This window comes from Oryctolagus cuniculus, chromosome 8 (assembly GCF_964237555.1).
Source record: "Oryctolagus cuniculus chromosome 8, mOryCun1.1, whole genome shotgun sequence".
In the NCBI taxonomy this organism is placed as follows: domain Eukaryota; kingdom Metazoa; phylum Chordata; class Mammalia; order Lagomorpha; family Leporidae; genus Oryctolagus; species Oryctolagus cuniculus.
Window position 1 is genome coordinate 18,611,124 of NC_091439.1, and position 71,068 is coordinate 18,682,191.

Below are 71,068 nucleotides of genomic sequence, written 5' to 3' on the forward strand. Positions count from 1 at the left end.
CTCGTAGCTGATTGGATAGAGGATGCATGCCCTTCACATGATCAGCTCACGGATTGGACTGCTGTGTGCATGCCTCCCATGTGATCCCGTAGCTGATTGGACAGAAGATGCATGCCTTTCACATGATCAGCTCGCGGATTGGACTGCTGTGTGCATGGACTCTATAGTGCTTTTGATTGGTCACTGCGGGTATATAAACCGTGTGGCTTTGTGCTGGGGGCGCTCTCTGGACTCCCAAGTTCAGGAGGCCCATTTGTGCAGACGCCGAAAAAATCCTCTTGCTTTTGCATCAGCTGGTCTGGACTCTGAGTCTTTGGGGTGTGCCTCTCGACGTATTAGCATCCTCACTCTGAGGGTCTAACACTTTAATTTCTCACATTGAAAACTTTTTCTTCCAAAAGTCAGACCTTGCCATGTGATATCAAGTAAAACTGGATTTCAGAGGTGCTCATCCTTCACCTTCCTCTACCCTAGACACCAATTGGCTTTTAACTTTTCCCTCCTCATTCACTCTTTCTCTTTCGGCCCTATCTGTAGCATCTCAGTTTCACTTATGGCACTGGTAGACTACAATGCCCATGGGCATGAATAAAGCCCCCTTCCTTTCTAATCTCACAGCATCTCTCTCTCTTTTCAATCCTCCATCTTTCTGTCCCAGATGGAGCCTTCCTCCTGCCCCAGCTGTCCTTGGATGTCCAGACCCTTCTGCCACTGAGCCATAAAGCTCTGGAGGAGAGGAAAGGCAGCCTCAGGGGTGCAAATTGACTTCATGGGATCCCTGTCTTCTTACATGCTTGCTACACAACCAGACTCGCAAGGTGCCCGTTAACAAGCATTAAAGGAGAGAGAGGAAATGTTAGTTGTTTGCAACCAAGAGGAGCTGATTTTCAACCCCACAGGGCCTGGGCCATTGAGACTCAGCTTACTCCGAGGGCTCGGGCTTACACATGCCCTACAAATAATAATAATAATAACATAATAGTACTAATGCTTGTGCTGCACTTGGAGCTTGAAATGATCAGTGACATTTCCCCTGATGAGGTTAAACAGCCTGGCTCATGGGGCTGCACATTTGCATAATAAAGATCAGAAGTCACTGCCTTGGACATCTCTCTGGGCATCAGCCGCCTGTGTCCTTGGTTCAGGGACACCCCATCCTAATGTACTTCCATATGTGGTCCTGCACAGTGATTCTAATCTTTGGCTTGCATGTGAAATGTCAGCCTTTCTTCCTTTTTTTTTTTTTTTGGTCTGGGAGAACAACAAATTATGTTTCTAAATGAGAAGGTGCTGCCTGTAATGGATAATATAATCTGAAAATGCGGAGGCAACATCTGTGACCCATGATGCTAACCTAGCAAGCTCGAGCCTATTTTTCCAGCCTATCAGTTGATAGGAAAACATCACTTTAGAGATAATAATTAATCATTAGTCAAAATGGATATCCCCATTGGTTTTTTGCCTCCCAGACAACCCTGCCTAGCCCGACTATAAATCAGGGAAATACGCTCTTTAATATCCAGTGGAGTATATTTCCGTGCAATCGCTTTCCTCTGTAAAGTAACAAAGCGCTGCATAGACACTGTCTCTCACCAGCTGAGGGCAAGAGGCTCCCAGGGCGCCGTTTGAAGGGAAGGAAATGCAGACCCCAGAGAAAGGACTTGGCAAGGTCAAGACAGCAGCTGCAACCCCTGAGAGACGTCTTCTTGCCACCCTGGACTCCCTAGCTGAGCAGTGGAAAAACGGCACTCAGCCCCTTCCCCATCCAACCTGTGAGCCCTCTCATGCCATTTTGGGAGCCCTGTCACAGCCTAGCAGCTCGTGCCCTGGCCTGGCTGCCATGAGTCCCAGCCCCAGGTCCCATCATCCTCCTGGCTCTAGTGGCAGCCATAGGTTGATCATTCCCAGCTACTCTTTGGCTTGACGCCAGGCTCTCTCTGAATCCATTGAAATATTGATGGGGCCGGTGCCGCAGCTCACTAGGCTAATCCTCTGCCTGCGGCACGAGCACCCCGGGTTCTAGTCCCGGTTGGGGTGCCGGATTCTGTCCCGGTTGCTCCTCTTCCAATCCAGCTCTCTGTTGGGGCCCGGGAGTGCAGTGGAGGATGGCCCAGGTCCTTGGGGCCTGCATCTTCATGGGAGACCAGGAGGAAGCACCTGGCTCCTAGCTTCGGATCGGCACAGCGCAATCCTGCAGCCACGTGGGAGATCTGGAAGAAGTCTCTGGCTTCAGATCAGCCGAGCTCCGGCCATTGTTGCCATCTGTGGAGTGAACCAGCGATGGAAGATGGATCTCTCTCTCTCTCTCTCTCTCTCTAACTGCCCTTCAATTAAATAAATAAATCTTTAAGAAAAGAAAAGAAGGGGGGCCGGCACTGTGGGGTAAAGGGGTAAAGCCATCGCCTGCAGTGCCGGCATCCCATATGGGCGCCAGTTCGAGTCCCGGCTGCTCCTCTTCCAATCCAGCTTTCTGCTGTGGCCCGGGAGTGCAGTGGAGGATGGCCCAGGTCCTTGGGCCCCTGCACCTGCGTGGGAGAACCAGAAGAAGTTCCTAGCTCCTGGCTTCAGATCAGCATAGCTCCAGCCATTGCCGCCAATTGGGCAGTGAACTAGTGGGTGAAAGACCAACCTCTCTCTCTCTCTCTCTCTCTCACTGCCTCTCTTCTTCTTTCTATGTAACTCTGACTTTCAAGTAAAATAAATAAATCTCCCTCCAAAAAAGAAGGTGTTCTTCCTAGTTTTCAATTCATGTTTGTTGGAACTCTAAGTTTCTTTAAAAAAAAAAAAAGTGATGAGAAAGAAAGAGAGAGAGAGAGATCTTCCATCTGTTGATTCACTCCCCAGATGGCCACAGTGACTGGTGCTGACCACGTTGAAGTCAGGAACTCCATCAGGGTCTCCCATGTGGGTGGCAGGGGCCAAAGTACTTGGACCATCTTCACCTGCTTCCCTGGGCGCATTAGCAGAGAGATGGATCAGAAGCACAGCAGCTGGGATTTGAGTTGGCGCCTTGACAAGGGAGGCTGATGCTGCAAGAGGCAGGTTAACCCACGAATCCCTAGAGCCCTAAGTACAGAGGACTTCTAGAAACTCAGCTTGTAATTTCTACTCATTCGGTTCTTTTTTTTTTTTTTTTTTTTTTCAGGCAGAGTTAGAGAGACAGTGAGAGAGACAGAGAGAAAGGTCTTCTTTCCATTGGTTCACCCCCAAAATGGCCACCACGGCCGGCTCGCTGCCCCGATCCGAAGCTAGGAGCCAGGTGCTTCCTCCTGGTCTCCCATGCGGGTGCAGGGCCCAAGCACTTGGGCCATCCTCCACTGCACTCCCGGGCCACAGCAAAGAGCTGGACTGGAAGAGGAGCAACCGGGACAGATTCCGGCACCCCGACCGGGACTAGAACCCGGGGTGCCCACGCTGCAGACGGAGGATTAGCCTAGTGAGCCGCAGTGCTAGACACTCATTCAGTTCTTAAAAAGCACTGTAACAAAGGCACTGGGCCCGGTAGTTAAGGCATCACTTGGGATGCCCACATTGCATACTTCAGTGCCTGGGTTCGAGTCCTGGCTCCACTCCTGACTCCAGCTTCCTGCTAATGTGCACCTTGGTAGGCTGCAGGTGGTGGCTCAAATACTTGGGTCCCTGCTACCCCAATGGGAGACCCTGATGGAGTTCCAGGCTCCTGGCTTTGATCTGACTGAGCCCTGGCTGTTGTGGGCATTTGGGGAGTGAACCAGTAGATGGGAGACTTCTCTCTCCTCTCTTCCTTTCAAATAAAATCAAATAAATAAAAACGTGAAATAAGCAACAGCAACACTGAGTGACATGCAAATGAATGCAGTCTCAACCATGAGATAACTCAGCCAAGCTATGGTTACGTATTAAACTGTGAGTCACTAAAATCGTATCCAGGGGGGAAAATTAATTGGTAGCATCTGATATGTGATACTCTCTGAATGTGAAAAGCTTAAGGCCCACCCCTAACCCTGAACTGTGGCTATTATATTAACACAACAGATATAAAAACGTCTGTTTAAAATATAAAGTTTCCAGTCTTTACTTTTCCATTATTTCCCTTTAAATACATATTTAACCCCCAAGCTCCTTTCCTCCAAGAAGAGGTGGCCTGAACAATTCTGTAGTTGTTCCTACAAACAAAAATGCTATTTTAAGGTGTTGCATCACAGTCCTTTGCCTTCTTAAACGTGGAATGGCTTTGTGCTTTAGTGGCAGCTGTGAGATTGAGTGACACTTCCTTCTCACTTCCCTCTGGGGCTTCTCCAGAGCCAAGACTTTCAGGTTCACACTATCAGAGGGCTTTTATGTGACTGAACTGCAGGCTGTGGGCTCCAGCTGTTCTCTCCAGAAAAGAATTGAGTCAAAACAGTGCTGGGAGAATACCTGACACCCAGCAGGGTTGTAGCCAGAGGCTACCATGACAACTAGGTAGCCTGACTGCTTCCAGTTGTAGAGAACCGTGGAAGGCAGGAGTGCCAGAGAAGTTGTCGTGGAAAGGAAGTCACATTTTTCGTGTTCCAAGAATTTCCCTAAGTGGACTAATTTAAAGACAGAGTTGGGTTGCAGTCACTGTGTATTAACAACTGTGACAACCCAGGTTGGGTGGTTACTGATAAATACCCAAGTGCCGTGCCTGGCTCTGATCTTCACAACAACCACAATTTTATGATCCACTTTTCTGTGAAGAGGAATCAGAGCTCAGAGGTCGGGCTAACTTGCTGCCTCATGTCACTATTTTGTCTGAACTGGAAGCCCAGCTGGAGAGGAAGAAGTGCTTCGTCCTGAAATTTGATTTTCCTCCCTTCCCCTGCCCACCTTGAAGCACTGCAGGGAAGGAGAGAAGGAGACTCAGGGCACCTCCCCAGGGATGAGCGGCTTCCCCTGTCACTCCCAGGTAAGCCCCTGTGGTAGGCCAGCAATCTGGGGTTGTGAACGGAGGATAGCTGCCTCTTTTGCCTCTCTTCCCACCCCAAAGTGAAATCTATTGCCCTTCCCTCTGAATCAAGAGCATCGGTGTGATGACCACTAGCAAAGCCACGTAACTGCCACGGCTGGTCTTAAGAGATCTGCAGAGCCTCGTTATGTGTGCTTGTCCCTTTTGGAAACCTCGTCTCCATGGTACAAGAGGCCACAAAGAGAACTAAATTTCACCCCAACAGTCCTCGTGAACCTCCGGGCTGGCAGCCAGCGCCACCTGCCAGCTGTATGAGTGAGTCATCTTGGATGTTCCAACCCATTCAACAGCACACAGAGCAGAAGAACTGCCCAGCTGAGCCCCGACAGTGCCACAATCACCAAAGTCAGTGAATGGCGGTGGTAGTGCTTGCTTGGACCTGCTAAGCTTTAGGGTAACTTGTTTCACATCAGTAGATAAACCAAATAGTCTGTTCACAAAGGAAAATTCCCTCTTAGATGGGAAATATCCCAAAGGTGTTGTCTTTGTGGTGCACTTGGCTTTGATGTGCTAGGGGCAGAAGAGAGCTCATCACTAATGGGAGCCTTCATTTGCACCTTTGTCGCTCCCCCTCTTCATGGAGGAACGACACAGGACCCTGTGCTGTTCTTTTGTCTGCTCGGCCCTCCCCGGGTTTGCTGCTGGTTCTTCCCGGGTTGGCCACCGTCCCTTCCACCTCCGTGGAAGGGTGGTTCCCCCTGCCACATTCCCCACTTCCGCGGGGGAGCGGCACACTGCCGGCCAGCTCTCTCGGGGGCTGCGCAGGTGTTCCTTCAGATAGATGTCCCCCTTAGATGTTCCTGGTGCATGTTGTCTCTCTCCTCCTTTATAGTCCTCTTCCACCAATCCCAACTCTGCTACCCACACGCCGAGTACGCTGCTCTCCTCCAATCAGGAGCAGGTCCTGCTGTTTATTGGTTGAACTGGAGGCAGCTGTGTAGAAGCTGTTTCTCCCTTCTCAGCGCCATATTGTGGGAGAGCAGATGCATAGAATAAGTCTTAATTCCAGTAATTTAGTCTAGTCCGAGTTGCTCCCCACACACCTTAGTGAAGACATATCTTAGGACAGCTGAGATGTACAGAGAATACCTGTGGCCCGCATAGAAGAACAGCTTGCTTGTTTCTTTCCTCAGCATTTCTAGAGCACGTTAATTTGTGAACACACAAATTACCCAAGTTTCCATGTGTCTAAAGACTGAAGCCAGAGAACAGAGTGGCCTTGCACAGAATTCAGGGGTAGAGAATCTTGTGATTGATGCCTAGTGAGCTACAGAGGACTGGAAAAAGACAGTAGGGGCTGTTTCCTGCACTCAATTTCTAAAAATGTTTTTAGTTTTGAATTGATATGTCATGAAAGCTTTGCCCTCCTTGGATAGTTACTGAACTTATTCCTCATTAAGTCATTGTGAAGATTAAATGTAGAAATATATGTAAATTTCTTAGCACAGTAGCTATATGAATTCAATGCTCAACAAATAAACATACATTTCAAATCTGTCATGATTTTTGTTTCTACATTAAAATGGTCCATGACTCTGTAATAGGTTTACTTCTGAAAAGATAACTAATTCCCCTACACTACACTAGCTGATTATATTTGACCCCATATAGTATTTATGGAACCAATGCTAAATCAAAGTTATCTTCATCAAGTTATGGGAGCAGATAAATGATCTTTGTATTTGATGATTTCTTGATGACATTCCCTGAGAAAGCAAGTAAAGGCTGCTCTTTCAAGTGTGCATGGGGAGGCTGGTGCCGCAGCTCACTAGGCTAATCCTCCGCCTAGCAGCGCCGGCACACCGGGTTCTAGTCCCGGTCGGGGCGCCGGATTCTGTCCTGGTTGCCCCTCTTCCAGGCCAGCCCTCTGCTGTGGCCCGGGAGTGCAGTGGAGGATGGCCCAGGTGCTTGGGCCCTGCACCCCATGGGAGACCAGGAAAAGCACCTGGCTCCTGGCTCCTGCCATCGGATCGGTGCGGTGCGCCGGCCGCAGCGCGCCGGCCGCGGCAGCCATTGGAGGGTGAACCAACGGCAAAGGAAGACCTTTCTCTCTGTCTCTCTCTCTCACTGTCCACTCTGCCTGTCAAAAAAAAAAAAAAAAAAAACTCAAGTGTGCATGGGGGCCGGCGCTGTGGAGTAGCAGGTAATGCTGGCATCTCATATGGGCACAGGTTCAAGTCCCAGCTGCTCCACTTCTGATCCAGCTCTCTGCTATGGCCTGGGAAAGCAGTGGAAGATGGTCCAAGTCCTTGGGCCCCTGCACCCACGTGGGAGACCCAGAAGAAGCTCCTGGCTCCTGGCTTCAGAACAGTGCAGCTCTGGTCATTGCAGCCATCTGGGGAGTAAACCAGCAGAGGGAAGACCTTGATCTCTGTCTCTTTCTGCCTCTGCCTCTCTGTAACTTGGCTTTCAAATAAATAAATAAATCTTTAAAAAAATAAAAAATAAAGTGTGCTTGGACAATAATTTTTTAACCTCACCTTTGGCAAAAGGCAATCTATCTGCAAGCTATTGGGATATCCAGGTCCTCCCATCAAGTGAAAATGGATGGGAGGTCTCAGCTCCATTGTACCTGATGAAGAGGCTGGCTTACCCACTCTGGCGTTCATGGCCATGTGCTGCACATGTGTTTTCCTAAAGAGGCGCTCAATCAAGCGCTCTAAAACTTTCCTTAGTTTGGATCAATTTCCATGGTGGATTTTCCAGGCTGCTGAGTTTCCAAGAAGCCCACGTATGCTTGCATTCACCCAGTCAACTGAATCAGACCTCCAGCCAGCTTTGAATTCTAGTTTTGAAAAGAAAACCAAGGGAGGCAAAGTGAAGCCTTTTATTCTTTTTCTTGCGAGAGACATAAACTTCACATTACATTTTTTTTTTTTTCAAAAGTTAGAGGAGGTGAGGCAGAGACACCAAGGAGGGACAGAATTTGTATTTCTGTAGGTTCCTTAAGGCAACAGAGGAAGCTTAGCGGCCACAGGAGTCTAGTTAATGAGCAGGTAATACAATATTCATTGTGTTGAGTTTAACTCTTCAAACAGAACGTCTAATTGCAAAAAGAAAAAAAAGAAGCGAAATTACAGATGTTAAGACAACAAAGCTCGGGAAGCACTCCCTCTGTTGCTAGAACTGTTCTCTCGCTGCTTCCTCCACTGACTGCTGCTGTCGTGGGGGCACCGCCAGTCCCCATCCTCATCAAGGATTCTCATTAGCTCCGCGGGATCTAAGGAGGCACTGAGAGGTAGGACAGCCTTCTCGGGGGACTCCTGGTACCCACAGATGGAGCAATCTACTTGTATTCTGCTTGAACCAAAACAAAACTGTTCTCCCCAATCTTCCTGACATACACGGTCTCACCGCCATCACTCCCAGCAACAGCGTCGGTGGTAGGCTCCCGCAAGGACACTTGGGTCCGCTTGTGGCGGTACTGAGTATGCAGGTAGCAAACTCCCGCAGCCAGGGCCATGCCCAGGGTGGCTGCCAGGCAGAGAAGGATTCCCAGCTGGGGAGTTCTGAGCTGGATCCCCAAAGGGGCACTGGCTCCCTCTAGCCCAACCTCGGGTCTTAGGTTGGTCTTCCTAGGGGATTCCAGGCCAATCTCTCCCTTGTTCTCTCTGACTCTGGGCTCCTTATGCTCCAGCTGAGGCAAGAAGCTGGCAGAGAGCATGGATGCCTCTGACTGGCCCTCAAGAGCAGGTGCCCTGGAAGTGCTGGAGGTGTGGAAGAGGGAGGTTGGGTTGGTCATCGCAGCCCCTTTCCCAGTGACTGCTTCAGAGGCCCAGAGGCGCTGAGGGTGGGTGAAAGCAACACTGTACAGAAGCGGCCTTGTCACGGTCATATTAGAGGCCTCTGTCTTGTCCTAGAAAAGCAAAAGAAAAATCTGCCACTAAACTTTGCAGTTAATTTGTGTTCTTTAAAGACTCCCAGATAGCAGCTGAAAACCCAGCCTCCTGTCTGCTCTTAAAAGAGCTCACAGCAAAATGCCCATGTAGATAAATATGCACTTGTTATTGATGGGGATGGAATGACGAATGGAAATCCCATGGGGAGCATGGAGGCCAGTTACCAGAACAAACTCAGGGTTCTTTAAGAGACATCTAAACTAACATTGGTGATTGTGTCATCTGCAAAAACTGAAAGCTTTGAATGTGTCTTTTTATGGCAAGATCCATGAGAGAGGGACCATTTAATCTTACTGTAGTTTCCAATACATTTAAGTAAGGATATTATGCAATGTTTTTATTTTGTGTTCCTTCTAAGATTTCAAAGAAATAGTAAATCAGTGGGCATGTATATTTTATATTGCCCATTGATCTAACCTCTGGAAACATACATGGTGTTTTGAGGCCCACATTATGATGGAGGGGTGGAGGAGGAGAGAAGAAAGGAATTATTACCCAAGGCTAAGTGGGAAAATAAGTCACTAAAACCATCAATTTCTACAATTGCCAATAATTTCAGAGACACTGCATATAATGGAAAGGCTGGTATTGATCAGTAAAAAGACATGGTGTGTATATCATGCTCTTACCTTCTACTCTCTGACTTTGGCTACTAATCCAATTGCTCTGATCACCCAGCTTGGAACTCGCCACTTTGCTGAGGTCAAAAATGGCCAACCTCAACCTCCATTTATAACTCAGGCTCTTACCTGTTTCTCCACGTCCAAGGAAAGGCAAGTGTCCAAGGAACCAAAGCTTTGATCGTCCTCAGTCCTGATGGGAAGAATGGAAGGAATGAGAGGGGGTCACTAAAAAGCAATGTTTCCTAGCACTATTGTGTCTACTGATGAAACCATATTTCTTTGGAAAAGCTCCTGAGTTTGGAGTAAAGAGTCCCAAGGCGGGGGGGGGGGGGGGGTAAGTGAAGATAGTAGCAAAGAATTATCAAGTGCCAGGATTTATTATTTTATAGGAAATATTTGTCTGTATACTATCATGTTATTATCATGGTATCAACATTTTAAAATATTGAAACATTTTATTTTATGTATAGCAATAACTGGGAGACCTCACCCAGTGCAGAAGAGTAGAATTTCCCTGGGTTGATTATGATACCCAGCCCTTCTGACCAGTAACCCTCTAATAATCAAGGTGTTTCACACACTTAACAATAAGTATGATTGAGATCTTTTTCTTTCTTTTTTGTCAGACTCCAAATCAGGTACCCCAGTGTTTAGCCTAGCCCCACCATCCACACTGAATGGCCCACTCCATCAACATTACCCATGGCTGGAAGCAAAATCCTCTGAGGAGAATCTCCTAAGGTCCACAAGCCTCTGCAGCCCATGGACATTCAGGGATGGTTCTAGGAGTGGGATGCTGTCCCTGCTGGGTTGCTGGCCATTGCTGCTTGCAGGAGCTGTGTGTGGAGATGGTTTGGACCGAGTCTCTGCCTTCCTGGTCACCCAACTGCTGGCAGGAACAAGATCTAGATTCTCTTCTGCAGTTCCAGTAAGGGCAGCAGCAAAGACATCTGCGTGCTGCTGGGGAAGAGTGATGGGGGCACTGGGAGCTAAGCAGAGACCCAAAGACACAAAGAGAGAGTGAGACATGTTTGCTGAATGGATAGACAAAGAACTGCAACAACAGGTAAGCAGTGGAAACTCTAATGTCCCTTAAGCTTTGACTATTAAGTGTGAGGCACTCAAAAGTGTCCACACAATGACAATCTGCCCAGATGTGACTTTTCACACCTTTCAGGAGTTAAGTCCCTGACCCTTCAGTGCATTCTTAGCAGTGTCATACAAGGAATATAGAAACTACCATGATCACTCTCTGAGAGTTTGTGTGTGTGTGTGTGTTTTGTGTGTGTGTGTTTACCTCTGCCAAAAACTACCTCCAGCCACAAACAACAACAACAAAAAACGTGGAATCTCACAGATTGGAATTTTTTTTTAAAGCCCTAGGTCTTTCTTGCCATGTTACAACGCTAAAACTTTCCTGGATGATATAAGAACTGCTACGGACAGAGATAAGGTCGCTGCCCTCCACGGCCCTCCATCATCTGATGTCTGGTCTGTGACTGGCTAACATGACAGCTCAGAGCATTAGATATGGCAGCACACAGGGCAGCTACAAGTGCAAGTGAGAGAGTCAGTGTATTGTCTGGTTGGGTGCTCTATTCTGCTGATTTCTGAGTTTGGGTAAATCCTGCCAGCTGGTTAGTTTCTTCACTTGCAAACTGGAGTCCATGTGGGTGCCCACGAGGTGGAGTTTTTGAGGGAGTGAAGCGAAATCAGAGTAGAATCTTTGAAGCACAGTGCCTTGCACACACACAACATGCACTTGGGGTTTACCACAGTGATGATGTGGATAACAACGATGGTGTTGGAGAAAATTGATTGCAGAGTTTCTCTGATCAGCTAGAATTGGACTGGACTGAACCTTTATTTATTTTTTTTATTTGACAGGTAGAGTTATAGACAGCGAGAGAGAGACAGAGAGAAAGATCTTCCTTCCATTGGTTCACTCCCCAAATGGCTGCTACGGCCGGTGCTGAGCCGATCCGAAGCCAGGAGCCAGGTGCTTCCTCCTGGTCTCCCATGCAGGTGCAGAGGCCCAAGCACTTGGGCCATCCTCCGCTGCCCTCCCAGGCCACAACAGAGAGCTGGACTGGAAGCGGAGCAACTGGGACTAGAACCTGGCACTCATATGGGATGCTGGCGCCACAGGCAGAGGATTAACCAAGTGAGCCATGGCGCCAGGCCCCCTGGACTGAACCTTTTTATGGAGGGGATGGGGAATTCCATGTTGATCCAGCGCCTTTGTTGCTCAAAAACACTGATGTGAGGAACAGACAGCCTAACCCAGATACACAAATAATGGGAAACAGTTAAATTTTTATCTATTTATTTATTTATTTGAAAGAATGAGAGAGAGAGAGAAAGAGAGAGAGAGAGAGAATGACAAAGTTCTCATCCATTGGTTCACTCCTTAAATGCTTGCAACAGTTGGAACTGGGTCCAGCTGAGCTGGGAGCTGGAAACTTAATCAGGTCTCCCACGTGGACAGTAGGAACATGTACTTAAGTCATCAGCATAGGACCAGCACTGTGGCATAGCAGGTTGAGCAGCCATCTACAGTGCCAGCATCCCAAATGGGCACCAGTTTGAGTCCCTGCTGCTCCATTTCTGACCCAGCTCCCTGCTAATGCACCTGGGAAAGTAGTAGAGGATGGTCCCAGTCCTTGGGCCCCTGCACCCATGTGGGAGATCCGAATGAAGCTCCTAATTCTTGGTTTTGGCCTGGCCCAACCCTGGCCATTTCAGCCATTGGCGGGGGAGAGGGGGTAAACCAGCAGATGGAAGATCTCCCTCTCTCTCTCTCATCTCTCTTTCCCTCTCTGTAACTCTGATTTTGAAATAAATAAATAAATCTTTATTTTAATAAAAGGATGTATCCTTCATCTATGCATTTAAAAATAAAGACATCACCACTGCCTCTCAAGATCCACATTTGCAGAAAGCTGGAGTCAGGAGTCAGAGCCGGGTACCAAACCCAGGCACCCTGATATGAGAAATGGGCTCTTCACCACCAAACACCTGCCCCAAACTGACAGTTTTAAGTAATTCCTGCCCAAACTGAGTGCATTCGGATATCTCCTGCAGACCTACTCTGTGCTTGACTTTGTGTGTGGTGGTTACTGGGATGCAGAAGTGATGAGATTTGTAATTGTGGTCCCTTATCTCAAAATATAGGCGGGAAGGCCCTAATATGCCCGACCATATAAATGAGACTATAAGCTTTAATATCAGAGCTAAGGAAGCAAGTATACTTGCTTCTACGATCTGAAAGTAGCTCGCACATCCATACACTGAAACCTAATCTGCAGAGCAACAGAATTAAGAAGTAGGACCTTGGGGCCGGCGCCGTGGCTCACTGGGTTAATCCTCCACCTGCGGCGCCAGCATCCCATATGGGCGCTGGGTTCTAGTCCTGGTTGCTCCTCTTCCAGTCCAGCTCTCTGCTGTGGCCCGGGAGTGCAGTGGAGGATGGCCCAAGTGCTTGGGTCCCTGCACCCGCATGGGAGACCAGGAGGAAGCACCTGGCTCCTGGCTTCAGATCGGCGCAGCACCGGCCGTAGCGGTCATTTGAGGGGTGAACCGATGGAAGGAAGACCTTTCTCTCTGTCTCTCTCTCCCACTGTCAAATAAAAATAAATAAATAAATAAAAAGAAGTAGGGCCTTTAGGAGGTAGTTAGGTATGAAAGCAGCACACTCAGAAACAGGATCCAAGTCCTGATAAAAGAGGTGTGAGGGAGTGCGCCTCCCCCACCCACCACGTGAGGACAAGGAGAAGAGAAGGCTGAGAGGGGCTGGTCCTGCCTTGACATTGAACCTGCTGTTGCCTTAACCTCAGACTCCTTAGCCTGAGAATTGTGAGCCATCCATTTCCATTGCATGTAAATTACCCAACCTAAAGGATTTTGCTCCAACAGCCCAAACCCACTGAGACATTTCCCTGCAAAGAAGCAGGAGGAAAACTTTCACAGGGGAGATATTTGAGCTGCACCTTGAAAGACACACAGATCACCATGAGCCGCAGTCCAGGGCGAGGAGATGTCCTGGGGAAAGCTTACAGACATCAAAGGAGACAGCGTCTAAGGACCCTAAGGGTCTTTTGGGGGAGATTAGTTAAAAACCACCATGTACTACTGTCCTGACTTTGAAAATTGATCATTTACATGTGCCTAACGAAGTCTTCTTATGGTTAGGAAATATGTTTCTCTTTGTTACGTGCCCTCTCCCCGGAGCACGTACACACACACTCTCCCCTTTTGGGCTCACCAGGGTTTACATGGAGGAATGGGCAGGAGAGACAGCTGGAGCTAGACAGGGAGGAAAGTGAGGAGCTGACTCTGTAAGCTGTTCACACGCAGGCATGTATGATACGACGGGGAGCGGGGAGGGAGGGGTGACAAATTTCCCAGCGATCTCAGGCATTGGAGAGGTCAAAGGTCAACATGATACTGAGTTTTATTCATATCCACATTATAAAAAGCATGGTGTTGCTTGGGATTCAAACAATAAACACCTGTTGCGTGTGTGGGGTCTCTCCAGGCCACAGTCCCAGACTCCAAGGTCTTTACTCTGCTTTTCAAAGTGCCTAGGAGGAATGGCTGACTAGGATTATTGGGCAATGGGAGAAAAGAAAGGTTTTGGGCAAAGCAGAGCCGGGGTTGGTCCTAGATGTCTCTGTGCCTGGGGCTGAAGGGGTTCTGGTGGGATTCTGGACTCCGCATATTAGCAAAGGATGATGGGATTGAGTGGATTAAGAGTGGGGTCTCTGCAGGCTCGAGTGCCTTTATCAGAGCCTCTACTCTGAGCACTTAACTAGAAATAAATAACGAAAATGAGTTCCACCGCACCAAGAATTTTCAGGTAGGTCAAACACTCTCCAGCTGGTTAGGATTCCTTTTCCCTTGTTTGCTTTCCTTTTTTGAGACGTTCATGGGCCAACGGAGTAAAAGTCACGTGGTGAGCCAGGAAAAGTTCCCTTCCACTCAAACAATCTCTTATCTCTGATTCTATTCTGTGACCCAGGCTCCAAAGAGCCATCTTTGCTGTAAAAAGTGGCTGAATTTTTATTTAAAAAAGGTGTGTTGTTGTGGGGGGGAACATAGTTTCCCCATTTCTTCTTTGTGTTCCCTGTGTAGCTTCAGGGCACCAAGGAAAATAGCTGAAATACTGCTGGCTACAGGGGTAGAAGGTGTGCACTGTGTTTTGATTTTGCAACCCAGCTCCCACTGTCCACCCGGGGCCTAGCTGAACTTGCTAGGTTGAGCCATACAAAGTGTTTGCTGCAATGAACAGAGCACGGTGAGCGTTTCTCCCTCTCACTGCGGAGAGACCACAGCCCCCAGAAGCACAGCAGTCGGTCCAGGCAAAGTAATCCTTGCCTGTTTTGCACAGACAGGAAACTGGCTGTCGTAAGTTACAAGTGAATACAGATGACTGTAAAAAGAATGCTGAGAGGGCCAGGCTGGCGAACACAGCGGCCAGCTGTACCTGCTGCGGTTCCTTCAGTCCCATCCGCTCTCTGCCAGGGGGCTGGCGTCTTAGATCTGAGCTCCACGTGGTCGCCAGAATCAGCTCTGCTCTGTGTGTGCTGAGACACAACTGATGATTCAATCTTTGCCCAGTAAACAAAATAGGACTGGACTATCGATACACTGTGGCAAAAGAGAGAGCAAAGTGATTCACAGATTTATTTCCTCTTAAATAATACCTGGGGCCAGACTAAGAAAGGAAAAACACACACGAAGTTAAAGGTCAAAGGTCTATGTGAATACAAGAGCAGACCTTATTTTGGTATCTTTCAAGTGACTTCATCCTTTTTTAAAATAAAAACTCAGTAGCTACAACTCATTAGAATAGAGAAGTACCCCCTGAATAAAGATAGTCACTAAAAATCACATTTTAGTCAAAAGTTGTCTTCTTGGCCTCAAATTAAAAAAAAATTATCTTCAATTTATTATTAGTTATTGCTGGCATACTGTTCATTACATCGTCTACTGAAGATTCCATAATTCTATCACATAGTTCTATTGTAATTGTGGATTCTATAGAAAATGAGAGCTAAATCAGCTATGTCCTCAAGAAATATTTTGGACACAAGATGCCTTTCTTAGGCAAAAAAAAAATCCCTTTCACAAGCATTCTGCAATTTTTCCTCCCCCAAATTTCACAGTTAGGGACTATCAGCAAGTATCATTTTTTTTTCTCACTGTAAGCATTCAGAAAGCCGACCTAAATATGTGGTTAATTTAGCCAAGGTCCCCAGAGACTCAAGTTGCAAGAGAAACGGTGGTGCAGGTCTCAACCATGTGGCTTGTGGCCTCAGCTGCTGGTGAGATTGTGGGCAAGGATTTCAGGAGGTGAGAAAGCATAGGGTGAGCTTGGCGGGGGCTGCCAGTCAAGTGACTCGGCTTTGTTTTCTGTCCGAGGGAGACGCCCTGTGGAGCACGCAGCAACTGTGATGGCATATTCAACAACAGGAGCACAGATGCTTCGAGAAATAGAAGTGGCTACAGATTTAAGGACCTTCAAGGGCAGATGTCTTCACACAGACTGAGAACCAAAGCCACGGGCGGAAGTTGGGTTAGGGCAATAGTTAGTCTCTCACGCATCTGTGATGCCAGTGAGGAGGAGGGACACCGAAGGTTTCCGCCTTTCCTGAAATCAGACCTATAGACGCGCACAACCTCTTTGTAGGTAATGTAAGTGTTTAAAAAGAACGGCAAAGCAAATGTCACATTCTGAATAATAATGTTGCTCACTTATATAAGGAGGCTTCCAAAAGCTTACAGAGAAATCGATATTAAATTTATTTTGGTGCAAAATGTTTGAAATCCAGAGCCAGCGCTGTGGCCTAGAAGGTAAAGCCTCAGCCTGCAGTGCTAACGTTCCATATGAACGATGGTTTGAGTCCCAGCTGCTCCACTTCCGACCCAGCTCTCTGCTAATGTGCTTAGGAAAGCAGAAGATGGCCCAAGTCTTTGGGCCCCTGCACCCACAAGGGAGACCCAGAAGAAGTTCCTGGCTCCTGGCTCCTGGCTCCTGGCTCCTGGCTTCTGCCTGGCCCAGCCCTCACTGTTGCGGCCATCTGGGGAGTGAACTAGAAGATAGAAGATCTCTCTCTCTCTCTCTTTCTCTCTCTCTTTCCTTCTCTCTCCATATTTCTGCTTACAAATAAATAAATAAATACATCTTTAAAAAAAAAAAAAGCACCCACACTTTTGCCCAGTTCCCCCAGGGAATCCCCACTCTGAGCCCAGGGACCACCACTCCCACATCAAAAAAATATATATAAATATAATAAAAATGTTTGAAGTCCATGCATTTTTTTTCATCATATGCCTTTCCCAGGACTCTCTGAGACCTTCATATGCATGGATTTCGACACTGCTTCAGCAAAATCAATGTATCTTTCGGTGCCATTTTCCACGTAGTTTTGGAAGTGTCCACATGTAGTGCTTACTGCTCCCAGCACTCTGGCTATTTCTCCCTCACAGAACCCATGAGGCAGGTGCGGTCATCATTCTGCCCATCTGCTAGACAGCCAGCCGAGGCACAGAGGGTAAGCGGCTTTCCCTGGGCCCGGGGAAGTGTCCGTTTGTCTGCCTTTGCCCCTCAGTTCTGTCCTCCTTGCCCACCATCCACTCTCTTGTCCCTTGATCAGAATTTCCTGCAGGGCTTGGCCGAGGCTCACCTGTGCCCAGGGAGGGAGGGAGGTGACAAGCTCTGGGAACTTGGATGACGGTCAAGGGCAGAGTCGGGGAGGTGGGGGTGCATTGGAGGTAAAGTTGTTTTGGCTGCCCTCCGCCTTCCAATCTAGGCAGCCCCCGTGGTGGAGGCGGTTATGAAAGGAGGTGGGGGACTGGGAATGGGAGGGAAGGGAGAGGAGGAGCTCCCCTCTGTTTGAAGCAGGGAGCTCCTTTGCTGGAGATCCTGCCTTCCCGTCTTACAGGAATCTGATGTCGCCCGCAGGCTGGGCGGGGGCCTTCCACACGAACGAGAGGTTTCTCTTGGGGGACTTGTCAGAGTGGGTGACTGCGTCAGCTTCTTCAAAGCAAGTCATCCGCTTGGAACGAGGAGGGATGAAGACGAACGTGCCGGCCACCTGATGATCGGACACCCTGCGAGCCTGGAGCAGGAAGCCCATGAAGTCACGGCTGCTTCTCACAGTCACTGCAATGCAAAACACGCAGCCACGGTGAACACGCTGGACTTCAGTCCCGTCCACCGACCTTACACGGGTGTTCTCAAAACGGAAACCTCACAGAGGGTGCTTGTTGCCATGGTGAAGTCATCACCTGGGCCTCCTGTGTCTCATCTCAGAGTGCCTGGATTTGAGCCCTGGCTCTGCTCTGGATCCCAGCTTCCTGCTGATGCGCACCCTGGGAGGCCACAAGTGGGACCCAGATGGAGTGCCTGGTTCCTGGCTTTGGCCTGTCCCAGCCCTGGTTGTTGCAGGCATTTGGAGACTGAACCAGTGGATGGAAGACCTTTGCCTCTCTGCCTTTCAAATAAAATGAAAATAATAAATAATAAATTCACTCCTTTTCATTCATTGAAAAAAAGTAAAAATTGGGGCTGATGTTGAGCTGTAGTGGGTAAGGCCACTGCCTAGGATCCAGCATCCCATATGGGTGCTGGTTTGTGTCTTGGCTGCTCCACTTCCAATCCAGCTCCCTGTTAATGGCCTGAGAAAAGCAGCAGAAGATGGCCCCTGATAACCCACGGGGGAGACTTGGATGAAGCTCCTGGCTTCTGGCTTCTGCCCAGTGCTGGCTGTTGCAGTCATCTGGGAATTGAACCAGCAGATTGAAGATTGATCAATCGATCGATCTATCTTTCTTCTTTCTTTCTCTCTCTCTCTCTGTAACTCTGACTTTAAAATAAAAATAAATAAATATATTTTAAAAAATTTACAATAAGGGACTGCCTTATGGTATAGTGTGCTAAGCTGTTATTTGGAACACCTGCATCTGATTTCACAGTGTTGTTTTGAGTCCTTCCTACTCCACTTGCAATCTAGTTTCCTGTTTGTGTGCCTGGGAAGGCACCAGATGATGACCCAACTACTTGGGTCCTTGCCACCTACATGGGAGGCCTAGATAGAGTTCCTGGCTCCAAGGTTTAGCCTCGCCCAATCCTGGCCATTGCAGGCATCTGGGGAGTGAACTAGCAGATGAAAGGGTGACCCCCCCCCCCTTCCCAGAAAATGAAAGACACAAACAGAAAATAAAGCAAGTTCAATCATACTGTTAATTTTTCAAATTTAGCCAACAATATTTTTTTTATTTATTTGAGAGAGAGAGAGAAAGAGAGAGAAAGAGGTACAGAGAGCTCCTGTCAATTGGTTCACTCCCCAGATGCCTGCAATGTCTGGGACGAGGCCAGGCCTAAGTCAAGAATGCAACTGGGGTCTCCCATGTGTATGGCAGGAACCCAATTACTAGTCATCATCACCGCCTCCCAGGATCTACACTGAAGATGTGAAGCTGGAAGCAGCCGCCAGACCCAGGATTTGAACTCAGCAACTCTGATATGGGATGTGGGTGTCTAATCAGCAAGGTCCAATGCCCACCTCTAGCATTCTTTTTTTTTTTTTTTTTTTTTTTGGACAGGCAGAGTTAGGCAGTGAGAGAGAGAGCAAGTGGCTAAAATCAGAGCTACACTTTTACAGTCCTGCAAAACGCACTTTTGTGTCTGATCATTTGATTTGCCAGGCATTGGAACTTCTATTGAAAAAGCATTCAGGGCTGGCGCCGTGGCTCACTTGGCTAATCCGCTGCCTGTGGCGCCGGCACCCCGGGGTTCTAGTCCCGGTTGGGGCACAGGATTCTGTCCCGGTTGCCCCTCTTCCAGTCCAGCTCTCTGCTGTGACCCAGGAAGGCAGTGGAGGATGGCCCAGGTGCTTGGGCCCTGCACCCACATGGGAGACCAGGAGGAAGCACCTGGCTCCTGGCTTCGGATCGGTGCAGTGCACTGGCCTCATAGGCCATTTGGGGGGTGAACCAACGGAAGAAAGACATTCAGACAAATATCTAGAATGATTAAACGCTGGGCACTGAATGCACACCCGAGACTAGAACAGGTTACCCGCACCTTCAAGGGGCTCACAGGTCCCTGCGAGAATACAGCACAGTCACAGCATGCTAAAAGCACGACCAGCTCTCGGAACCCAGGCGGCTCTGTCACCATCTCCTATGCCATTGAACCCATAAACTGCCAGCATGCATTTTTTTTTAAGAATTATTTATTTATTTGAAAGTCAGCGTTACGCACAGAGAGAAAGAGAGGGGTGGGAGGGAGAGAGGGAGAGAGAGACAGAGAGAGGGAGAGAGAGAGCGCTATTCCATCCACTGGTTCACGCCCCAAGCCGAAGCTGCGCTGATCCGAAGCCAGGAGCCAGGAGCTTCCTCTGGGTCTCCTACGCAGGTGCAGGAGCCCAAGGACTTGGGCCATCTTCTTCTGCCCTCCCAGGCCATAGCAGAGAGCTTGATCAGAAGTGGAGCAGCCGGGGCTCGAACCAGTGCCCATATGGGATACCAGCACTGCAGGCAGGGACTTTACCCACTATGCCACAGCGCTGGCCCTGCCAGCACACATTGTTTATCAACACATATTAATGGAGCAAGAAGACTGGAGCAAATAATAGCGATAGAATGAATTTCCTTTTCATGTATGGCCTCTGATTCTCAGCAAATGAGCTGGTCAAACACCCTAAAGGGATAGAGCGAAAGCTGCCGCCACGCTGGCATCCGCACCTACACTCAGCTACCACAGGGGGCGCCTGCAGCCTTCCTGGCTGCCCTCCCCAGAGGACATGGGGAGACCCTGCAGCTAAAAGCACCCCACCCCTCCATGCTCCTGGGGGTTCACTCAGAGGTGATGGTCGCCCACAGGCCTCAGAGGGTCCCCACAGGAGCAGAGCTCAGATGCCCCCAGCAGTGTTCCACTGGGTCCCACACCTTACAGACATCTCCTCCTTCCCCAGGTGCCTGCCCCCCGCCATGCTTCCTGCCGTCATTTGCCACACAAACTGCCTTGACTCAAATTCTCTCAGCTTCTATCAGCGCCCAAACTGAAGCAGCAGCCAATGCACTTCTCTCTCTCTCTTTTTTTTTTTTTAATTTGCAGGTTGTCTTTCAATGTTTAGTTATTTGAAAGGCAGAGCAACAGAAAGAGAAAGAGGGAGAGACAGAAGCAGATCTTCCAACCCCTGGTTTCACTCTCCAAATGGTCACAACAGCTGGGGTTGGGCCAGGCTGAAGCCAGGAGCCAGGAGCTTCTTCTGAGTCTCCCACGTGGGTGCAGGGGCCCAAGCATGTGGGCCACCCTCTTCTGCTTTCCCAAGCCACAGCAGGGAGCTGGATTGGAAGTGGAGCAGCTGGGATTCGAACCAGCACTCTGATAGGGAATGCCTATGATGCAACTAGCAGGTGAACTCACTGTGCCACAACACTGGCTCCAAGCAATTCTCTTTTAAAATCTCTAAATAACTTCAGTTTTATTTTACATAAACATTTTTATTGTGTATATTTAATGTTTACAAATTCTACTTGGATATACATCATATAATCATGATACAATGATTACTATAATCAAATCAATTCATATATCCACCATCTAACCAAAGCGTCTATCAATAGACAACATTATTTAGTTCTAAATAATGAGAAAAAAAGTGTATTTCTCATATATACACACCCTACATAAAGATTATTCTAGGTAACTATGTATGCATGATAATATATGTTTTATCTTATGATAATAACATTTTTATAACAATGTCATCTGTGCTTTCTTCTGTTAGAGAAATTACTCTGGAAAAAGAGGTTGGCTAGCCCGTGGTTTTCATGACACAAACATTTCAGGCTTGTTTTTGGCCAACTTCAGGCCAGGATGCCCCTGCCTGAGGCACACACGCCCTGTAAGACTGCACGGGGATTCCTGGTTCCTCGGTCTCCCAAAGCCTCTCCCGCACATACCTGGAACCTCGTCCCCTGGAGAGTAGGAGGACCTCCCAGTGTGGATGGTGATGTGCGGGCTCCCGGAGTGCTGAGGCGGGGCTCCGATGTGTTGGGGATGCATGTCCTCACAGGCCCCCGTGCTGGCGCCATGGGAGAAGGCGGATGAGCTGGAAGCCAGGCAGAGGGTGGTACAAGCCCAGCCTGCGAGGGCGGCCAGGACCCTCATCCTGTGCCTTCCTGCGTGGTGACAAACAACAGTCTCAATCCAGGTGTTTTTCAAGAACAGATATGGGGCCAGTGTTGTGGTACAGCAGGTTAAGCTACCTCCTATGACACTGGCATCCCAGGGCCCACTCCACTTCCAATCCAATTCCCTGCAAATGTGCCTGGGAAAGCAGCAGAAGATGGCCCAAGTGCTTAGGTCTTGCAACCCATGTGGAAGACCTGGGTAGAAATCCAGCCTCCTGGCTTCAGCCTGGCACAGCCCCAACAGGACCAACACAATCATTTGGGAAGTAAACCAGCAGATGGAAGACCTCTCTCTCTCTCTCTCTCTCTCTCCTCTGCCTCCTCTCTGTCTTCCTTCCTTCCTTCCTTCCTTCCTTCCTTCCTAGATTTATTTGAAAGGCAGAGTGACAGGCAGGCAGAGGCAGAGGCAGAGAGAGGTCTTCCATCTGCTGGTTCATTCTCCAGATGGCCACAACAGACGGAGCTGCACCGAGCCAGGAGCTTCTTCTGGGTCTCCCACATACGTGCAGGGGCCCAAGCACTTGGGCCATCTTCTCCTGCTTTCCCAGGCCATAGTCGAGAGCTGGATTGGAAGTGGTGCAGCCAGGACTTGAACCAGCACCCATATGGGATGTCGGCACTACAGGCAGCGGCCTTACTCGCTACACCACAGCACTGGCCCCCACTCCACCTTTCTAATAAATATTTTTTAAAAGAAAAGAAATGAAGTCTTTTTGATGGGATTGGCCCAAATCCCACCCAATCTGCCTTTGTGGCCGCGATTCTCTTAGTGCTCTCTTCAGATCGGAAGTGCCCAAAGTCAGGACCAAAAAGACATAACCACTTATGGAGTGTTTGCTTTGTAAACACTTTGTTCATTTCTAGCTATTGACTTGTATTGTGTTTGACATGCGGAGAAGCAGAGAGAGACTGTCTGTTGTTCAGATGGCTACAACAGCCAGGGCTGGGCCAGGCCAGAGCCAGGAGCCGGGAACTCAATCCAGGCCTCCCACAGGAGTGGCAAAGACCCAGTTCCTTGAGCCAGCCATCACTGCTGCTTTCCAAGATGTGCATTAGCAGGAGAAGTTGCAGTGGAAAGTGGAGCTGGGACTCCACCCAGACACCCTGAAATGGAAGGAGGGAGTCCCCAACAGCATGTTAACTATTGCTACAAATGCTCATCCCTAAATGGTTTGGTTTTTTTAACTTCCTTTATAGCTTTCTCATAATGTAAGACCAAATAACTTTCATTTAATGATTAAGACAAAGAAGGAAGACATGAAGATGTTGGTATCTTTTTTTATTTTTATTTTTGACAGGCAGAGTGGACAGTGAGAGAGAGAGACAGAGAGAAAGGTCTTCCTTTGCCGTTGGTTCACCCTCCAATGGCCACTGCGGCCGGCACGCTGCGGCCAGTGCACCGCGCTGATCCGAAGGCAGGAGCCAGGTGCTTCTCCTGGTCTCCCATGCGGGTGCAGGGCCCAAGCACTTGGGCCATCCTCCACTGCACTCCCTGGCCACAGCAGAGAGCTGGCCTGGAAGAGGGGCAACTGGGACAGAATCTGGCGCCCTGACTGGGACTAGAACCCAGTGTGCCGGCGCCGCTAGGTGGAGGATTAGCCTAGTGAGCTGTGGCGCCAGCCAGTGTTGGTATCTTAAAGTGAGCTCTTCCCAAATTGTCTGATTTGCAGGGGCAGTGAGAGCTCCGGCATGTTACTGCCGAAGCACACCCCCAGTGCTCCAAGGTGGCCAGGCGGCATGGCGGCGTAGCGAGGCTTGGATTAGCGCCTTATTCCACAACTGCAACTTATCTAGAGGCAGGGAGGTTGGCAACCCTCCGCTACCTTCCTGTCCTCCTCCTGCTGTTTTGAGTTATTTCACTACTTTTAGCAGAGGATATGCAAGGATAGTTACACCCCCACTAATTCTCTTCACGCTTTGTTAAACTGTTTTTTTTTTTTTTTTTAATGGCTCAGGGAGAGAATTCAATGATAGGATTAAACGGCATTGACGGAGTAAATTTCATTTTTGTTTACTACCTCAAAACTCCATCAACAGAAGTAGTAAAAAGCCAACAATGCAGAAGTCGAAAGACAAAAGTAAAAAGAGAGAAGGCAAATAAGGTGGGCAAAGGAATCTCTGGATAAATATTCGGCGTGATCACATGCATTTTAAAATAGTCCCATGTTTTCATTCTCCTATTTCCCTGTGATGAGGCATCTTCAAAGTTTGCCTAATAAGTTGATTTTAAAAGGTCAAAATAAAATCTTCAACGCAGTGGAATGAGACCTAAAAACAGCCACGTAGGGAAACAATCCGTACACCCACACAGTCCCGAGTCCCCTGCTGCCTTCCTCCTCCTCACACGTCACCGCCACCACCCTGTACCCTGGGGCACGGCAAGCCTGGACTCTGATCTGTAACCCGCACCTCTTAGGGGGTTGTGACAATGCCTTCCCTTTCTTTTTCTTTTTTATTTATTTGACAGGTAGAGTTACAGACAGTGAGAGAGAGAGAAACAGAGAGAAAGTTCTTCCTTCCGTTGGTTCACTCCCCAAATGGCCGCTATGGCCGGCGCTGCGCCTATCCAATGCCAGGAGCCAGGTACTTCCTCCTGGTCTCCCATGCCGGTGCAGGGCCCAGGCACTTGGGCCATCCTCCACTGCTTTCCCAGGCCACAGCAGAGAGCTGGACTGGAAGAGGAGCTGCCGGAACTAGAACCTGGCGCCCATATGGGATGCCGGCGCCGCAGGCCGAGGATTAACCAAGTGAGCCTTCCCTTTCTAAGCCTGTTTTCCACGAGGCACCAAACATTGAAAACTGCTGCACCACAGCTTCCCGGGCACCTGATGAGAGAATGTGACATCATACTCTCAGTGGAAAAACCTGGGAGCCCGGGCACTTGCTTTCAGAAGGGGCACCTGGAAAGCGCCCAGGAGCAGAAGCTGATCTTTTTCTCCACAGGCAGACCAGACACAGAAGCACACGGAGGAAAGCGAGGGAGCGTCTCGTCCGCCAGGCCACCAGCCCCACCCTCCCCGCCGTAGATCTTAGAGCACTGACTGGTACCCTCAAGTCGCCGGTGGGCTCTGCTCTCCCCCCAGCAGCTGGTCGGCCTGCTACAGCGATCACTCACCGGGGAGCTCTCTTCCTGCAGGCTGGACGGAACGGCCGCCCCGCTCAGACGTCCCAAGATGCGTCCTTGAAGACAAAGTCTCTTCTTCTGCCCGCAGGTTCCCCTCTCATGGAGAGAATAACAGCTGTGCCCACAAATCCTCGGCATCCATGGGAACCGTGCCTCCGTCTCCAATCGTATTAGTTTTCTCTAAGATCACTTGTGCACACTCACACAGCAGCTTCCAGCCACGCCATTGTTGGAGCCGCCGTGAATAGCTACACAGAACTGGAACTGATTTTGCACACGACTGGCCCTGGTCTCCAAAACAGAAGCCAAGGCCTCCATTTCAACCTCCTGCTGAGGAATGGGCCTTTGCCTAGAGCACGTCTTAGCTCACTCTGCTTCCGGGATCCACAAGGGCTGAAGGAGTGATCCCTGGTGATGTGGGGTTGACATCAGGGTCCAGGAGCAACGTTTGGTACCAAAAATGTCCCGCCTAGCATTCTCCCTCCCATCTCCGTTGTACTGATTCTGGCTCCCCCAAATTTGCAAGCTTCTAAGAATCAGCTGAGATACCTGATAACAGCACAGAGTTGTTCAACCAGTGGTTCTCAGAGTGGGTCCCCAGAGCACAGCCACTGGACACTTGCAACAGTCACAATGAAGACAAAGATGGCCGGCGCCGCGGCTCAATAGGCTAATCCTCCACCTAGCGGCGCAGGCACACCGGGTTCTAGTCCCGGTCGGGGCGCCGGATTCTGTCCCGGTTGCCCCTCTTCCAGGCCAGCTCTCTGATGTGGCCCAGGAGTGCAGTGGAGGATGGCCCAAGTGCTTGGGCCCTGCCCTCACCTCTGGGCCACCTGGCCTCTCCACCTGCCATCTCTGCTTTGGCCCTGCAGCACAAACCCCTCCCCTCTCCCAGGGCCTCCTCGGTTCAAAAGCCCGATTGCCAGGTTAGAAAGGGGAGAGAGGCTGTCCACATGGCTCAGCGACAACCTTCAGTGACAGCTCACTCCTGCAGTATCTCTTGTTGTTGGAAACCAGGGAGACACCGCATCCCAGGCACAGCCCTCACTGCCTGCCCAATCCCTGGCCCCTGCTGAGCCAGCAGCGTGGGCTCCATACTCCTCTCTCCCACAAAGCTGATTGACCTCAGGGCTGAACCAGAAGGTTCCTGGGGAGCCTTCTGCAAACACATGGAAGGCAACTCTATGCCAGTGCTGGCCAATGGAAATACAATGCAAGCCACATACAGAATTGAACATTTTCTCATAGCCATATTTTAAAAAAGGGGGGGGGGCAGTAACAAATGATTTTTTTTAATGATTTATTTATCTAGAAAGCAGACAACAGAGAAAAAGAGGGAGAGACAAAGACAGAGTGAGATCTTCCATCCTTTGGTTCACTCCCCAGATAGCTGCAACAGCTGGGGCTGGATCAGGCTGAAGCCAGGAGCCAGGAACTCCATCTGGGTCTCCCAAGTGGGTGGCAGGGACCCATGCACGTGGGCCATCTTCTGCTGCCTTCCCAGGTGTGTTACAGGGAACTGGCTTGGAGGTTGAGCAGCGGGGATTGGAACCAGAGCTCTGATATGAGACACTGGTGTTTCCGGCAATGGCTTAACCCACTGAGCCACAACACCAGCCCCATGATATTCATTTTAGTGCTATGTTTAAGTCAACATATTGGAAACATTATAATTTCATAGCCAACAACTATAAACATTATGAGCTAGACATTCTGAGTTCTAGTTCTCAGAGTTCCATGTTTCTTTGCTACCCAGTGCGCATTTTCTACTTAGAGCACATCTTCGATGCATGGGCATCACAGGTGGGGACTTGCCACCATACTGGGTAGCAAAGGACTTTTAGCAAGGAAGATGACTGAGCAGAGAGGTCACGGTATAGGGTCAGGCCTGATAGCTGCATTATACCATATACAAGGATCTTTCAAAAACCAATGGGAAAGGGAATTAAAAGATAATTTTTATTTTGGTGCAAAAAGCTTTTGAAATCCCTGAATTGTTTTTTTCATAAAATGCATTTTCCGTGGACCTTTTGAAGACCCCTTGTGTGCATTGATTTCAAAATTTTTTGCATCAAAATAACCTTATCTTTCAATTCCATTTCCCACTAAATATTGAAGTTGCTTTGTTATGACCTATGTAGGAAGAGGCGGCGTGGTTGAGGGGGTATGAGAGTATTCAATGAACAGCATATTTACACAGTGTTTGTGTAGTGCCACCCACACGTCTAATCAGCTGTTGGGTAAAGTTGCCTTGCTAATATGCCCAAGAACACTATAGGGCCTGCACTATTATTATCCCATTTCATGGGTGAGCAAACTGAGCTGCAGTGTTTGTGTTACTCACCAATGTTCACGTGGTCTCAGGCTGTGGTCAATATGGTTTCTCCCCACACCTCTGCCACTGAGTAGTTTGTAACCTCATCTATACAATGTGGATAGCCTGCCACTCACGTGGGAGACCCAGATTGAGTTCTGGGCTCCTGGCTTGATCAGGGCACAGTCCCTCCTCTAAGGGGCTTTTGGGGGAGTAAGCCAGTAGGTAAATTATCTCTGTCTCTCTTCTCTCTGGCTCCCTCTCCATCTCAGTCTCTGTCTTTGTTTCTCTGATTTTCAAATGAAAAATATAAATAAATAAATAAATAAATAAATAAATAAATAAATAAAGCTAAATGGGGTGGGCATTGGTCTGCTGGTTAAAATGCCAGTTGGGACATCCACATCCAATATCAAAGTGTCTGGGTTCAAGTCCTAGATTCGCTCCTGATTCCAGCTTCCTGCTAATATGTACCCTGGGAGGCATCAAGTGATCACTCATGTAATTGGGCCTCTGCTACCCACATGGGAGTCTTGGATTGAGTTTTGGGCTCCTGACTTTGGCATGGCCAAACCCTGGTTATTGCAGGTATAGTGGGAGTGAACCAGTGGTTAGAAGATTTCTCTCTCTCTCTCTCTCAAAAAAAAAAAAGGAATTGTGTACCAATTGAAATGTGTGTGGACTAATGATCCTCTCAACACAGTCAATAAAATCTCAATTATGAAAGAATATTTTGAATCAAAAATAATCTCTTAGATGTCTTCAAGCTAGAGAATGACACATATTTTAAAGTTTTATTTTAGCTGTGAGATTGAGCTACTCTTACAACATCTTGACATGACATGGATTAAAGTATGGCGTACATAATTACAACCTGCACCAACGCCAACCCACATCACTCCTTGTTTTAACACAAAAAGGTTTAAAAATGTCATTGACTCCTCAGAAAAGAAGGACCTGCCAAGCTCAGTATTCCAGGTCTGTTCCTGGCCCTTCACTGCAGCAGGCATGGAGACATGTGCTCATTTTCAAAGGTCCTGAGATAGAGAAAATGACTTTGGCTTCCCCTTTAAACACCTTGCCCATCAATTTCATTGAAATTGACCAGTGTTTTCATATAGACGCTTGCTATCTAGAATCATTGTTATGATGAGCATTTTAATGTTTTGATAGATTTGTTTTAAAAACACCTACAGATTTCTGTAGTGCTGGGACAATCTGTGAAAGAAAATAGAAAAATGATCACAATTCTCTTCAAACTTTAATTTACAGAAAATGGGAACTCAATGGGAAGTTAAGTATATTTATGAGGCCTATTGTTGATGTCTGCTTCTTTCTCCATGCTACCATGTACCTTCTGCCACTAAAAAACAAGAAGAATGGTTTAGTGCCTTCATTCTACCCATTTATCCTCCCCGTTAGTCACCCCCTCAAAGAACCATAAAGACCATTAATTTATATTTGAGTAAAGCAACAGGAAAGACAGTCTACACCACATGAAGGTAGCCCCATAGTCACAATTTTGACACATCTGGAAGAAATTTAATCATTTGCTTCCAGCTGTATAGCAGTCTAAGAATGCAGCAAAGGAGAAATACTAGACTCTCCAATTCTCTGGCTGGTGCTTAACTCTTCCTACAAGCAGAAATGCTCCAGTAAAGTGAGTGAAATCCATGTGGCAACAGTACCCTTACGAGTTTAACAGAAGGTCTATCGTAGGCTAAGCCAGCAACCAATAATACTGCTTAGTGCCAAATAGCACTCTGACCTCAGAATCAGCCCTTAAGGCATTCAGATCTGGCTGAAAAACCCATAAGGTCATTTCAGGTATGGACAGCCAAGACACTGTGGCAAAAATTGATCTATATGAAGGATCTCTGTGAGTGAGATCCAAGTGGAAAGAAGGGGCCATCAAAGAAGGATGTACTTTTCTCTGAAGGGAGGAGAGAACTTCCACTTTGATTATGGTCCTATCTAAATACTGACTGAATTTGTGGATTCAAAAGGCTTCCAAAGCCTTGGCAGCTCATGACAAGTGATGAGTGATCACTGACATCACAAATAAGAGTGTCAATTGTTAAATTAACAACAGGAGTCACTGTGTACTTGCTCCCCATGTAGGACCTCTGTGCTTAATCAGTTGTACTATGAGAATTAATGGTAAAACTTGTCTTCAAACAGTACTTTATACTTTGTGTGCCTGTGTGGGTACAAACTGTTAAAATCTTTACTTAGTATAGAGTTGATCTTCCATATATAAAGACAATCAAAAATGAATCTTAATGAAGAATGGGATGGAAGAGGGAGTAGAAAGTGGGGCAGTTTGGGGGTGGAAGGGCAGGCACAGGGGGAAGAACCACTATATTCCAAAAGCTGTACCTATGAAGTTTACATTTACTAAATAAAAGCTTTCTAAAAAAATACTGCTTAGCGCCATCTTTTCACAAAAGCTCATGCTCACCTGCTTCCTTATTTCAGACAGGAGAAAGAGCAATGTTCAGCGTCAGTATTACTCCTCCCACTAAGCACTGGTCTTTTCTTCCCCAAACAGATGCATATGCCTATTAGAAAGGATTTACGCTTCAGCAGAAAATACTAATTATTTATAAGGGTTTGAGCTTTTTTTTTTAATTTTTATATATTTAATTATCTAGAAAACAGAGGGGCAGAGATAAAGAGAGACAGAGATCTGTCATCTGTTGATTCACTCCCCTAAAAGCCTGCAACTACCAGGGCTGAGCCAGGCCATAGCTGGGAGCCTGGTACTCAGTCTGGGTCTCCCATGTGGGTGGCATAGACCCAATCACTTGAGCCATCATCTGCTGCCTCCCAGAGTGTACATTAACAGGAAGCTGGAATTGGGAGCAGAGACAGGACGCGAACCCAGGCACTCTGAAATGGAATGGGGCACCTCAAGCATTGTGACAAACACCTGCTCCTGAAATGGCTTAAGTTTAAATAAAATGCAAATATGGTAGTTCTTGCTATGTTTTATTTCCTATGTCATGTGCATAGAAACAACACATTTGGCATAAGCAAGATACAGAACAGTCCCAATCAGGATTTACTCTATATAGGCACATTCTGTAAAACTGCATATAGAATATAAATACATCATTTGAAAAATAAGCTTTTGCCATCAGTGTTATTTAATTTTATATGTTAACTTGACCGGGCCATGGATACCAGAATAGCGGTTAACCATTACTCTGGGTCTGTCTGTGTGGTGTTTTTGGAATCTGCATTAGTGAGCAGAGTAAAGCACATGACCCTTGCCACTGCTCATGAGCGTCAATCAACGTCTTGAAGTTCTGAATAGAACAAAAAGGGAGAGGGAAGTCGAATTCACTTTTCGGCTGCTTGAGCTGGGGCACTGAGCCTCTCCTGTCCTTGGAACTCCTGATTCTCGGGCCTTTAGACTCAAACTGTATCATGGCTCTTGGACTCTCAAACTATACCACAGGCCTTCCTGGGTCCCCAGCTCAGAGAGGGAAAATCACAGGACTTCTCAGCCTCCATGATCATGTGAGCCAGTGTCTCACAAGAAAGCCTGCTCTGTAGCTACATGTCTACATCTATTTATGTCTCGTTATATATATATGCCTCTATCTATCTATCTATCTATCTCTAGCTCTACATTATCTCCTATTGGTTTCATTTCCACAAAGGCATTTCTAATATACAACATGTGCTATTTATGAGCTACTATTATTTTTTAATTATTCTTAATTGTTTTTATTTGGGAGGCAGACAAGAGAGAGTGAGCTCCCATCTTCTGGATCATTTTCCAAATGCTTGCAACAGCTGGGGTTGGGCTGGGCTGGGACTAGAGCCAGGAGCTGGGAACTCAATCCAGATTTCCCACTCAAGACATCACTGCTACCTCCAAGGGTCTGCACTGGCAGGAAGCTGGAGTCGGAGCAGCATCAGGACTGAGAGCCAAAGAATCTGATGTGGTGGGATGTGGGTGTCAGCCAGCCCACACTTAGTTGGCTAAATGCCATCTCCTCTCATTCCATAATTACTAGTGCGTTTTAATGGCTTAGATTCATTAAAAATGGGTGATTGGCCCAGGCTCTGAGATTCCTGGCAGCTAAATGAAAAAGATAAACATAGCCAGGTATTTGCTTCGTATTATTTTTAGGGATCACATAAAGAAAAATGGTGAGGACATAATGCATAGATTCTGACCTGGCTGGAGGGCCTCCCCTAAAGGACACTGATTGTCATCTGTGTCAGCTGGCCAGGGGTCCCATGGCTCCTTTCCCGCTGTGCTGTGTGAGGGAGGTGCGGCGGGCATGAGAAGCTAGCCTGCCGGTGACCGTCCACCGGGAGGAGCAGGCACACGGGTGCATGACAGAATAATGATGAAAAATGGTCTTGACAGGCCAGGGCAATGAGCTGAATCTAACAAGATGAAATTAAACAAGGACAAATGTTAAGTGCTTTTCTTAGGTCAGAAAAAAACCGATGGCTTCAACACAGGATGGAGGAGATGCAGCTCACCAACAGGCACTTAAAGAACCAACCCTTCAAGGTTTTGAGCAGAAAACATGACTAAACAAGACAAAATCCTTAGGTGCAATTTTGCTTTCTGAACAAGGGATCTAATTATCAGATTATATTCCCAGATTACTAGCCTACATTTGGAATTAGATTCTGGGTATCCTACCTCATGTCTGTGGAAGACAGGGTGTCTGCCAGCTTAAAAATAAGCTTTCAGAAAGCAAAGTAATCACTGATAAGGTCCTCCACCCAAGGCAGTGTTTTCTGTTGGCTGTCTGCCATTGCTCACGCTGCAGGGGACACTTTAACGGGTCGTTTATGGATTCCAAACCACATGCTTAGTTGTCAAAAATTAACTTATTGTCATTATTTATTTATTTTAGAGGCAGAGGGGAGTGGGAGGGAGAAAGGTGAGAGGACAGAGAGAGAGAGAACATTCCCATCTGCTGGTTTACTCCTTAAATGCTTGCAACACCTGGGCCTGGCCAGGTCTAAAGTCAGGAGTTAGGAACTCAATCCAGGTCTCCCAAATAGATAGATGGGACCCAAGCGCTTGAGCCATCACCAGAGCCTCCTGTGCCCTGTGTTAGCAGGTAGCTGCAACTGGGGAGCAGAGCCAGGACTTGAACCCAGGCACTCTGATGAGAGATGCGGGCATCTTCACAGGCATCTTCACTGCTAGGCCAAATGCCTATTCCCGAACCACGCATTGCTGAAGAGAGTTCAACAAACACAGTTCCATCTTGAAGGAAGAAGGCTCAGGATAGTGCCTCCAAATGCTGAACAGCTGACAAGAAAAGGTTAGGCTGTCCAAAGTAAACTTCCAAATCTTTAGAGTTTTCAAAGTGTCTTTAAAAATTTTCACCTTCATATTAGTATTGGAATGGCATTGTTTTGTTATTAACAATATTCCCATTTTTGCAGAGAGAAAAAAATAAAGATACAAGATGATTTGAAGAAAACCGTATGTCCAGTGTGTGGCAAGGCTGAGACATACCCAATGTGCTCAAGTTCCAGTGAGACAAATTTAATTTCAATAAAAGAAAAACATCTCCTACAAGTCAGATCTGTACAGAGAGAAAGAAGACATCTCAAATTTCACGTAGACAGTGTCTATTAAAGAAGTAATAAGGGATAGGTATTTAAGAATTGGTCAAAAGTCAGTGCCTTGGTACTGGTGCTGTGGCATAGCAGGTAAAGTGCTGCCTGTGGTGCCGGCATCCCACATGTTCCAGTCTCGGCTGCTCCACTTCCTATCCAGCTCTCTGCTGTGGCCTGAGAAAGCAGTAGAAGATGGCCCAAGTCCTTGGACCCCTGCACCTGCATGGGAAGACCTGGAGGAAGCTCCTGGCCCCTGGCTTTGGATCAGCCCAGCTCCAGCCATTGCAGCCAATTGGGGAGTGAACCATCAGATGGAAGACCTTTCTCTCTCTCTGCCTCTTCTCTCTCTCTGTGTAACTCTGACTTTCAAATAAATAAATAAATCTTTTTTTTTAAAAAAAAAAAAGCTAAGTTGAAATGTTTTTTATTTTAGTTTATCAGCACTCTGGCCTCAGAATCAGCCCTTAAGCTGGTGCTGCGGCTCACTAGGCTAATCCTCCGCCTGCGGCGCCGGCACCCTGGGTTCTAGTCCCGGTCGGGGCGTCAGATTCTGTCCCGGTTGCCCCTCTTCCAGGCCAGCTCTCTGCTGTGGCCAGGGAGTGCAGTGGAGGATGGCCCAAGTCCTTGGGACCTGCACCCCATGGGAGACAAGGATAAGTACCTGGCTCCTGCCATCGGATCAGCGCGGTGCACCAGCTGCAGCGCGCCAGCCGCGGTGGCCATTGGAGGGTGAAGCAATGGCAAAGGAAGACCTTTCTCTCTGTCTCTCTCTCTCACTGTCCACTCTGCCTGTCAAAAAAAAAAAAAAATCAGCCCTTAAGACATTCGGATCCGGCTGAAAAGCCCATCAGAGTATTTCAGGCATGGAAAACCAAGCCACTGTGGCAAAAACACACACACACACACAAATGAATCTCCACAAGTGAGATCCCAGTGGAAAGAACAGGTCATCAAAGAAGGAGGTACCTTTCTCTGAAGGGAGGAGAGAACTTCCACTTTGACTACGACCTTGTCTAAATATGATCAGAATCAGCGAACTCAAAAGGCTTCCATAGCCTTGGCAACTCATGACAAGAGCCTAGGGTGATTACTGATGCCATAAACAAGAGTGTCAATTTGTTAAGTCAACAACAGGAGTCACTGTGCACTTACTCTTCATGTAGGATCTCTGTCCTTAATGTGCTGTACAATGTGAATTAATGCTATAACTAGTACTCAAACAGTATTTTTCACTTTGTGTTTCTGTGTGGGTGCAAACTGTTGAAATCTTTACTTAATATATACTAAACTGATTTTCTGTATATAAAGAGAATTGAAAATGAATCTTGATATGAATGGAAGGGGAGAGAGTGGGGGTGGGGGTGGGAGGGAAGTTATGGGGTGGGGGAAGCCATTGTAATCCATAAGCTGTACTTTGGAAATTATATTCATTAAATAAAAGTTTTTAAAAAATTTAGTTTATTATTTTCATTCTCTTTTTCTGGCCTTTTGAATTCCTTCACTCTTGATTCTCTTATGTCTAGTATTATCTGGTCTTGCTTATACTACATGAGAAAAGTCTTTCATTCCTTTACCCAAGTAATGGGCGAAATTGTCAAACTGTACAGAAGCAAGATGAGAAGGTTGAAGGAGATTTTAAGTAAAGTCCACGCAGCTCTCTGTGTCCACTGTCTTGTCTTTTCCAAGCCATCAGTTCCTAATCCTCACACATACTCTAAGATGTTTCCTTGTCCTGCACAAAGTTGCGTTTTCTTGGGCGCGTGGTCAGGGTTAAAGGAGACCATGTCTAGAGCCGGGGACGGCTGGCTCCGAGAATGAAGGGCAATGATGCGCGCGGGGTGCCGAGCGCAGCGTGGGTGCAGGAAACCGCTCAGAGGTTGCGAGCCAGGCGGCTGGCGACGGCGGCGCCCACGGTGATGACATGCAGCAGCCTGGAAACCGCACTGGTGAGGCTGGAGACGGCTGGTCGTGCCTCCTGCAAGGGCCCCAGAAACCAGCTTCCTCTCGGTCTCTACTTCACCAGGGCATTGGCTCACTTCTTGTTTTCTTCAGTCTTTCCCTGGTGTCTGACTTTGCTTCCTGTGACCCCTACAGGTTATATGGGGCTGTGAGCCATCATTCAGTGCCCTTAGAGCCTGGGGTTGACCTGGAAGGGCTAGTCTTCTGTGTTTTGCTGCAAATGAGTTTCTCTCCTGGGCATGTTTTCAGCTTGGAGATGATGATGATGATGATGATGATTATTTGACAGGCAGAGTTAGCAGTGAGACAGAGAGAAAGGTCTTCCTTCCGTTGGTTCACCCCCCTAAATGGCCGCTACGGCTGGGGCGCTGCACTGATCCGAAGCCAGGAGCCAGGTACTTCCTCCTGGTCTCCCATGTGCAGGGGCCCAAGCACTTGGGCCATCCTCCACTGCACTCCCGGGCCACAGCAGAGAGCTGGACTGGAAGAGCAGCAACCGGGACTAGAATCCAGTGCCCATATGGGATGCTGCCGCCACAGGCAGAGGATTAACCAAGTGAGCCACGGCGCTGGCCCTGGAGATTATTCTTTTCGGACAACCAACAAACAAAATTAGATCTGAGTAACCTGGTCTTTGTACCACCTGGTAACCCTGGGCTGTCCTCAGTAAGAGGGCCTCTCTCATCCTTGTTCAGTTTGTTTGTTTGTTTTCTGAAAAGCTTTCGCACATTCTGGGTTGGGGCCTCTTGACATGCTCAGGGGTGCATGGTTTGAGGTCCCTGGAGCTCAGTTGCTGGGATTCAACCCCAGCCCTGCCAGGCACCTGATTGAGGCTAAGCCAGCTGCACCCCCTCTCTGCGCTCCCAGTGCCTCCACTACGGTGCACTGACAGTATCCTTCCCAGGGTCGCTGTGACCATGAAAGGAGCTGTGAAGACCAGACTAACGGCCAGTGCCAGGCAAGCCTTGAACCCGCGTCAGCCAGCATGATCTTTCTCTGGAATCCTCCGAGGGCTCTCCTTCCTCTTTAAAGGCGGGGCACGCATAGGATGAAACTTTACAAAGCTTCCCAACATTCTACAGTCTTTTCCCATAGATGATTTTTTTTTTCCTGGACTTGTGGTTTCTGCTTTCATAAAGGCTAGGAAATGTGTCTGACTCCATTCGATGTTTATTTTATTCCCTGGTTCACATGCCAGGATGGCTGTCACTTGCCCCAATCCCATCACTTCCTTGTCAGTGAGCATTCTCCCCTGTTTTCAGCCATGCTTGCTGCTGCTTCTGATTTCCAGGCAACGACACCATCATGGAGGGAAGCCAGTGCTGCAACAGGTGGTCAGTGTGCAGCAGAATGAACTTCTAGCAGGTGCAGAAAGTCAGGATGCCCGTGGCACCGGAACTCACTTCCTCACCAGTGTTTTAACGATAATGGGACTGATACCAAGGTAGAGCAGTCTCTCTGGCCACAAAAACACTTGCCAAAGAATCCGGTAAATTATTCAAGGACATCAGGATAGTGTTTCTATCTACTTACTGCTCAGCAGGCAGACAGAAAATGAACACCAATATGATAGGCTCCGGAAATAAAAAGTCAAACAGACCACAGCTCTGCTTTCTAGGAGCTGCTGATACACAGTGGAACTAAAATGATCTCGTCTCACTGTTCAACGTTTTCACAGTGATGCATCTTGCACATGCACATTATGCATTACAGGAAGTTTCTACGGGCTTTCTTGCATTCCTAAAGCCCCTACGTCATCCACCAGCTAGCTGCCCATGAGGTCACTAACTACAGCTCCCACTGAGTTACAAGTGGCCCCAGCCCAGCCCCCTTCCTCACCACACAGAAAGCTTGGGGAAGGGTCAGCTTGTTCAAGTAATTTAAAAGTTGATATGAGAGTATTTCCTGCAGAGGTTAAAATGCTATTAGGGATGACCACATGCCTTATCAGAGTGCCTGGGTTCGAGTCCCAGTCCCAACTCTGTTTCTTATTCCATATTCCTGCTATGTACATCTTGCGAGGCAGCAGAAAATGGCTAGGTCACTGGGTCCCTATCACCCACATAGCAGACCTGAATTAGATTCCAGGCTCCAGAGTTTGTCCTGGCTCAGCCCAATTTTGCGGACATTTGGGGAGTGAACCAGCAGATGGGAGACAGCTCCTGCCTGTCTCCATTCCACTGCCTTTCAAATAAATAAGAATCTTTAAAAATTAATACAAAATTCAAAAGAATGCCAACTCAGAAATAATGCTCAGATAATTTAGAAGGGGTAGGAAAAAGGAATTGGAACTGTCCTGTCTAACAAGTGGTTTACATGAAAATTGGATCTCTGCATGGAGAAGTATGAAACAAGATGCCTACCTTACACCCTATACAAAGATCAACCCAGAATGGATCAGGGATCTAACCTAAGACCTGAAACCATCAAATTACTTATGGGGAAAACTCTGCAAGACATTGGCCTAGGCAAAGATTTATTGTAAAGAACCCCAGGAGCACAGGCAATAAATGCAAAAGTAGGCAAATGGGATTATATCAAGCTGAGAAGCTTCTGCACAGCAAAGGAAACATTCAACAAAGAGGCAACCAACAGAATGGGAGAGAATATTTGCAAACTATTCATCTGACAAAGGATTAATATCCAGATAAAAGGGGCTCAAGAAACTCATTAACAACAAAACAAACAATCCAGTTAAGAAATGGGCTAAGAATATAAACAGACATTTTTCAAAGGATGAAATACCAATGGCCAACAGACACACAGAAAGATGCTCAGGATCAGTAGCCATCAGGGATCTGCAAATAAAAACCATAATGAGGTTTTACCTCATCCCAGTTAGAATGGTTATCATCCAAAAATTAAAAAAATAACAAATGCTGGTGAGGATGTGTGAAAGTAAATTAGTACAATCATTATTTAAGACAGTATGGAGATTCCTCAGAAATCTGAAAATAGATCTACCATATAACCCAGTCATTCTACTCCTGGGAATTTACCCAAAGAAAATGAAATTAGCATACAAAAGTTATCTGTACCCCCATGTTTATTGCAACTCACTTCACAATAGCAAGACATAGAATCAACCCAGATGTACATCAGTTGATGACTGGATAAAGAAATTGTGGTATATAAACACAATGGAGAACTACTCAGCCATAAAAAGAATGAAATCCTGTCTTTTGCAACAAAACAAATACAATTGGAGACCATTACACTTAGTGAAATAAGCCAGTCCCAAAAAGTCAAATCCAAGTTTTTCCCTGATTTGTGGTAACTAATATACAGAGTACAAAAAATGTAATGTATATGAGTGAAATTGACATTTTGAGATTTCATTATTGTTTATAAACTTTGTCTATACTCCTGAGGGACAGTGATTTTTCTACTACTTGTTGAATTCTTTATTTAGTGGAGTGTTAAACTTGTGATTATAAAGTAAATTGAAAGTATATCATTGCAGAAATTAAAAGAAAAAATAAGAAAGGAAGGAGGAGGAAAGGTGGAAGCAAGGGAGGTGGTAGGGTGGGAAGTATCATTATGCTCTCAAAACTGTATATATGAAATATATGAAATTTGATCTTTTTATAGAAATAAAAATTTTAAATAAATCAATGAAAGGTGATTTCTTCCATAAAACAGAAGAGGAAAGAGGCAAGGAAGAAGATGTTAATTCTAGGTTAGTGTCACTTCATTAAAGGGAAATGAATGACAGTAACAAAAGTCATCATATTAAAAAGTTGACACTGGTTTTTAACGAAACAATGGCTTTTAAAATTCTCTGCCTGGTGGCCTGATTATTTAAGCTGGTTTTCTTTTCAGTGAAAACAGCAATTTCATTTCTCTGCACAGGCAAAACAGGTTCATTTAGAAAAATGGTTTTAATTGCTGGAAACAGTATCTATTTTCTTTCAATCTCTCACCCATTCTCTATTTTAAATTCTTACAATAGATGTTTTGCTTTGTATCTGAAATGCAAACACAATATGGCTTTTTAACCAGGGGCTAGTGCATTTCTTGACATCCTGGACATTTCCCTCAAAGTTCTTGAAGTAATCAGTTTCAACGAAAAGTTTTTTAAGTTTCAGAATAAACTAAAAAATAACAACAGCCAAATGCAAGTTGTAAGTAAACTTATCAAATGAAAGATATTTAGCATGAAATGCACAGCGTAGCCCGGTTGAGTTTTCAATGATTGCACAGTGATTTAGAGCAGGCCCCATATGTGCCCAGGGTTAGGGGTGCAGAGTGGTCTCCTGGTGTGGCTGGTGCTTCGGGCGGGGGGGGGGGAGTGCCAAGTACACACCCTGAGAGCAGGTGGTACAGAGGGGGTCAGTGACGAGGCAAACCTCGCTGGAGCAGAGTCACCAAACCCTTCAGTTCTTACCAGACAGCTGAGCTGGGAGCCCTGACCCAGGACCCCCAAGAAGATTCCATGAGAGCTGGGCCAGGCTCTGAGAGGCGATTCCGGTTGATACCAGCCTGCCTCCATGTGTCCCTTGTCACTGGGTCTGATGATGCACATATCCCCAACAGGAGACCCCGCTAAGGGCTGCTGGAAGATTTCGGGAGTTGGGGATGGGGGACAAATTCTAGGAGGCAGTCCTCTTAAAATCTGCCGGTGTCTGCCAACAGTGCCTGCACGCACAGGCCACTGGGCAGGTTTTGGCCTCGGCCTGGGGTGTAGAGGGCTACTGGCCGCCTATGGATCTTCCCTGTCACAGCTGAGCAGAGCAGCCACACATCACTGTCGGCCACGTTCTCTGAATGTGGAGGATGACAGTCTGGGTGCACATCTTTGGACTGCTGGGAGCATGAGAAAGAGAAGACGGAGGTGTTGATGGAATGCACTTGACCGCACAGCAGGGACAACAGTTATTCTAGCTGCAGCGACCCCCTAAGGGACCTGGAGCAAGTGGCTGCCCCCGTTTGCATCAGGTTTCCTCACCTGCAAAGGGGGGACTGCGATCCTGAGGGAGGATGTGAGGACGAGCTCAGTTGGCACTGAGATCAGGGTGGGGGGCCTGTTCCCATCCGAGCCCTCTCCTGCCCTCCCAACCCTGGCACCTTCCACATGTGTGCATCTGTATGAGCGCCAGGGAACAAGGAAGGGGGTGGGCAGCTCTGCCAAAGATGTCACGGTGAGGAAAAGGGGAAAAGCAAGCAGGAAGCTGGGACGCCTCTGGACTAGACAGGTGGCACATGCACACTCTCAGGACGACACGGTGAAGGGCTAGAATATACTTTAGAATGAGTCAGATACACCTAGTGTATCAACACTGATCCAGTTAGCCACTCGATGTAGCACTCACATACCTTACACCTATGCAACACACCTTGCAAAGCAGGCTTCTGGAATATACTAAAGTTTCCGTGTGGTTAGAATACATGTTTGCTTGGCTTGAGACAATGACTACTGGATCTCTGGAAAGGGTGCCCTTACTTCTACTTTCCTTTTGAATCTAGATTCATTTTTGAATCCGAAGGTTAACCTGCAAAACCAACCTAAACAATCCATCCAGACCCAGCTTCTGAAACCATGAATGAAACAGTCATTATTTTTCTTGGGAATCTAAGGAAGAAGTGACAGAAGACACCAGGAACACAGGTTCTTTAACCCCCACACCTCAACAAAGAAAGAGCCCTGTTTTCAATGCAATAAAAAAAAAATTCATAATTCCATGCTTCATTAAGGATTGGGAAAATTTACGGTGCAAAGGATATGGCTAACATAACGTGATAGCTACTGCATGTGTCAACTTGGCTAGATGACAGTACCCCGATACTTCATGAAACATTATTCTCGCTGTTGCTAGGGGGATATTTTTGAAATGAAACTTAAAGTCGAATGAGTAAAGCAGATGACCCTTCATAATGTGGGTGCGCCTCATCCAGTTGAAGGCCATAAGTGGAAAACATTGACTTTCTCAGAGGAAGAGTTTGTCCAGGAGGCAGCTATAGACCCAAACTCCAAATCTTCCAGCCTGCTGGCCCACCCTGCAGATTCTGAACTTGCCAAGCCTCCACAACCACACGAGAAAACTCCTCCAGAACTCCCTCTGTATATAAACACCAGATGCATTCTGTTCTCTGGAGAACCGTCTCTCTCTCTCTCTCTCTCTCTCTCTCTCTCTCTCTCACACACACACACACACACACACACTGTTGTTCACCAATATTTCTACTTTTGTCTCCTTGTGGGATATGAAAGAATTACACCTTCCTGAACACCTGGCCACCAAACTTGCTCTAGCTTATAAAATGGAGTGGACGTGACTGGGGTCACTGCAAAGCAAAAGCATTTGGGAGGGATTCCTGATCCCCCCGCCATGCAGCAGCAAGCCCGGAGTGCTGAGTGGAGAAGGTGGGAGTATGAGGTGCTGTGCTAGGTCCCCAGCCAGGCCCCCAGTGGCCATAATGAGCACGGTCCCACCGGCTGGCCCCCGTGGATGCAGAGCCCAAGTGAGCACTCGTTGCGCACCACTGAGTTGTGGGGTTGTCCGTGACCCATGCACTACTTGGGGTGGAAGGGAAGACAGAACAAGCTGTCCTGTGGTCTAGCCACACTCACTCAACTGGACTACACTATAACGTTTTAGTTTTCATCACTGCTGTAAATTCAATGGGACTTCCATTTGATATCAACACTGGAGAGTGATTTGGAATCCTGTACACACCTCTCCTTTACTCCAAATTATTGGCATAATCGTTTGTGGAATCCACCATGGATTTCAATTTTTTTTTGCACCAAAATAAACTTTTTAAATTCCATTTTCCCCCAAATGTTTGAAGTCCCCTCTTGCAGTCTCATCCCTGCTCTAAGTGGACTCCTATAGTGAGCCAAAGCCGGTCGGGCAGCCAGACACCCACAGTGGCCTGCCAAGCACTGGTCCAGACAGGCAGCCTCTAGCGGAATTCAAGTAGGGCTGGGTATGCAGATCCAAGAGGTCACGACTCAGCCTGCAACTCTGAGGGCAGTCTAGCTCCACTCTGATTAGGCGACCTCAGCGGAGGCAGAGAGAGGTGAGCTGCTGGGCAGCCTCCTCCAACACGAGCCGGGGGGGACAATAAAACTGCTTTTGTCTGCCCTTCACCAGTGATTTCTTTTCATGGAGCATAACATAATGGTTAGTGCAGTCTGGCTATGGGGGAGAGCAAGGCCACAGCCTGGGCTGGGCCTCGCCTCTGAATGCAAGAGCCCGCCAATTCCCTGAGGAGCATTTGCTCTGAGGACATAGGTCAGGGCAACAATAGGTGTGCGTAACCCACTGAAAGAACAGACGGGACCTTCTGCCCAGACTGCTGGACTGAGGTCACCCATGATTATCAGACGGTTTCCCCCGAGAGGTGCTCCTGTTTACAGACTATTGTAGCCTCCAGGGTGATAGCCCTTCCCCACCAGGCCATGCTGCCACGTTTTAGGCCTTAAACAGATCCCTTAAGCATTCGTTGCTATTTGTCACATAATTAAGCACTCCTAGCAGCCATTCCATATTGCCTTGAACAAAAAACTCGAGACGTAAACCATCTCTCACTAACATTCCCTTCCTGGATGCTGAGATGAGAACATGGAAATAGTACCACATGCCTGCCATCTGTATTTGTACTTGTCAACAGCTCTGTTTGCGGATAAACAGTTTTGAAGTAAGAATCAATTCAACTTGTTGGAACATTAGCCAAGGAATAGCTCAAAGACCAAAACAGAATGTGAAGTCAGATAGTCTAAAAATCAAGCACACATTTGTTTCTCCTTCAACATTCTGTTTTGTCACAGCCCAAGAGAAAGAGTGGGGCAGCCAGGGATTGCAGGGCACAGAGACAGAAGAATGTATTTACTCAAGTGAGAAACTCTTCCACCTAGAACAGGCATCTTTGTGACAACGCAATTTTGGAAATAATTCACTGACCTCTAGGAGACTACAATGGAGGAAAAAGTAATTTTAGCATTTACACTGTTTCACAGTTCCACCATGCGAAGGGCATACATGAGGGACAACTTACATGGGTCCAAGTGCATAATACACTCCTTTATTACCATAAAAATGGTAGCACTTCCCAATGTCGATCTTGATTAGAAATAGTTCCATGGTTGAAAACACTAGTCTGCCATACAGCTATTAAACTAGAGAGATGGCAAGGGGAAAATAAAGACTTATACATGGAAGGGGTCAGGGAGGAAGTTAGCAAAAATAGGATGCTACAGATTGGTGGGAGATAACCATGGCGTTGCTTTCAGAGATGACTGGTCTAAGTGAATGAAGGGACGCGGTAACCTGGCAGCCCTACATAGTCTACAAAACAAATGAGAACATGTACGCTCCACCGGGAGGACATCCATTTTCTCCTTAAAAGAAGTCATTTATAAAAGAGCAAATTGGCGATTTGTATTTACAGACTGGGCCCTTTTCAAGCCCGTCAAGAAGTGATAAATTATTGAAGCATAGCATAGCGTGTTTTATTTTCTGTGAGCACACAGCAAAACCTTGTGAAATGTTTCTATTCACCTTTCCCGAGTTATTAATTAAAAAGAATTGTTTCCCATTACTCTCTGCACTTTAAAATGAAAGCAGGACGGAAACGCCACCTCCACCTCTCCAGCAACTGAAAATAAAGCCCCTTCCCTGTCTGCTTCCAATCCTGCCCCACAGTCTCCAACCAGGGCATTGTTTCACATCCCACTCAGGAATTGTTTGGCCTGGGGAGGGGGGAGGGAGGAGGAAGGAGTAAGGCCACAGGACGTTCACACAATTGTCTGGTGTTCATTCAGCCACAGTGCCCAGAGCTATTTGTCGTTCCTAGAGCCAGCGTAGAACTGTTCAGAGGATAAAGCAATGCTGCGGGGAGCTCCTTAATAAACTATGAGAACCCTCTCAGTAGCAGCCACATAACCCAGAGGGGCTGCCTTGCACCCAGCACCATGAAAGCCCGGTGCTGGGCTCCGGGACATCGTTACTCTCCGAAACAGATCCGACTGGAGTGAAGGGCTTCCTCGAGCCACTGGCTAAGCAGAGTGAAGCGAAATTCCTTCGCTGCCACAGCTTAGCAACTGGAACCCGGGGAGGTTTAGAAACTCAAGGCTGTGCTTGAAGCTGAATGCCAGCCAGTGGTGTGCGGGAACGGCTCCTCCTCGAACTGCGTTCGTCCACGAGGGAGGGATGCTGATGCCACTGGTGCTCCTAAGAGGGAGAGGAGGGAAGCTAAAGGGCTCACTGCCAGGGGCAGCTGCAGGGGCCCTGCCGCCCGGAAGGCTTTCTCCTAACTGCACACTGTAGAATCTGCCCAGCTCTGTTCGGATCCCCGCTTCTTTGGCAGTAATGCCACTGTCCCATGGCTGATGGGTGCTGTTTTCTAAGAGGTGACAGAATCAAGAGCTGAACTGCTGATGTCACGGCCACTTTTTCATGGCCTCCCAATTCTCCTCCAAGTTTTGGGTGGCAAATAGAAGAGGATCGGATAAAGGGGAGTGGGCACCGCTCACACACCCCATGCATTTCCATCACCTGAACAGCACAGCAGATCAGTGAAATGAGGCTGCTTGAAACTGAAAGAATCACAAGGGGAGAAACAGGTTTGTCTTTTTTTTATTCTTTTAGCATTTTGGATACTGAAATGGAGGTAAAAGAAACTGACTATTGGAAAGAACTCTTTACAATTAAATTCACAATGTTATACATTCAACTTGCTCCCATGTCAGTGAAAAATCACCGACTATTATGAAAGCAGAACAAATGATATCACCAAAGAACCGAACAACAGAACAGACAACTTCATAAAATATACACGTCCCGCTACGCAAAGGACTTCTCTCCAGGGTCTTCACATTCGCCTCTTCTGTGTACTGATGTACAACACTGGAAAAAAACAAAAACAAAAACAACTGAAAATACAGTCTGCTCTTCAGGATCATGGTAGTAAGTTTTAAAAGCAAGTGAATTTTGCCTGACATATCTGCAAACTTAAAAGGGCTTTCCAAGCATATAACCAACCAACTCTAGAACCACTGTGAGACAAGTTCTATGACTGTAGACCCACATGTGGTGTCTTCTAACACTGTGTCCTAATCTTATCTATGCATCAGACTGAGTTTGCAAACTGATCAAGGAAATAAAATAAAATATACCTCAGAGTCCCTGGAATGCTTCTCAATGAGAAGTACCATAACTGCACTTTGAGGGACATAAATCAATCTCCCAGGCCTGATTTCAGATGAATAATCAATAGTGTATTTGTATCCATCTCCCCAGTACAAATGCTAAACCTGCTTATTTACTTTTTTAATTGAAACTGGATAAACAAGAATTGAGTTTTTTTTTTTTTTTTTTTTTAAAGACCCCGAAGTTCTTCCTCTGGGTTTCCTGCTAGACTTTGAATGTTTGGTGCTATCCAAACTGTAGTCTGTGGCATATAGGGTACGTGAGAGTATGACAAAAATGAATAAAATGACCAGTCACTCTGGTCAAGTTTTCACCCCAGGTGTGCCTCCCCACCCTTCCCCACGCCTGCTCAGAGGCATACAGGTTTGTTCACAGAACACAGCACAGGTTCATCGAGTAAGTCAGAATCCTCCTGAAGAGCCAGAGAGGGAGACTTGGGAGGCCAAAGGTAGCTGTCACTGACTACATCATGGGGATTCTAGAAAGAGAAGCATCAGCGTGTCAGCCCAAACAGCTTTGGGGGAGCTGAGCAGGCCCTCCACAGGTGAAAGGACCCGCCCCTCACTGTCACAGCACCTGCCCTCGTCCGCTGCCTCACCTCTCATCAGCGGTCAGAGGAGGCAAGACCACACCACCTCCCAGGAAAAGGAGGAAATCAAATTAAGAACAATATGGAAAAGAGGAGAAGAAATGCTACACGCTGGAGTACTAAGAAGCAATCAAAACACACATATATTATGCTGGGAAGAAATACGGTGCTATGAAAACAGAGGACAGAATATCCATTATGAAAGTCAGAATGTTTACTTCACAGCAAAGGGAACCGGCTGTTGGGTGGACTGAAGAACTCCTTAGCCAGAAGTAAAGAAATCAACAGAAAAGCTGAACTCAAGAATCCCAGAGTTCTACTCAGGGGGTCAAAAAGTGGGGTTCAGTCTAGGAATAATTCTCATAATTCTGGTGCTTTCCCTTCCTGTCCCAGATCCACATATGACTTGACTGGTAATCTATGTCTGAATCAAAGTATTTAAAACTATCTGCAGCAGTTATAGCAAAACACTCGCTGTTAAAAAGCTGAGTAATGTCAGGACCATATTTCCTACTGCGCCATTTTTGCCAAACTAAAGGGTATAAACCTCTACAAAATGCATCTCAGCATTTACTACAGAAAGGACTTCTGGACTGGCCAAGCTCCAAATTACACAACAGCTCCAACCTCAGACTGCGAGAGGTGAGGTTATGTGGTGGGAGAATACAATACACCAGATCCAGGAGGGCAGGGGTGGGTGAGAACCCTTGGAAAGGGAGGGAAGGAAAGAATTTCTAGTTCCATAACTCCAAGGAGCTACAAACAAAGCACCGGTCACACCGAGGAGCTGAGCTCCAAACATTTAAAAATAAAACCAAAGCCAACTTTAAGACGATCTAGAAGATGCTCGGGTGGTGCTGACTGTAAGCGTATTTGGGTGGTGTAGAGGCGCACGATGCAGAAACGTTACCGTTGTTTCCTCGGATGAATGCGTCCCCGTACTTATTCTTCAGCTGTCCATTTACATACTCTTCTGTCTGCTCCAGGGCGATGTTCATGTAGCCGTCCAGGCAGGCCAGGACCCCTGGAGTTACAGGCACAGTCAAGAAGGGGACATTCAAAGCATGCATGGTTGTCAACCACAGGGCACACCTTAGAGCTGCCAGTCTCCTGACTCATGAGCTCTTAGGTGCTCAATATAAAAACCCACAGTGAAATGAAACTCACTAGATTTACACACAACACGAGTCTTTACCCTCTGCCGATCTGAATGAAAGCGAGAGAGCACATAAGAAAGAGTCAGGCACCGGCTACTACCGGGAAAACAGTGAACCGTCCCTTCCCTAGTGGGATGTAGGATCACACACAGCAACTCTGGAAGCCTTCACCAAAGTAACCGAGTAAGAATATTCCAAGTAAAATCCTGTTCTTTGAAGGCGAACGACAGCAGTGGGCAATTATGCACGAACAAATGATCCTTGGTCCCTGTGGCATTTCTTACTTTAGCCGCTAAGTGAAATAGGGTCTGGCAGATTTATTTCATTCTTTCACAACATCTACGGCAGCAGATGAATGAACTCCAGGGTTAAGAGGAAGTCTCCACAATCTGTTAAAATAATAGAAGAGGAGACAGCAGGTGCTCCTGCAAGAACATCTTAAAGCTGTGACTCACGGAGGAGAGCAGCTTGAGAATACAGGGCAGCATATTGCATTCTAACACATCCCATTCTGTTTTGTTACAGTTACAATAATTTCAAATCAAAACTAATGGACGAAAGGGGCTAAAAACATTCTAGGGAGCTTTCAAAGAAACAGTTTGAGCAAATCTTTTTAATTGTGTTAAGATGGTGTAAATTCTGTAAACTGTGACCTGAAGATTTTTTTTTTAAAGACAAAAATCTGCAAGCCTCACTATCCCAAGTGGTATTTTTCTAGGAAAAAAAAAAAAGAAAAATTAAATAAAAACAAGCACAGATTTGATTCGATTAGCCGAGTCAATCGTTTCATTTAGTCTTAACTTCATTTATATGCTCCACACTCTCTGCCTATGCCCCCATTATCCTCTAAACAAAAAAGGGTCTTTTCAAAATTGTGTGTGTGGAACGAGAGCACAAGACATTAATCTAACAGAATTCCGCTGGAAGCTATAAACTTTCAAAGAACCAGCATGCATTGTGAGCAGTTCGTAACAACTATTTCTTAGCAAAAAAAGGCTTAAGACACAACTTTACAGTTTGTTTCCTGTTGTATTCTTTTATATCTAAACCACAATCAGAAATGAGCAAGAAACCTTTAAGATGTGATATGCAAATGCCTAAAGATTAATAAAGCAAAATAGACTAATGAAAATGTCTATTGTTATAACAAAGGTTAAAGCAAACCAACGTGTCAGGGTTAGAATTATAACCTTCTCCCTTCTTGTGGAGATCTACTATATTTTATAGAAAACAAGAGGTTTTCTTCAAACTTGAAAAGAAACCACTACAGAGAACTGCTGGTTTTTAAAAAATTATTTAACCACAAAATAAGCACATTATTTTAGTAAAGCTCTCTACTAATGTAAAATATTTGCTGTAGTCATCTAGGGACCATAAGCAGACATTTGTATACACAGAAAAATTAAGATTACTACCCACGGGAAAGGTGGCTCAATCTCCTCAGTAAACAAAGAAAATATAAAACAAATAGGATATTTAGTGCTTGTTGCCAATTAGATTGGAAAAGATGAGCAAGAGCTTATCCAAGGGTGATGAGGGTTCGCTAAGGACACACCTGTGCCCTGGTAGAGGGCCATTTGGCCTGCTCAGTGGCTCAGGCCTAGCCCAGGGAATTCACTCTAATGAGATCTTTGGACAAGTAAGTGTTCAAGATAGATGTGAAAAAACAGTTGTTTATCATAACCAAAAATTGGTAAAGACCTAAATGTCCACTAAAAGGAAATCAGTTAAAAACAACAACTATAAACTACGGCTTAGCCACACACACAGGGATTCTAATGCAGTCATTAAAAATCTCAACATTGTCATAGTACTAAACATGTTGTTTAGTGTTAAAAAAAAAAAGGTTACATGTATGGCTGACTACGTTTAGCTGACTACATTTAGATAAAATTGTGCTTATTTGGGGGTACTTCAAAAAGTTTGTTGAAGAATGAAATTAAGAGTATGAGTTTATTTTGTTGTGAAAATTTTTTCACAGTATGTGGAAAACGCATATTATGAAAAATCTACACACAGATTTCAAATTTTTCTGCAACAAAATAAACTCACACTTTTTTTTCTCTATTGTTTGCTTTTAAATTTCTAAAAGTAAAACAAAACTAAAAGATGTATTACCTTTAGATAAAGAACACTTCCCTTAAAGAATTCAGACCAAAATAAGGGCATGCTGATTGAGCTCCTCAGTAAAGTAGGTACTGGGGCCATGCTGTGGTAAGCAGATTAAACTGCAGCCATGTGGGTGCAGGTTCCACTCCCAGCTGCTCCACAGCGCACCTGGGAAAACAGTGGAAGATGGCCCAAATCCCTGGGCCCCTGTGGGAAAACTGGATGAAGCTCCTGGCTTTAGTCTGGTGCAACCCTGGCCATTGTGGCCATTTGGGGAGTGAACCAGCAGATGGAAGATCTCTCTTTCACTCTCTCCCTCTCCCTCTCTGTGTAACTGCCTTTCAAATAAATAAACTTAAAAAAATAAAGTAGGTACTGAGAACATAATGAACAGAGCATCCCACCCTAATTAGTTGTGAAATAGTCTCAAGTCCCAGAAGTCTGTTATCTCTTCTAGGCTCCTCAAAGTTCACGGGTGAGAGACAATGCAGAGTTCATCTCAGAATTCGGTATAAATACACTAGTTTCGTTGTCAAAATCAAAATAAACTGGAGACATGTGATTAAAAGAAACTAAAGGAGTCCATAAAAACAGTCCAGTGGTTTCTTAAGCCTGGGTTTGAGTCCTAGCACACCATTCCCTAGGCGAGGCTAATTAACAAAGGCCTTATGGGATTTATTGAAGACACAATTGTTACAGTAATTAAAACATATTCATCATGTAGTAAGCCCTCAGTAAAATTAAATCGTTATACATGGAAAAAGTAAAAAGCTCAAAAGACTACTGTCATTATTGTTTAGAAAAGAGGCCAACAAAAAACCCAGTAACTCCGCCAGTAAGTAAGTTATCCTTACTTGTGATATATTCCAGGTAATTTAGTATCTTAATTTTGAAGATTCAGGAATTTAGTAATTTAAAAAGCAGAATTTGGGGGCCGGTGCTGTAGTGTAGTGGATCAAGTCCTGGCTGCTCCACTTCTGATCCAGGTATCTGCCAAGGCCTAGGAAAGCAGAAGATGGCCCAAGTACTTGGGCCCCTGCACCAGTGTGGGAGACCTGGAGGAAACTCCTGGCTCCTGGCTTCGGATCAGCCCAGCTCTAGCTGTTGTAGCCATCTGAGGAGTGAACCAGCAGATGGAAGACTTCTGTCTGTCTCTCTCTGCCTCTGCCTCTCTGTAACTCTGCCTTTCAAATAAATATAAATCTTAAAATAAAAAAAAATTAAAAAAAAAAAAAAAAAACAGAATTTGGGGGCAGGCATTCAGCCTAGAGATTAAAAGGCTTCTATCCCATAGTGGAGTACCTGAGTTCAAGTCCCAGCTCCAGCTACTGACTCCAGCTGCCTGCTAACGCTCACCCTGGAAGGCTGTAGGTGATAGTTCAAGTAGCTGAGTTCCTGCCAACCCCATGGGAGACCTGGATTGAGTTCCCAGCTCCTGGCTTTGTCCTGGCCCAGCCCTGGTTATTGTGGACATTTGGGGAGTGAACCAGTGCATGTGAGTTCTCTCATACACAAAAAAATTTTTATGTGTGATTTTTTTAAGATTTATTTATTCAAAAGGCAGAGTGACAGAACAAGAGATCCTGCATACATTGATTCACTCAGCTGCAATAGCTGAGACTGGTTCAGGCTAAAGTTAGGAACCTGGAACACTATCCAGGTCTCCACGTGGGTGGCAGGGACCCAAGCACTTGTGCCATCTTCCACTGCCTTCCCAGGTGCCTTAGCAGGGAACTGAACCCTTCAGAAGTGGGGCAGCAGGGACTCAAACTGGTGCTCAGCTCAACCTGCTGTGCTACAATGCAGGTCGCTTACATGGAATTTGATGACTTTCCTTCCATTAACTTCAGAAGCATCACGGCCTCTTTTTAAGAGTATTCTCAGGCCGGCGCTGTGGTGTTGCGGGTTAAGCCACCGCCTGCAGTGCCGGCATCCCATATGGGCAATGGTTCAAGACCTGGCTGCTCTACTTCAGATCCAGCTCTCTGCTGTGGCCTGAGAAAGCAGTGGAAGATGGCCAAGTACTTGGGATCCTGCCCCCGTGTGGGAGACCCGGAAGAAGCTCCTGGCTTCGGAGCGGCACAGCTCTGGCTGTTGCAGCCAATTAGGGAGTAAACCAGCGGATGGAAGACCTCTCTCTCTGTTTCTTCTTCTCTCTCTGTGTAACTCTTTCAAATAAATCAATAAATCTTTATATATATGTATGTATGTATGTGTGTGTGTGTGTGTGTGTATATATATATATATATATATATATATATATAAAAGTATTTTCTACAGGAACAGAAGGGAGCCTTTGGCTACCACACGTTCTACTAACAGGAAGTTCATGTTGTAAAGTTATACATCTAAACAGCTGCCTGCCAATCTTGAATACTTAAGCAACAACCAATAATGCTACACCAAGGTTTTCTTCATAACCACTCATTCATGCCTGAGTTGAGTGGGCACTGCTGGCTACTCCCAGGGAACTCAGGGACACACGATCTCAGAGCTGGGACAGGAGACAGCATTACAAACTCTGCTACCACAATTGTCTCTCACGGTCCCTGGGCGCACAGCACTCGAGAAGCTACCTGAGATACTCACATCCCATGCTGGAGTGCCTGGTTTGAGTCCTGGCTACCCTGCTTCCCTACCAGTGCACACTCAGGGATAAAGGTGACATGTGATGGCCAAGTACCTGGGTCCCTGGGTCCCTGGGTCCCTGCCACCCACATAGGAAGACTCAGACTGCGTTCTAGGCACCCAGCTTCAGCTAGGCTCCTAACTGTTGCAGCATTTAGGGAGCAAACAAGCAGATAGATGACTTCTGTCTGTGTCTCTTTCTCTCATTCTTTCAAATAAAATTTGTTTTGGAAAAGGAAAAATCTCAGATGTAGAAAAAGAGCTAGGCATAAAAACTGTTGATGCCAGTACTTTTCTGGTCTACTGGGTATACTTAAGAGGTTAATAAAAATCAGTAAGCCACATTTACTTATTTAGTTACACCAGTTAGGATGAAACATGAAAATATTACCTCGATAATCCACTCCAGAATTTAATTTTACCACAACTGGTCGTCCGATGATTTGCTTTAAGAAGTCACTAGGGGTTTGCTTCCGCAGACTCATTTTAACAATCCTGATCAGAAATATGAAAGGGAGGAACAAGCGTTAAGACAAAAGCTAATTATTCAACAAAAACTCTTGAAGCCCTTAACACGGTTCTAGGAAATCAAGTATGAAAGCACCACGTTTGAAGACTCATTACTTCTCAACTAGTAACGCGACAGCTAAGTGTTTTCAGTACTAGGAGCCACTCAGGCAAGTGTTTCACAGCCATCATCTCCTTCAGTCCCAACAAACCCACTCATTAGAGTTGTTTACAGAGCACCGACTCTTGTCACTTGTCACTACGGTCTCACAGCCATTATGTTCTTCACAACACCCTTCCTCCACCCAGTGCTGAGACCTCCGCTAAGAGCCCTGTGAACACTACCAAAGTTACTGTTTACAGCAATCCTGGGGAGAATCGCTTAATATCCCCATTTTGCTGACGAAAATAAAGACATAAAAAGAGTAATGAATTTGCCTTTAAACTGTGATGAAACCAAAGTATACTGGAACCTTCAAACTCAAATCAGGCCTAGTGCAGGGGCCACACCAAGCAGGGTAGGTACATCCCGGAACAACTGATGCCTCAATGTAGCTCTGAACCTAACAACTGCAATCACACTTGAAAGCTGCTACTTGAGTACACCCTATGCCAGCACCTTCCCAAGCACATTCTATGTATTAATCCACTCAAACCACGCTGCCCCATGAGGTGGGGATCATTTTCCCCCTATTTTACAGATGAAGAACCAGACACAGGAAGTTAAACCTCTTGCTCAAGGTCAACCAGTCAGTAAGCAGCCAGCCAGCCCATGCTCTAAATCACAACCTTAAATGGTCTTCTGAAAGTCTCTGATGTACCCAAATATTCTGCATTACCTGATTACAATTATCACAAATATGTGCACTACAAATGAAAAAAGTCTCAAAATTCAAGTATGATAGGAGTCCGAAACAGACAGCATTACACACTCAAATTAGTCACATCAGACTTGCAAAGTTGTCCGTTACTCCCTCAACACTGTTATACAACAGCACCGTCTCTAAAATTCTTAGTAAGGAGTGGGCATGCGGCCCAGCGGTGAAGATGCACGTCAGGATGCCCGCATCCCTCGTCAGAGAGCCTGGGCTCAGTAGCTGCTCCAGCGCCTGATTCCAACTTCTTGCTAATGCAATCCCTAGGAAGCAGCAGTGATGACTCAGGTGGCTGGGCTCCTGCCACCCACGTGGGAGACCTGGAGTGACTTCCTGGCTTCGGCCCTGTCTGATCCCTGCCATTGTGGGCAGCTGAAGAGTGACCCAGGGATTGACGTAGTGGGTAAAGTCAAACGCTGGTTCGAGTCTCAGCTGCTCTACTTTTGATCCAGCTCCCTAATGGCCTAGGAAAAGCAGTAGAAGGTGGCCCAAGTGTTTGAGCTTCTGCCACCCACATGGGAAACCTGGATTGAAGCTCCTGGCTCCTGGCTCTGGCCTGGCCCAGCCTTGACAGTTGCAACCATTTGGGGAGTGAACCAGAAGATGAAGGATTTTTCTGTAACTCTTTTTTTTTTTTTTTTTAAGATTTATTTATTTATTTGAAAGGCAGAGTTACACAGAGAGAGAAGGAGAGGCAGAGAGGCAGAGAGGCAGAGAGGCAGAGAGAGAGAGAGAGAGAGAGGTCTTCCATCTGCTGGTTCACTCCCCAGATGGCCACATCGGCCAGAGCTTCGTCGACCCGAAGCCAGGAGCCAGGAGCTTCTTCCAGGTCTCCCACGCTGGTGCAGGGCCCAGGGACTTGGGCCATCTTCTACTGCTTTCCCAGGCCACAGCAGAGAGCTGGATCAGAAGAGGAGCAGCCGGGACTAGAACCGGCGCCCATATGGGATGCCAGTGCTTAGGCCAGGGCTTTAACCCGCTGCGCCACAGTGCTGGCCCCTCTCTGTAACTCTTTCAAATAAGTAAATAGATCTTGAAAAATTAAAAAAAAAAAAAATAGTGACCCACTGATGTGTGCAGGGAGCTCACATTCTCTTTCTCTGCCTCTCAAATAAATTTTTAAAAGCTTATCCTTAAAAATAAATAATTTCATGAAATAAATGAACAAAATTGCAATTACTTAAGCAAACCTGAGTAAAAAAGACTTTGGAAGTTAATCTGTTTCATTCAAGTTCAGAACTTATTTCATAATGATATGGCACTGAGACTTAAAAATTAATATGGACAACACTCTTCTATGGACTCTCTTGAAGAACCAACTTGGTTATTTTTTAATCAAAACGTTCACTAAACATTCTTCCATTGAACACAGCTGCTTACTGCTTTCCAAACACACCCACTCCATGACCTCCACTCGGGTTTAGGACCACTGTTTGCTGATGCTCTCACAGCGGATCTGTGCTAGGTAATGAGCTTTTCGTTTGTTCGACAAACATGCACATGCACACAGCGAACAAAGAAATTCAGAAATACTTCCTCCACTGAAGCTCTGACTTTAAAGAAGTCAGAATCTACATGGAAAATTTAAAGTCTTCTTTAAAAAAAAAAAAAAAAAAAAAGCCAGTGCCACGGCTCACTAGGCTAATCCTCCGCCTGTGGCGCCGGTACCCCAGGTTCTAGTCCCGGTCGGGGCGCTGGATTCTGTCCTGGATGGCCCAAGTACTTGGGCCCTGCACCCGCATGGGAGACCAGGAGAAGCACCTGGCTCCTGGCTTCAGATCAGCGCGGTGCACTGTCCGCAGCGGCCACTGGGGGGTGAACCAACAGAAAAGGAAGACCTTTCTCTCTGTCTCTCTCTCTCACTGTCCACTCTGCCTGTCAAAAAAAAAAAAAAAAAAAAAAGTCTTCTTTAAAGGGCATGAAGGTCGCCGCCGTGGCTCACTAGGCTAATCTTCCGCCTTGCAGCACCGGCACACCAGGTTCTAGTCCCAGTCGGGGCACCGGATTCTGTCCCTGTTGCCCCTCTTCCAGGCCAGCTCTGTGCTGTGGCCAGGGAGTACAGTGGAGGATGGCCAAGTACTTGGGCCCTGCACCCCATGGAAGACCAGGATAAGTACCTGGCTCCTGCCATCGGATCGCGGTGTGCCGGCCAGCACGCCGGCCGCAGCGGCCATTGGAGGGTGAACCAACGGCAAAAGGAAGACCTTTCTCTCTGTCTCTCTCTCTCACTGTCCACTCGGCCTGTCAAAAATAAATAAATAAATAAAGGGCATGAAGAAATAAAAGTGATCATAACTGAAGTACAATTTTTCTTTAACCAAGAAAAGTCAACATCCTAAGTTAAATAAAATAAAAAATACAGAAACTATCATTTGTACCATATGGCTTGGAAGATTCTTGTTTTTATTTTATTTTTTAAAAGATATATTTATTTGAAAGGCAGAGTTACAGAGAGGCAGAGGCAGAGAGAGAGAAAGGTCTTCCATCCACTGGTTTGTTCCCCAGATGGCTGCAATGGCTGGAGCTATGCTGATCTGAAACCAGGAGCCAGGAGCTTCTTCCAGGTCTCCCACATGGGTGCAGGGGCCCAAGGACTTGGGCCATCTTCCACTGCTTTCCCAGGCCATAGCAAGGAGCTGGATCGGAAGTGGAGCAGCCAGGACTCGAACCAGCACCTATATGGGATGCCGGCACTGCAGGCAGTGGCCCCACCCGCTATGCCATAGGGCTGACCCTGAAAGATTTCTTTAAAACGTGATCAACTGATTATTTTGTTTTGCAAATTTTAATTTAATTTTTCCACTGAACTGGCACTTACTTTTTTAGCCACACAGTCTCAACAGATGTCTAAAATTATAACTATTATTCAGGACAACTTCTAATAATCCGGGACTCGGTCCACATAGTAATTTTATTTATGCTGTTTTTAAGTAAAAAGAGAAAAATTACAAGGTAAATACTCCAACAGATTCGAATACCTTTAATGACTTTGGTAAAAACGAACCTCCCTGTTTGTCTATAAACCATCTTATTTTTGTCTCAAAGATGAGCTGTTTTGTGGTTAGATACTTCTACAGAACTATTAACTCTCCAGATCTGAGAGAAACTCAACTCTTGAGTTTTAGGATAATATCCTATCACAACCGTCACATCACATTATGCCAGTTTCTTCATGTATGAAACTACGATAGGGCTAGCTGTTCGTGTTAAGCAAACACTAAAATACACCAGTGATGTGAAAATTTAGTTCACAGAAAAATTATTTACTTATTAGTACTTTCAAGTACTCCTAGAATTCACATATTTACAGTTTAGCATGAAAAATAAATTGAAAAGAAAAAATTGGAAGAGTTAAAAATTAGTGACAGTGGGGCCAGCCCTGTGGCATAGTAGGCCAAGCCTTTGTGTGTAGCACTGGCCTCCCATGCGGGCCCCTGTTCGTGTCCTGGCTGCTCCTCTTCTGATCCAGTTCTCTGTTACGGCGTGGGAAAGCAGTGAAAAATGGCCCAAGTGCATGGGCCCCTGCAGCTGTGTTGGAGACCCGGAGGAAGCTCCTGGCTTCAGATTGGCCCAGCTCCCGCCATTGCAGCCATTTGGAGAGTGAACCAGCAGATGGAAGACCTTTCTGTCTCTCCTTCTCACTGTCTGTAACACTGCCTCTCAAATAAATAAACAAATAAAATCTTAAGAAAGAATACCACCCTAGACTGTAAGGTGTTTAACAGTACTCTTTTGAGAATGGTATTAACTTTCCACACCTTTATAAAAAGCACAGATAAGTTTTCCTAGTCTCACTAAAGACAATGCCTCTATTAGGCCTCATCTTTATTGCAATCACATCCGTCCCCTTGGGAAGGCAGTCAACATGTCACACTTGCACAGAATACCTGCTGAGACGCAGGCACACAGGGCTTTGGACTTTCAGAGTCTACACTAAAGAGGGGTAAAAAAAAAAAGATGGAGAATTTCACAACGGGTCTATTTGCACAGAAGTACGTACAGAGAAGGCCACAGAAAGAATCGTCCAGCCCAGGTGCGGCAGATCCAAGGACAGTTTCTGGAGAATACGACGCCTGAGCCAAGCTGGAAGGAAAAGGAGTCCACCAAGTGAAAGGAGAAAGACAAGGGGCCACGCGCTTGGATCTGAAGGTAAACGCTACATACAGGGGCCGGAGAAAAAGCTGTGGAAGGGCTCCTTCACGCGGAACACAGGCTGCAGCTCCAAGTCTAGTTCCCAGACCCGAATCATTAGGGTCCCTTGGAGACTCCACTCAACAGCTCTGGGGCAGGACCCGGGAGTCCGTCTGTGTGATCCTGGGTGATTCTGACGAATCAGGAAGGGGAATGCTGTTGTCAGTTTTTGGCATCTGGGGGTGTGGGGAAGAGGAGGGCTGTGTAAGCAGGAGTGTCCTTGGGTTCTGTGTTCTGCTTTGGGGAGCTGAGTGCAGAGAAGCCACGTCACTTAGTTCTGGCATCTGGCTGTCTCTGAAATAACCTTCACGATCTACGGTCTTATGTCACTTACTTCTCTAGATGGGGCTCTGCTCCCTGGAAGAACAGTCAGTCACACGAAAGGAAGGGTTACCAACGAGCTCCTCGACTGTCCTGCAGAGTGCCTGCCTTCGGCTAAATCTCTCGTGAAAAATACTTTTGAAAGTATCTGGAAGGACTTTGGGTGCTTCAAACACATTTTACACATCACTTCAGGAGAGCCACATCTTTTACATTAGTCTTCATTAGGCTTCCTGGGTCCTCCCTGGAACTTAATGACTCGCCCATAAATCCATTTTGTATGAGTAAATTGGTCTTGACATCACAATTTTTCCCATCGCTTGGCTCAAGTAATTTTAAGTTTTCATCTTTTAAATTGGAAAAGGCAGAAGGAACACTTCTGACAACCTCTGAAGCAAGAGATGAGACTCTTGAACCATGAACACATGCGGAGGAAAACCTCTTCGTTCTGCAGGGTCACCTTGCCTACACGTCTCCCTTCAAAACGCAAGCCACGGTCATGCTCTGCGCCTCCCCCTCCACGGACTCCTGCCCAGGCCTGGTCTCACTGACCTATTTTCCTAAACGGCTACGAAGGCAGAGGCAGTATATTTCCTGTCAGAAGCAACCAAGAGGTCTGGCACAGAATACCTGGGAGCCTCCCTGCGGGGTTTTCTGGGAAAAGAACAGGGGGGAAACAAGACCAAACTGTACTCAGCCAAAGCTGGGATTCACGTAGAAAGCCCGTGAGGTGGAAAGCAGAACTAAGGCTTGACCCCAAAGCCAGAGCCCTGTCGAAGGTACACACAGCGGCCCTTCCGAATACGCCAAGGTTCTCCTGTCACACCTGGGAATGGCCAGAGAGAGAGAGATTCAGTCCAAGAGTAGTAGCATTGCAGGGGAAATGCCCTTTAGTGATGACTACTGTAAACTAGCCTGCAAACACACATCACGGCCAGTGGGACGAAACACACCCAGCGCGATTCTGAGCCATGCCACCGAGCCGAAGATGTGCAAATCCTTTGTCTGGGCAAAGTTCACCTGGGGAGCTAGGGTGTTCAGAGTTTAGGGTGAAAACAATTTGAGAAGCAAAAAATTGCAAGGGAGCCTAACCTTATAACTCAAGTAAACACAGCACTGGACTCATATCCATGTCTGAGGAGGGCATCAGACAGCGAGTAGGAACAGCTCTCTAAATATACTCCCCACGGGAGTGCCTGCCTGGCCTCTGAAGATGTCAATGGAGGCTACTTCCAAGGGCCAAGTCCGTCCACTCACAGCACCTCTGTCCACCCTGTCACAGCCCTCGTCAGGTTGATTTGCGACAGGTTGCCTAAGGCTGTGGGAGAGAAATTCAAGGCCAGTGCCAAGCAATACCCCTGTGCCAGCCCCATGCCTGCTAGCCCCAATTACGGGTACAGTGACCAGTACATTATCATGCATGTATTTAAATAGCTAGTAACCTAGTGGTAAGGCTATTACTGCCCACCAAATAAGGGGGAAATGGAAAAGAGAAAACAGGAAGGGTTGTGGGCTGTCAAGAACAAGGGGCGTCTGAATCTGCAGGAATGTCTTCAAAATGCAGATTCCTGAAGCACACTCAGGCCAAGAGGCACTGCAATCTCCACTTTAGGAAGTCCCCCAGGTAACTCCTCTAGGCAAGTGGTCTTGCCCCCTCCCTCAGGAAGTCCCCCAGGTAACTCCTCTAGGCAAGTGGTCTTGCCCCCTCCCTTGGGGAACTTGGGAAATCTCTGGATTATCTACCTGACAGAGGGTACTGCTGGTGCCTGGGGGACACTGACCACCAGTCTCGCTACACATTCTGCCACACACAGCGCAGCACCCTCAGCGGAGGATTAGCTAGTCCCACATGTTGACTACACTGAGAGATCCTGCAATAAGCCCTAAAATTAAAAAAAAAAAAAATCCACCATTCTCTGGTCTTAAAAACAAGAATTTTAAAGAAATCATCAAGGTATAACAAATGAAAATGAACACAGTTCAGTCTAACCAGATGATGAAGTGTTAGTTATATCTTACTAGGGATATTTTATTCCCAGATACAGGGAATCTGAAAACAACTGTCAAGTTCTTGAAGGGGTGGCCTTTCTATGTAATGAACTTCTAGTCCTGGCCTTGCAAATGTCACTCTTTCATTTTCCAGTGCTATGGATACCTCAGATGATTAAAACCTCTCAACAAGTCACTCGGCACAATTCTAAAAGGAGCAAATCCAAGTGCCACAGTTTGGTGAGAGTCTGTCTGATGCTGCGTGAAGAGTACTCACTTGGGAGGCAGGAAACCTGAGTTCTAATTCCAGCTCTGCTACCGAATTAGCTGTGACTTGGATAACTCATCATTTCACCTCTCAAGGCCCCGGCTTTCTCATCTGCAAAATAAGGGAATTATGCCAGATGACCACTGAAATCTCTCTCTGCTCTAACGTTCAGTTAGCCTACGCAGTAACTCCAAAATACACACACGCGTGGATGTGCGTGCACACACACACACACACACTCATACTCTCACATGCCTCTGCAGATTCCCGCACAAGATTCAAGCAAGCAGAACTGCCCAACACTGCAGTCATAAATGACAGCACCTGCAAACAGACGCTCCACCTCCCTGTTTGGCAGGTTGGAAATATATTATGAGCCACCAGACTTTTCATGAAATAAGCTCAGTTGTATTAAAATTACGTAAACTACTAGGGCTGTTTTTGAGGACAAGCTGTCCATGTGTATGAAGACTAAAGAAACACCTTATATGATTACAGAATGTAATGTAGTAATTTCTGCGAATCCAGCTCGAGAAAACACCGCAACACTGTTAGGGAAACTTCTTATCATGGATACTAAAATCAAACAGGAACCGAAAAACAACTTAGATTTTTCCACAGTAGGGGAATAGCTAAGCAATGTATGGGACTTACACAATGACAGACTGGGCAGCCGAGCTAAGGGAAATACAAAACCAGAAATGACAGATACTTAGATGGAGTTTTTAAACGGAAGCGGAAATCGATACTGTTAATAAAATGTGTACCGTCTTAGCTACAGCACGAACTAGTACACACAACAGCAAGAGACCGTGGCTGGTGGGATTTGGGGAGGACTAGCTTCTCCACTTCCAAGTTGCCTACAACAGTCCCGTCTAACTGATAGGGAGAGGTGGGAGAAAGGCACTCGGGGAGAGCCTTATCAACGCGAGGTGCACCTGCGGTTCTCAGTCGTCCGAAGCAACATACCCACACGGCTCGCACGTGCACATTCCCGCCCAGAAAACTATGGGAACCGGGTTGGGGCCCCGACTCGACCGCCCAGCTCCTCCCAAGATCTGCCGTAGCCACCCTCGTGGCGTGGTCCTGAGTACCGGGCGGAGCCGGGACCCGCCTGCGGGCTCGGCTTTCCCGCGGAATCCCCGGGCTAGCGTCGGGGTTCCCTGGGAGCTGAGCCGGTGCCGCAGCTCACCACACGCTCCCGGCGCCGACCACCCGGGACCCCGCGGCCACCCCAAGCCCGCTCGAGAGCGCGTGGGCGCGGCATTCCGCCGGCACCGGCTCCGGCGGGCTCCGAGGTCCGTGCTCCCTCCAGGGGTGCCAAGCCGCTCCCGCCGGGCCCTCCTCCCCGGGCCCGGAGCCGCTGCAGTCGCCGCTTCTCCGCGAGACGGCACCCGGGGGCCTCGAACCTGAGGCTGCGCGCGCGGCCCCGACGTATGCCCACGCGGCAGTCCGGCTCACCTCTCGGCCAGGATCCAGAACCCTCACTCCAGGCGGCCCCCAAGCCCGGCCTCCACGGACAATCGCAGCGAAAACCGAAACCGCCGAGGAAGCGGCACTTTCCAGCTTCAGCCAATCAGTGCTTTCCTCGACTACGGGAGCCCGCGGCACCCGAAAAGGTCCAACCTCGCCGGAGCGCGCAGCTCCGAGTCTCCGGGTTTATTTAAGGGCAGAATTGGCGCAACCGGTTAAGGCAGCAAGCGCCCGAGTTCCCCCTTTTAACAGAAAAGCTAATATGGAGACAAAACAAACCTCCAAAAAGCGGCAGGTGATCTTTTGAGCAAGATCTTTCTGCAGAAGTGTAAGAAAGAACTTGAACTCATAGGAAACTGTAATTTAATCACTAAAAAAAATGATGATGCGTTCGTACCCAGAAATATCCTTGAATAATTTATAGAAAATAAGCAGCCTCAAGTCTTTAAATTCACCTTCGAATATTAAGTGTCTGAAGACTACGGCATTGTTAGCAAGAGGATTGTTTCCATGGCAATGTTAATTGATACAAAAAGAATAGCATCACTAGTGTAACTCCAAGTTATAATGGCTTGAGTTGCATTCTGTGATAAACCAGTCCCAGTTGGAAATGGTGTTCAGACCTTGTTTACGTTGCTGCTGTGGGAGCTTGGTTTGGTGAATTCTCAATATTCTTGCTATTCACAGAAATGAAGAGGAGAATGAAAACCCATTGATTCCTGTATTCCAAGACTTGATTCCTTTGATTTCCTGCACTCACCCACTCATCAGCTTAAGAGTTCTACTCTAATTCTGTTCGTGATTTGTAACACTAGGAACAAAGTGATAATATCCTTAGAACACATTCTTAAACCTGGATGTTATGGGATGTAAAATGTGTAGGTTTTTTCTAAGACGAATTTCCTCCTCTTGTGACCTCCCTCTCAGCTGAAGGCAGAAGACCCTTTGACTGACTCCATGAGCACAGAATAAGTGGGTGTGATCTGAGGAAGAAGAAAGGCTTCTTTATATCCTTCCAGAAAAGCTCAGTTTGGGTAAAGACCAAAACAGTTACAGATTTCCTGCACAGGCTCTTTTTGAAGTTCTTGCAATGTAGAAAGTAATGTAAAGTACCATTGAAATCAAATAATGAACTGCAAAGAACACATGTAATAAGATGGGAAGCTCTAGCCCTAAAAACTTGGTTCACAAAAGACATCAAATTGCACCCCATGCCTCACTGGTTGTTTTAATTACTCAAAAGATAAGTTTGCCATTCATAGCTGCTTTCTTTGACCACAGAGCCCTGAGGAAGCCATGAAGACTGATGTGGTGGGCAGGGCGTGGTGAGCATGTTTAAGGGCCTGGTTCATCCGCACAGCAGCTGCTGCTCTCCCAAGGGAGACAGCTCGGTCAGGCCCCAGCTAGACAAATGGGTTGGGTACCATGGATTAGTCCATGAGCCAACAAGCTTATCATAAGTGTGGCTGTTCCCAGGGTCCCCTTGGCAACTTAGTATTGGTTTTTACGAACTTGCAAGGCATCTTTCCATATTTCACAGTTTTTTTTTTCCAGTATCTCTCACCATACAAGGAAAACATGTATGAGACTTTTTCTGAACACTGTCCATCAAGAACTAGTCTTCAAAGCTCTAAACATGAACATGAGCTTATTCAGGAGGCATCCTATCAATAATTTCATAGTTTAGTTGTAAAATTGATGCCCCCTGCTGACACAATCTTAGCATCCAAGTTCATCATTTACAGTAGAGTTTGCTCTTGGTGCTGTGCATTCTATTGTTTTTGATAAATACCGAGTGACATTGGTCCACATTTATAGTATCATACAGATTAATTTCACTGCCTTAAAAGTCCTCTGTGGTCTACCTATGCATATCTCCCAGCCCCATCCCTGGCAACCACTGATCTTTTTATTGTCACCATGGTTTTGCCTTTTCCAGAATGTCACAGAGCTGGTATCATAGCACAAACAGTTGGTGGTGCACGCCCTGCACACCCCACAGCACAACCTTTTTAGATGGGCTTCTTTCACTTAGTTATATACATTTTCAGAATTCTACGTGTTTTTCATGACTTGATAACACATTTCTTTTAAGCATTAAGTAATATCCATTGTCCAAATATGCCATAGTTTATTTATCCATTGATAAACGCAGGGCATTTTGGTTGCTTCCAAGTTTTGGAAATTTTTAACAAATCAGCCATAAGCATCCTTGTGCAGGTTTTTTGTACATGTAAGCTTTTAGCTCATTTGGGAAAATCCCAAGGACAGTAATTTCTGAATCATAATGGGAAGAGTAAGTTAGTTTTGCTTTTTTTTTCTTTAAGTTTTATTTTATTTACTGGGAAGGCAGACTGACAAAAAAGTGGGAGAGACAAAGAGAAAAAGACATCCATAGATTCACTCCCCAAAAGGCCTCAACAGTTGGGGCTGAGTCAGGCCAAAGCCAGGAGCCAGGAACTCCAGCCAGGTCTCCCATGTGAGTGACAGGGCCTGAGCACTTGGACCATCCTCCCCTGCTTTCCCAGGCACACTAGCCATTAGCAGGAAGCTGGGTAGGAAGTGGAGTTGCCAGGACTCAAATATGGGACACCTGCAATGCACACAGTTAGCAGTTTAACTCACTGCACCACAATGCCAGCCCCAGCATTGTGATTGTTTGTTTTGTTGTTGTTGTTGTCGTTTTAAGAAGCTGCTGAATTGTCTTCCAGTGTGGTGGTACCATTTTGCATTCCCAGGAGCAAAGAGCGAGAGTCCATGTTGTTCTTCCTCCTCACCAGAATTTGCTATTTTCAGTGTTTTGGATTTCACCTATTCTAATGGATGTGCAATGCTGGCTCACTCTTGTTTCATTTGCAATTTTCTAATGACACATGATATGGAGAACCCTTTTGTATGTTTGCTTGCAGTCTGTACATCTTCTCTGGTTTCTGTTCAGGTCATTGGCCCATTTTTTAATCAGATGGTTCTTCTGTCATTGGTGAGTTTCAAGAGTTCTTTTGGATATTTTGGATAATAGTCTTTTTTCTCCCAGTCTGTGGCTTGCTTTCTTATTCTCTTGAAGCTATTATTTTTAAAATAGACAAATGATGGAATAAAAATACTAAAGTGAACTCTTGACATTTCTTGTTCCCTGCTTCTGGAGTTCTTTGTACCTATGCCTTTAAATAACCATGCCCTCAATATTTCATGATCACAAGAGAAGGTTATCATCTCTAGCTTATTTTGAGAAACACCCAATAGCCCTATGAACATGTGGGAGTTTGTGCTGTCATGATGATGTTGATAAACATGAACATGGAACTGGATTATCTAACACCCTTCAACACATCTATGTAACACCAGCTTTAAGCTCCTAAGAACACTGGCTGGTTGTTCAAGCAATGTCACATCTGGGATGAAGTACTGGCATGGATCTGAACCTTGCTTAGGCCTTCGGTCTGTACCTAAACTATGATATCCTAGTTTGGGGGTACTTAGAGCCACTATTATCTATCTGCTTTCATCATGGGACATGAAATGATCTGTTAAAGACAATGAGAAGTAATATAAACTTATTCACTGATGAGAAAAATTCGTAGGAAAGATAGTATGTTTTTAATTTGTATACAAAGAAGGCATATACTCTGCATCATGGGCACTTGTTTTCAGATCTAACACATGAGATGTTTAAATAAATGTTAGGACTTCATTTGCCATCATTTTGCTATGACAGGTTTCAGATGAGATGGGCTCAGAGTCTGAACACCAGTGAGAAGAGCCTCCCAAATACTGTGATGTTTTATGCTTCACCGTGAACTCCAGAAAACCTCTCTCAGCTGTAAAATTCAGTGAAATCGGTGTGAAGCTGCCCTTGTATTTTAATCAAGATGAACTTGAAAGGTGAACATTATAAGTGGGAGAAATTATTTATAATTTGGTAATAAAAGTTTATGTCTAACACTCCAAATTTCATACATCTGCTATGTGCTGGCCCTGAGATATAAAACAATTGAAGTTGCCTTTACATTTGGCCTCATATGAAAGGTCATAAATTAGAATGATGGTGTTCGTCCTCCTTCCTAGCTCACAAAATTTCCATATTAACATCTTCACCTCAAACATAAATGGTTACCCAGCTACAAAGAAAAGAGTTGCATTGGCCTTTATGAATTACAGTTTATGTAGGAAATCTGTAACACATAAGGCTGCTATTCAGCTGGCGGTAGAACGCATCCACTTCAATGAAGCTAATTCTACCGCAGTGAAACTAATTAAAACTGTATGGCCAATTTAAAAAAAAAGTACACTATATGAGAATTTAGAATATTTTAGATATCAGTAAATGGTTACTAGGTGTGTGATGGTTTTAGCTCTTAAAAATGTATTTTTGCATTTTCAAGGGATTTTTTTTGCTAAAATACCTACTATCAAGTTTATGTAAAATGAACTTGTTCTCAGTTTTCAAAGTGTTTCTTTCTAATGTGGTTTTAACTGATAATGTGAAAATTTTTATTTTTTCAACTATAAAAAGACAGCTCATTTTATTATGACACATAATAAATAAATTCATTTGAAAATATTGATGATTTGGACAAGTGCTTTATGTTTAGACTTTCAAAAAATGTTTCTAGAAAACACCAGATGTCTTTGATTTTCCAGGGTAGGTTATCAAACCCACATGCTGGTCTGGTGTAGGTTTCTTTCACCAGCACACTGGTGTAGTCAACATACAGCATATTATAAACTAGCAGGGTCACATTCGAGAACAACTTTGGCATCTCAGGCCTTCATCCAGGGAGGAATGCAAAAATTTAAGAGCCAATGCTAATGCTCAATAACTTTTAGCACTAGAATCTATTTTTCCCAGTTCTGGATTAGTGAACAGAATCTAGATAAAAAATGATCAGTTTGGTGGTGTGGCTTAGTCCCTTCAGGCTGCTGTAACAAAAAGACCTTAGACTTGGTACTTGATAAACGACAGACATGTGTTGCTCACAGCTGTGGGGGCTGGGACGTCTGAGATTAAATCTGCTGTCTGCTGAGGACTTGTTCTGTGCTTTGTGGATGATGTCGTCCAGCGGCAGCCCATAGGGCGGAGGGAAGCAAGGCTGGCTCCAGCCTCTTACATAAGGGCACACATCCTGTTCACGAGTGCAGAGCTCTCATGGCTTCTTCATTTCCCAGGGGCCCTGCCTCTTCATACTATCGCATTATGTATTTGGTTCCAGCATGAATGTTTGGATTTGGTGGATGGGATACAAGCATTCAGACCATAGCCTGGCACGAGATCTTTCATTTTACTTTGGTTTTCTTATTTGGTTAGTTTTTCTCTTTCTCTAATATCAGGAAAAATGAATGTCTCTGAAGTCGTTGAAGTCCTTGCACTAAGAAGCACATCTATTGTCACCTAAAAACTGAGAAACAAACACTGGGGCCAGTGTTGTGACGAAACTGCTTAGCTGCTGCCTGCGGTGCCAGCATCCCATAGAGGTGCTGGTTTGAGTCCTGGCTGCTCCACTTCCGATCCAGCTACCTGCTAATGCGCCTGGGAAGGCAGTAGAAGATGGCCCAAGTCCTTGGGCCTCTGCACCCATGTGGGAGACCTAGATGAAGCTCCTGGCTCCTGGCTTCAGCCTGTCTCAGCCCCAGCTGTTGCCATTTGGGGAGTGAACCAGCAGATGGAAGATTTTCTCGCTCTCGCTCTCTCTGTAAGCTTGCCTTTCAAATAAATATAATAAATCTTGTTAAAAATAAACACTGTAGTTGTTTTTGTTGTGATGAAACCTGTGTCAATACCTGGATACATTTCTTGAATGTCGCTACACGTAGATATTCAGCTGTCTCCTAAGCACATTTGCTGTCTTTCCATATCTGTCCCCAAAAGAATTAGAGGATTCACAACCATCTTCGTAAATTGTAATTAGAGGAAAGACTAACCCCTGTGACCTTGGAGTCTTCTGTACAAACACAATTGAGAAGGATCCTGGCTGTCTTTCACTGGCAGGGGAAGCCAGACATTCTGGGGGAGACACAAAATGTGAGAAAGACAAGCCCAGTTTCTAATTCAGTCCAGGAGACGATGGATGCTACAATTGCTAGATTTACTTTAATCACACTGGGTGATTGAGTCACTGACTAATTGTTGTAGGCATTTGCTAGATTAGGATCCATCCCAATATTTTCTCAGTGCTTGGCAAAGAAAAGGTACTCCTAAATAGCAATGCCTGAACAAGTGACTAAATGAATGAATCCTCCATTGGTCCCAGGGTAAGATTCTCTGAGTATCACAGATTTCATAAATATTAATGAAATATGAGAGAAAACGAAGTCCCTTGATGTGGATTCTATAGGAATTGGAATCTAGGCACTTCTTGAGCCTTGTTCTCCTAATCCAAATCACATAGTTAATTATTATCTCTCTGATTAAATGCCTGAAGCATGATTATAGTCCATATCTGACTTTTTGCACCTCTTCTTATTCAGGAATGAAGCTGACTTTTCATTTCCCTAGCTACACAAAGGACACATATGTCCAGTTGCGTGTTAACACCTGATTAAAGAAAATGAGAGAATTGTAGTTACTACCTCACCCCCAAATAATTCCAAGAAGTCTTTCCAGTATACTTTATTGCAAGAACAGTTCAGTAGGACAGTTATAAAAATTCATAGATCAAGAAATAGGGACGTTCTGGAGGGATTCTATTGTAGAGAAAATGGATTGCTCTTTCAAAATAGGAAGACAACTTCTGGATTCTTGGAGTGTGTGTAGGTGTTTAAAGAATATTGTTTTATTGGTCTCCATTAGCCGGAGCAGAGAAAGTCTTGGCTAAGCTCTGTGTATGGCCTCTTTCCACCTCTGCAGTTCCTTCATTTCTAAACCACTGGGAATTTTCCATTGGCACAAGAGTGCTTGCCTAACTTCAGTACTATTTGACAAAGTGTGAGGCCATGAATTTTCACATAGAGCTATACGAAGTGTCACACTAGAAAGAGTGAACGTTGCGCCTGGGCAGAGCTGCTGAACAAAATGGAGACAGGAATCCTCTTCATCCGTGGAGCATCTGCAAGCCCAATGCCAATAGTACAGCTGCACAGATGAGAGATCTTCAAAAAGCTCAGAGAAAATGCGTAGTATGAAAAAATCAGGCATCTATTTTAAAACATCCTTGCACCAAAACACTCTTCTCTTTTAATTCCGTTTTTCCAGGTACTCTCATGTGCATCTACAGGGATCTACAAGGATTGGTACGAATGGTGATCATTAATTAGCTGCCAGAGTTCACGCACCCTCCAGTCTGAGATGGATGTGGCAAGTCAGGCATGGCACAGAGCAGGAAGAATCTGTGCTGGAAGACACGTTGGAAGCAAAGTTCCCCCACAGAAGGGGCGTGGGGGAAGGGGGAAAAGCTTTGCCTCCCACTAGAGCTTAAGCCTCAGGAAGGTACCCTCAGCTGTCAGTGGTGATGGTGAGTGCTGGCTGACATGCAGGGCCGTCTGAGGCAAACTGTCTTTGATGTCTTCTCAGGGTCTCCTTGCCAAGGTGCTTCTCCTCAGACTCTAAGTTCATCCACTGACTGTGCTAAAGTTCTCACCAGGGGTTCTCTCTTTAGAGTGCTCTCACCTAAACAAGTCTTGGCACCAGACTCTGGACTTCTGCCCTCAAAATGTTCTTCTGAGATGATTTATGTGTTTTCTGGTTTTTCAGCTAAATGTCATCATGGCAAATGTGTCATAAACTCCCTTCTGATAAGGGAATAACAGCAGGTCCAATATGGTCTTTTGCCCAGGTGCATTTTAATAAGCTGGAGTTTCTTACTAGCTTTCAATAATACATTTCTTACTACGAAATAGAAGCATCAGTGCCCGGTGTAGGGAGATGGTGCAAGTATGTGTAGCTATGTGGCCTTCCCCCACAAACAATTGTGCCTACCTGCCCAAAGATACAGAGTGGCCTTGCTGACTGGCCTTGTTTTGCAGATCCAAGAGCAGGCTACTAAACTCTATTCATCTCACCCAAACCAAGGAATAATGGTGTAAAACAGCAGCTGTTTTCCAGATAACTCGATTTAAAATAGGCAAAGAACTTGAATAGACATTTCTCCATAAAATACAAAATAAGGGTCAACAGATATATAAAAGACACTCATATTACTAATCATCAAAGAAAGACAAATCAAAACCACAAAGAAATAATGCCTGACACTTGCTAGGATGACCATTATGAAAATATTGATAATGAGTTTTAACAAGTGTTGGTGAGGATCTGGGCATTATTGGTGAGAATGCAAAATGGGACAGTTGCTATGGAAGGCAATATGGAAGTCTCTTAAAAAATTAAAATAAACCTACTATATGATTCAGCAATCACACTTCTTGGAAATTCTTTCTTAAAAACATTGGAATCAGAACCCCTAAGAGATACTGATTCTCTAGGATTCACTTAAAGCGTTTTTCACGAAAGCCATGATGTACAACCAACCAAATGCCTGATGACAGATGATTGGATAGAGGAAATGTATATAAATACAATGAAATATGTTTTAGCTTTAAAAAAGAAGCAAACTCTAGCATTTATGATCACAGTCCATGGAACAACTTGGAGGACACTACGTGAAGTGAAATAAGCCAGTCACTGAATGACAAATACTGCATGAGCCCACTTTCATATAAAGTATCTAAAGACATCAACTGCGCAGAAGCAGGAAGTAGAACGGCAGTTGTCAGAGGCCAGGGAAGGGGACACGGGGAGTTGGAGTCTCGTGGGGAGCTGGTTGCTGTTATGCAAGGTGGAAAGAGTTCTGCCCAGCGTTGCATGTAGCTAACAACCCTGCAGTGCGTCTTCCACATGTGTTCAGAGGGCAGCTCTCACGTCACGTGTGTCTGGCTCGTTTGTTTTTACTGTGGTAAGCGATAATAATTTTTAAAAGCAGTTGTTTTTAAAAAGATGAAAGGGACAAAAGGAAGGATGTGAGGGTGGGGTGGGATGGATTTGATTCAACTTGAACTCTCTACCCATTTATAAGTGGGAAGATGTAGGCCACCCTTGAAAGCTGAGAGGCCCCTGGCCCTTGGCAGACCAGAATAAGGGGCAGCTGCCCTGAAGGTAAAGGCACCGAGACTACTGAGACGAGCTCGCCTGTATTTCCAAAACATCAATCCAATTCGACCACGGAGATGGCGTGCTATTTCATGTCAGTGCTGTTCGCATTTTTGTATCGCACTTTCGAATGAAGTCATGCTCCGTCTGTAGACTTGGATTTGGAAGGGCAATGGGCTTTCCAGAAAGGATTGTGTCTTCTTAGCTCACGTCCTGTCCTGGCTAACAAACCCGCATTTCACTACTATTTGACCACATCTACATCCAAGCCAGAAGGTTATTCCAAGTCTGGAAAAACTGATGGTTTGCTAAATATGTGTTTTTATTGAAGACGGATCAAGAACTGAGGGCAAATCTGACCATTTAACGAGACAGGTTTATAACTCCTAAGGAAGAAAGTGAGCCCTGGGTGAGATGCGGTCATCTTTCCTCCTTCTTTTTACATTGGCTTAATTTTAATCGTCTAAGAACACAGTTTCTGTAAGTAAATTGGGACTCCCAGATAACTTTACAGAAAAACCTCAGAACTTACCTCTTGTTCTGCCATTCAGAGGAAGTCACCGTGGGAGTACAGAGCTTTCCTGGCCGCTGCCCACATCTGTGTTCCCTCTTACTCTTTTCAGTGTGCTACACATGGTTGTGTGATCAAATTTTCCCACTTAATTATACTTCGTAAAGACCCTTCCATGTCAGTGAATAGAAGCTCATTTTCATAGCAGCGTAATACTCTGTAACTGTGAAGTTAACCGGAAACAAAGTAGTGAATATGTAATACAATTATGTATTTTGAATTCTTTGCCATGGATGGCAATATATATTTAAATATATGCAAACATGTCTTTTTTATGTATGTGACTACTTAGAATGCTTTTTTTTTTCAGGATCTCCTTAGCTATATCTCCCAATGATTTATCTAAGAGACATTATTTTCAAATATTTGCATTTTGATTTCTCTTAAATTGGGCAGGTACCAATCTGTACATCATAGCAGTCATGAGTCAAATAAGCAACTTCTTTTCCCTAACT

The 71,068-nt window shown here is 46.0% G+C and overlaps 2 protein-coding genes across 11 annotated transcripts; both read right to left on the reverse strand.

The window, feature by feature from the left end:
* Window positions 1-7,882: 7,882 nt before the first annotated feature.
* On the reverse strand, window positions 7,883-24,917 carry REELD1 (reeler domain containing 1). The gene is made up of 7 exons (XM_051819913.2): window positions 24,814-24,917; window positions 21,468-21,686; window positions 17,436-17,658; window positions 14,977-15,140; window positions 10,192-10,480; window positions 9,618-9,681; window positions 7,883-8,825 (listed from the first exon to the last, which is right to left on the reverse strand). Exons 2-7 carry the CDS (start codon window positions 21,673-21,675, stop codon window positions 8,256-8,258), a joined length of 1,518 nt encoding a protein of 505 aa, XP_051675873.2. The 5' UTR covers window positions 21,676-21,686; window positions 24,814-24,917; the 3' UTR covers window positions 7,883-8,255.
* Window positions 24,918-44,271: 19,354 nt separating this feature from the next.
* LSM6 (LSM6 homolog, U6 small nuclear RNA and mRNA degradation associated) lies at window positions 44,272-61,104 on the reverse strand. 10 transcript variants are annotated; one of them, XM_070047187.1, is made up of 8 exons: window positions 60,952-61,079; window positions 59,500-59,601; window positions 57,786-57,887; window positions 56,886-57,088; window positions 56,722-56,804; window positions 51,731-51,834; window positions 46,356-46,469; window positions 44,272-44,553 (listed from the first exon to the last, which is right to left on the reverse strand). In XM_070047187.1, the coding sequence occupies exons 6-8, from the start codon at window positions 51,822-51,824 to the stop codon at window positions 44,519-44,521; spliced, it is 243 nt and encodes an 80-aa protein (XP_069903288.1). In that variant the 5' UTR covers window positions 51,825-51,834; window positions 56,722-56,804; window positions 56,886-57,088; window positions 57,786-57,887; window positions 59,500-59,601; window positions 60,952-61,079; the 3' UTR covers window positions 44,272-44,518. The 10 variants fall into 10 exon arrangements, with proteins under 10 accessions (XP_069903288.1, XP_069903291.1, XP_008265604.1 ...); XM_070047190.1 differs by lacking the exon at window positions 60,952-61,079 and adding an exon at window positions 60,900-60,944; XM_008267382.4 differs by lacking the exon at window positions 57,786-57,887 and having other exon boundaries at window positions 56,886-57,045.
* Between the last annotated feature and the right edge of the window lie 9,964 nt (window positions 61,105-71,068).

Coding starts and splice junctions, on each gene's coding strand:
- REELD1 (XM_051819913.2), bottom strand. CDS start 21,675: ATGAGGGTCCTGGCCGCCCTCGCAGGCTGGGCTTGTACCACCCTCTGC. Junction 15,141..17,435: donor GCGGGCGACATCAGATTCCT/GTAAGACGGGAA, acceptor CTTTTGCCACAG/TGTATCGATAGTCCAGTCCT. Junction 9,682..10,191: donor GATTTTGCTTCCAGCCATGG/GTAATGTTGATG, acceptor TCTTCCCATCAG/GACTGAGGACGATCAAAGCT.
- LSM6 (XM_008267385.4), bottom strand. CDS start 51,824: ATGAGTCTGCGGAAGCAAACCCCTAGTGACTTCTTAAAGCAAATCATC. Junction 46,470..51,730: donor TTCTGGAGTGGATTATCGAG/GTAATATTTTCA, acceptor CTGTAACTCCAG/GGGTCCTGGCCTGCCTGGAC. Junction 44,554..46,355: donor ATTCATCCGAGGAAACAACG/GTAACGTTTCTG, acceptor GTTTTTTTCCAG/TGTTGTACATCAGTACACAG.